The following is a 72,089-nucleotide window of genomic DNA, read 5'->3' as shown; positions in this document are numbered from 1 at the left end:
GATTTTAAATTTTGTTCGGGTCAGTCCCAGGATTTTGAATTTTGTTCGGATCAGTCCCATGATTTAATTTTTGTTCGGGTCAGTCCCATGATTTAATTTTGTTCCGGTCAATCCCACGATTTTAAATTTCTGTTTCGGGTCAGTCCCGATTTTAAACTCCTGTTCGGTTCAGTCCTGTTTAAATTTCATGTTCGGGTCAGTCCCGTTTAAATTTTCTGTTTGAGTCAGTCCATTTTAAATTACTCGTCCGAGTCAGTCTCATCAAAAAGGGGTCAGTCCTCAATCGCTCGAGCAGTTTACAGCCGAATAACACAGGTGAGTATTTGGTGTCTATTTCTTTGTCTCAAGTTTTTCCAAAACTCAGACAAAGAGGGGCAAACTGTAGACACCAAATTTTTAACTTATTTATTTTATTTATTGATAATTATTTTTATTTATTTATTAATCCCATGATTTTTTTTAGGCAGTTATTAGGCATTTTTGTAGCATTTTAGATTATTATTATTATTTATTTATTTATTTATTTTGGTTCATTTAGTTGTTTAATTTTATTTTATTTCAAGACTTTCTAGTATTCGGATTTATCGAAAAAAGAGAAAATTGTTCACAAAAATATGTTTATTTTTTGTTAAATTCAATTTCGTAGCGTTTCATTTATCTTGTTAAAATTATTTCCTTACGTGTTAAAAAGAAAAACGGAAAAAAGGACAAGCTCACGGACCATGAGAAGCATAGGATCCTTGCCCTTTCTTCATGTTACAATTTAAGAAAAGGCACGGAAAAATTGCAGCAAAAGACAGCTTAGCCCATTTCATTTTCCGTCGTTTTTCCATTGTGTTTCCTTTACCCTTGGATTACCTTGACTTCATCCTACCTGGCTCTCATCTGGAATGAAGAGCGAATCGGATGGCCATAAAAAAGAGGTGAAATGAGATTTATTAGGAGCCGTGAAGATCAGGGTTTAGGGGATATAAAGAGAGAGAGTTCTGGGAGAATTAGGGGGGGCCGAGAGCTAAGAGAGGAGGTAGAGCAGGACAGCTGGGAGAGTAGATGGGTGACGGCTGAAAGTCTTGAGGCTGAGAGGTAAAAAACCTGTTGGCGGCTGAGTGAAGAAAGGCTAGGTTTCTGAGAGGAATGGAGGGCTGAAACAGAAAAAAAAAAAAAGAAACCAGTAAGGGAGTGACGGCAAAAAACAGACGGCTGAGGGAGAGTTGTTGGAGATTCTGGGGTGGCGGCTGGGTAGAGAGATCAAAAAACGGAGAGGGAAAAAGGCTGTGGGAGGAGAGGTTTTTTTTGACGGCTAAAACTAGAGAGAGCAGGGGAGCATCGAAGGGACGGCTAGAAATCTGGAAAAAAGAAAAGGAAAGGGTCGGGTGAAAGTGAGAGATAGAGTGAGAGGGAGACCGAGAGCAAAAGAGAGGTTACGGGCTAAGGGTTTGGGTAAGAAAGGAACAGCGGCTGGGGTCTGAGTAGAATCTGAAAGTGACGACTTCATCAGTACCGAAGTTCGTCGGCGGCGTTCTCAATTTCATTTCTGAAATCCGCATGCATTTTCCGGACATATTTCACATTGCTTTGCTTCACCAATTCTTGCAGGTAATTATAGCTTTGTTTCTTGTCGCTTTAACACAATTTTTGATAAAGATTTGAGTTCGTCAGATCCGTTTCTTGTTCCTTCCTTGCGTATGCGATTGTATTTCACCCCTTTGTGATTCCTGATGCCCTGAAGATTTCGTCTGCTTGACTCAAATGCATTTAAAAGACTTTAAGGTAGCTTGATGTTCAATGATCCTATGGGTTGACTAGGAAAAATCATGACTTTCGTGGAACCCAACTTCGGTTTAGTGCAAGTTTTGTTCTTTTCTTTATCTGCTGCGTTTTCATCTTCTTGAAATGGTCTGGGTTGAGAAGTCTTTGGCAAATGCAAAACATGGGATGGAACCTTGACGGTAGAATGTATGTTTTTTTTGTGATTTCGGGTTGAAAGTTTGCTGTATTTGTTGAATTTTGCTGCTACGTTACGTTGCTTTGGTTGTTCTCTGCTGCCTGTCGCCCAAGTTCCCGCAAGTCTGTTGTTCGCTCCCCTCTACATCAGTGGATGTTGGTTTCATGTGTTTGAGTGTTTAGATTTTTGTATGCACTTGAACTTGAGTTTCGACAAAATCTGAGTTAAGGAAAAGGCAACAATCAGCAGCTATGTTTGAATGAGAACAAATGGTATTCATGAATCCGAAAGTGCAGCTTTTGCTTCGTAATTTTTGCTGGGTTTGATACATCGGATGGGTTGGGTGGATTCCGTTCAGAACTCAGAAGTTGATTGTGAATACTTGCTCCTGTTGCTTTGCAAGTTCCGCAACTTCTTGTTAACTTGTGATAAACCCATCTAGAGTTCACCAGAAATCTGGTTTTGTTTTTCTGTCGTTGCATACTTTGCCATTTGGATCCTCGTTTGATTTTCAACGATTTGTTTCCTGCGGTTGGGTTGTATTAATCAAAGAGTGTTCAAGGTCTTAATGGGTCTTAGCTAGTGAGTTTGCTGGTCTTTGTTTGAATTTGCAAAGGGGTCTGAATAAGCTCTGAAGTAGCAGTAGAACACCAGCAATGAAGAAGAAAGCTCTTCGTAAGCTTTGCATGAATAATTTCAAAGATTTCACTTTAACCCCTTGATTTTCATCTAATGCTATTACGCCCAAACAATTGGAAAAATCAATCAAATCGACCTCTCAAATTTCTTTAGTTTTGCAATCAGGTCATTTACTTGTTTCATTTTTACATGGGTTGTTCACCTTCCTTTAAATGCTTTGGATTGATTCAATTTCGTGTTCATTTCCATCTTCATGTGATTTTTCTTAATTAAAGTGGTACCTTGACCTTTTTATTGTTTTGAAGCCATTTTTGTTTCATTTGGACACCATTCCAAGGGAGGTATAACTTCTTTTATCTTTTTTGTCTCTCTCCTATGTGACCCAACGTGCTAAGTGAGAATTGCATGTCTGCTTTGCTTTCCTTGCTTTTTCTTAATTCATTTCATTGATTTCATTTACTTTTGCTTTTATCAAGTTATTCTTTTATTTATTTATGGGGTATGTGTACATCTCTTGGCTTGTAATAGATAGGGCTCGGAGAGCATTTTTAGTCACTTTTCCTCTTCCTTATTTGTTTTAGTTAGCAAATGTAATAGGTTCTTTAGCTTGATTGCTTGCTTTTGTTGCTACGTGTTAATTTGCTTTATTAGGCTCTTGCATTTAGTCGAGCATGCTAAGTGTTATGTGCTACGTGTTTATAGGTGATTGGCATGTCTACTTGCTTTCTATAGTCATAGATGAATGTGATGGATGAATGCGTCACCGTGGCTAGTCCAACGCTGGTCATGGTCTTTCCCTGAGCTCTCGTAAGTCCAATGCTTGTGAGAGAATTCTAGAAAAGGGCTAGTCCAATGCTAGACCCCAATAGGCCGTCCCCTCTCGTTAGTACATACTTGCATGTTTCACTACATTTCATACATTTTTCTTAGTTTTCTAGCATTTGGCATGATCCTCCAATCCTTTCCCCTTCATTTTAGGTTTTTGCATCCTCATGCTAGTTATAGGGTACATTTGCTTGAGAGTCCCCTTTAGGTAAGGGAAACGAGCGAATGTGGCTACAAAATAGCCTTAGCACGCTAGTTCTTCCTTCTAATCAAAGGGAAAATTAAAGTCGTGAAATTAGGAGTCATTCCCGTACCCGACTTGATGCATACCCCTAGGTTCATGCACTCTCATTCTTATCATATCACTTCCTCACTCTTTTATCCACATTTTCCTACTACTTATATTTTTTCTCACTCCATATGCCATGTTCACACACTTCTGTTCTTTCCCTATCACTTATTTATTTTCTACCTCACAAATTGCACCCAATTGCACTTATATGCATTTACCACTATTTATACCATATTTTCATCCACTTGCACACAAACACCTTCATTTTCTCAATTGGTACACATGCATTTTTCTTACATTTGCACACATTGCACTTTTTCTTACATTTGCAGACTCGCACTTACATTTGTATTTCTATCTTATTTTGCATTCCTCTTACATTTTTCACACTTGCACTCATATTTGGGTCTTCATTTGCATTACCCGTGACCTCTATGAGAGTTTTCCTTATTGGCCATCACAATTCATGTGATTGGGACCAAAAAACCTCATACGAGACATTTTAGATTTATGATTGCATTTTTTTCATATCCACTAGTCATATCCAACATGCAAAACATACTTTGGGTAGAAGAATTAGGAAAAGAGGGGCTAAGTCGCGCAACTAGCTTTGGCTAGGGTAAGGGAGTGCCTTAGGCTTTGCCTTTGCCTTCTCCCTTATCAAATGTGACCCCCGATCCCTTGCTTTGGTTACTTAGACCTAAAATTCTTCAAAAAGGGTTTGTTTACTTTTCTTTCTAAAAAATCACTTTTTGGGTGACTTGGTACACCCTAACTCTATACCAAGTGGCGACTCCATTTTTCCATTCAAAAACCCTTTTTGAACTTTATTTGGCCAAACCGTCGCATTTCATAATCCTCCGGCCTTTTATTTTCATGTTTACACACGTTCACATACACACTACTTTCACACACTTCAAAAAGTGAGGCGCGACATACGTGCTCACAGGGAGCCATTCATTCATTCTCTTTCATTCCCTTATTCCTCCAATCATTTGAAAATGCATTTTTGTAAGTAAAACCCCTCATTTGTGTTGACATTTGTTCGTTCATTTCATTCACCCCCTTCTGGACGTTGGCTAGGCTCCACCAGACTACAAAGTAATACTCGAGTATACCAAACTTTCACCCAGGGTCACTAAATTGCCCGATCGAGTCCGCTTCTGGCTCGAGTCGATCAGTAACGAAGGGCAGGGCCCAATTCAGCCAAGAGGCTTACATTCATGCACAACTAACATTTAATCATTTAAACATTGAAAATTTCACATTTCATTTAAGTCGAGTGCGATAAAGTACACACTCGCCTAGCAAAATTCATTTGTAACAAACATTTATCATTTAATCAAATATCCACAACAAATCATATAGTTCATGGAAACATAACAAACAAAGAACACTCACCTATTTATGCAAAATAATATCCAAAATATCCTGCCGGATAATACTGTCAGTCACCGATGAACCCTAATATAATCAAAAGAACATATTATGTTTCAACCATCAAAGATTTAAGTGATTCAAAGTTATTCAAAGAAAATTCGAATACGTACTAGTACAAAGTATAAATATGGTTTTGGTAGTGAAAAGAGTACATTTAAACAAAGGACATAAGTAAAATATTTGTAAAACTTATGCTCACTCGTAAAAATTTTAAAATCTCCATTTGAGTCGACGTGACAAAGAAAACGTATGTTTATTAGTCATTAAGTTCATTTTTCCAAGGGTACAAGTTTCAGCTAAATTCTCACTTATATATCTCGATAAAAGAAGACGCAAATATCCTAAATGGTTCACGTGATATTCGCTCTCAAGTCTTACTCGAGTTCCAAGTATAGCTGTTTAGCCCTCGAGCGTAAATTTGGGCAGCACGCATTTTGTATTTACCTATTTTTCAGCCATTTATGGCTTCAAGTTTTCCTCAGTCAGACCCAAATTTATACACAAAATCATTTTATTTCCATAGCCGTTCAATAGGCTCAACAGCATACAAGTACCAAACCAAGCTAGGAACATGTGCGGAAATGAAATTTGCGTCAAAAAAATAAAAGACAGATTTAATGTTGTTTTGCATAACGGACACAACCAAGGCTACGCTTATCGGATTGAGGTGTAACTTTTACCATTTCGAAGCTAAGACAGAGGGCTACAATTTTAATAAAAGCCACTTAGTCCAGTTTCTAGTGTATCCAAGTCATATTCCCAATTTACAGAACCAGAATCTCACAAACAGGTCAGTTAACCGCGCTATGCTTAAACGACAATAACTCAGGCAACCAAAGTCCAATCGAGGCGATTCCAGGGACGTTGGAAAGCTAAGACATAGCGCTACAATTTTCATGTTTTGGCTAAATGCTAATTCAATACGCATCAGGGTGAACAGAAGCGATCAGATTGGTGAAATGTCAAAACTGTCCCTAAAGTTCTTCCTATGGCAGTCAGGGGTATTTTTGTCTTTTCACATGCTACAGTGCTCAGATTGAGCTGAAATTTTACCGACACCTATAAAAAATCATTCTCTATAACTTTCATGATTTTTGTTAAGTCTAATTCGATCTCTAACATGGTGAACTAGAACCGGGCAGAACAGGGTATACCTTAACTTCAATTCTGGAAATTTGCTACAATCAAGGTATAAATCTCTTTTGTAGCTTGAAACCATTACTACCACCTCTTATACCACCTTATATACATCATATACCACCCACACACTAAGTATGATAAGTGAATCATTCAAACCCTAACTCAAATTCATCACCCCCAACCATCCAAAATCACTTGATATAAGCATTACAAGCACCTTTGAACCACAAATAAGCTAACAATGAATCTAGTATTAAAAGTAAAGAGAGATTTCTTGGCAAGATACCTTAAAATCACAAGAAGATAGTGGTTTAGTCTTTCCTGCTTCAAAACAACTCCACCAAAACCATCAAGCTTCCTAGTTGAGCACTTGTATGGTGTAGTTTCAAATTTGGTTGGCTAAAACTCAAGATTTGAGCAAGTTTGAAAGCAAGAAATTGAAGAGCTCTCTCTTGTTTCTCCCCTCAAGAGAGTCGGCCAAGAAGCAAGAAAAATGAAGATATTTTGGGTCAAAATTTGGTTTTTAGGAAAGGTGAAAATGAGGTCAAAGTCCAACCTCCAATGGGTTTGCAACACTTGGCCCTTCTAGTGTTTTCTCTAATCCTTTGGCTTCTAAAGGTTACATCATATAACAAACCTCTAATTACCTCTAGCACCTTGTATAATAATAACACTTAGCACAAAAATCACTTAGTCACCAAACTTATATCGCACTAGCAGGTCCCACGTCTATAATGCACTTTAAATTAACGTACACTAACTCATACTAGGAAAATGATTTTAAAACTGTACTTGCTTGTAAAAATGCATAGAAATTTTAATATTTCCAAGGAAAGTATAAATGTAGGCAAAGAAATAAAATAATGCTGCGAAAATATGAAAATTTTTGGGTTCTAACACTCTCTCCCCCTTAAGAAATTTCGTCCTCGAAATTTTTACCTTCAGATGGCTCAGGAGCTTGTTGGTTGTCTAAAGCATATACCCTTGCCGGTACTTTTGTTCGGTTCCCTCTTTCATTCGCTTGTTTTGATTTAGTGCCCTCCAGTTGCTGAGTACTGCTTTCACGTGACTGTTTTCTCGGACAGTTGCTAACCTGGTGGTCACCACTTCCGCCCTTTCCTCCAACAATCACTCTCAGTGTGATTGGCCTTTCCACAGTAGCCACAAGTCAAGGAAGAAGCCACTTGTTGGCTTTTTTGAGAAATCTCCCCATGGCCTACTTGACTTCCTTTTGTAGATCATTCATCTAACACCCCTAATGTCCATGGTGGGTGGGATAAAAGGTTCACTTTTTTCACTTTGGAAGGTGCTATCGATTCACTTGGTTCCTCAGTCACACTACCAGATGCACCCCTTTTTCGAGTTTGGGAGGCTTTTATCTGTGCTTTCGCAGCCTCAATTCTTTGGGCTTTCTCAAGGATTTCCGTGAAAGTATTAACCTAAACCGCCGCTAGAGCTTCTTGAATTTCTAAATTCAATCCCTGTATAAATCGTCTCACCCTTCTCTGTTCCGTGGCCACTAATTCGGAAGCAAATTTAGACAATTTGGTAAATTTCGTTTCATATTCGGCCATACTTTGGGTTTCCTGGCGTAATCCAATAAACTCATCCTTCCTTCTTTCTTAGACTAAAGGTGGGAGATACTTTTCGTTAAATTCCCTTAGGAAGTTAGCCCATGTCCATACTGTTTTTTCTCTTTCTTACTTTGCCTTAATCACGTACCACCATGCTCGGGCCGGTCCTTCAAATTGAAATACCGCAAAGTTCACTTGTCTTTGTTCGGTATAGTTCAAAGCTGCAAAGATGTTGATCATGACCTCCAGCCACTGTTCAGCTATGTCTGGATCAGGCCTTCCAAGGAATTTCGGAGGCACAAATTTTTGAAACCTCTCAAGAGCCCGATCTTCTCCTATCTCAGGGTTCTGGGGTTGATTCATAGGCATTTGGCCTTGTTGGTCCACCAATCTTGCTAAAATATTTTTCATTTGTTGTATAGCCGTCGCCATTTGGTCTCCGGCCTCAACCCTCGGTCCATGTTCTTGCTCGGCTACTGTTTCTCTTTCTTCTCTCGGTTCTTGCGCTCGCTCAGTCCCACGGCCTTGACTAACTCCACGTCCACGACTACGTCTCCCCTCCATACCTTTTTCTCTCCTTTTTTTTTTCAAAAGGTGCTTTAGTATATAACGAAGTAAATTGACTAAAATAACATGTTATAACACATCAAATACACAAGGAGACATATGCACAATATAATGCACCATATATACCAAGAGACATTTCAAGTTAGACAAAGTCACGTGCAGCAAGTACTATACATGTAGGTATTAACATATCACAAGTAAATGACATGTAGGAACAATGCAAGGGCAAAACGAAAGAAAACGCGACTTGTCGTCCCACACTCAGTTAAAATCACCCCCGTCCGGTCTCTTACTTCACTTCCCATCCGAACTAGGTGTCCGTTGATCTCTTGTACTCACTCTAGCCGAACATGAACCTGTTCATGTTCCCTAAAATGAAATTCTCAAGTACTTAGTGTCGCTCTCAACTCTGGAGTACTCGGGTACAAGAATCTGGAATAAGATAATTCATATCTTGAGTTGGCCAGTCCCAAGAGCAAATTACCTACAATCGAGATTCCTACCGGACGTACCGATCTATTGTCCTCAAATACCATGATAAGGATTTAAGACCTATAACAATTCATGATTCATAGCTTATGCTCAAAAGAACACTTAGTCCTTCACACTTATTCACCACTTGGCCCAAACTCACTCCGCGCAGAGACCACGCGAAGTGGCTTTGATACCAACTGTGACAGCCCCACCTCCCCCTAAGGCGAACCAAAGGGTTCGGCGGACCGCCTGCCCAACTCTCGCCGGGACTCAGTCATACCTCAATCAAAACCGGAATAAAACCACAAGAATAAATGTAACAGCAATCCAAAACTTAAAGCGAAACTTATATACATTTTCATCTCAAAAGGGAACACAAATATCGAATACACAAAGGTTCTCAATTCGTCATACACCCAACACGCGCCAAGCACTAGGGCAAGAACCATTACAAAATTAAGAGATCTAGACTAAGCTAGTCCACACAAAGCTCCCATTCTGGCTCGCCTTCCCCTGTTAAGGAAAACAACTAAAGGGATGAGTTAAAAACTCAGTGAGATTTCGAACACATAATCCAATAATAAAGCCAATGCATTAACCATAGATAACCAATAATTCAAGAGACATTGACAATAGAAAGCGATAATAACACATTCATTAAAAGGATACGTGCTCACAGGGAGCCATTCATTCATTCATTCTCCTTTCATTCCCTTATTCCTCCAATCATTTGAAAATACATTTTTGTAAGTAAAATCCCTCATTTCCATTGACATTCGTTCATTCATTTCATTCATCCCCTCCTGGATGTTGGCCAGGCTCCACCAGACTACAAGGTAATACTCGAGTATACCAAACTTTCACCCAGGGTCACTAAATCACCCGACCGAATTCGCTTCTAGCTCGAGTCGATCAGTAACGAAGGGTAGGGCCCAATTCAGCCAAGAGGCTTACATTCATGCACAACTAACATTTAATCACTTAAACATTAAAAATTTCACATTTCATTTAGGTCGAGTGCGATAAAGTACACACTCGCCTAGCAAAATTCATTTGTAACAAACATTTATCATTTAATCAAATATCCACAACAAATCATATGGTTCATGGAAACATAACAAACAAAGAACACTCACCTATTTACGCAAAATAATATCCAAAATATCCTGTCGGATAATACCGTCAGTCACCGATGAACCCTAATATAATCAAAAGAACACATTATACTTCAGCCATCAAAGATTTAAGTGATTCAAAGAAAATTCGAATACGTACTAGTACAAAGTATAAATATGATTTTGGTAGTGAAAAGAGTACATTTAAACCAAAGGACATAAGTAAAATATTTGTAAAACTTATGCTCACTCGTAAAACTTTAAAATCTCCATTTGAGTCGAAGTGACAAAGCAAAACGTATGTCTATTAGTCGTTAAGTTCATTTTTTCAAGGGTACAAGTTTCGGCTAAGTTCTCACTTATATATCTCGATAAAAGAAGATGCAAATATCTTAGATAATTCACGTGATATTCGCTCTCAAGCCTTATTCGAGTAGCAAGTATAGCTGTTTAGCCCTCGAGTGTAAATTTGGGCAGCACGCCTTTTGCATTTACCTATTTTCCAGCCATTTATGGCTTCAAGTTTTCCTCAGTCAGACCTAAATTTATACACAAAATCATCTTATTTCCATAACCATTCAATAGGCTCAATAGCATACAAGTACCAAACCAAGCTAGGAACATGTGCGGAAATGAAGTTTGCGTAAAAAAAACAAAAGACAGATTTGATGTTATTTTGCGTAACGGACACAACCGAGACTACGCTTATCAGATTGAGGTACAACTTTTACCATTTCGAAGTTAAGACAAAGGGTTACAATTTTAATGAAGACCACTTAGTCCAGTTTCTAGTGTATCCAAGTCATATTCCTAATTTATAGAACCAGAATCTCACAAACAGGTCAGTCAACCGCGCTATACTTAAACAACAATAACTCAGGCAACCGAAGTCCAATCGAGGCAATTCTAGGGACGTTGGAAAGCTAAGACATAGCACTACAATTTTCATGTTTTGGGTAAATGCTAATTCAATACGCATCAGGGTGAACAGACGTGATCAGATTGGTGAAATGTCAAAACTGTCCCTAAAGTTCCTCCTATGGCAGTCAGGGGTATTTTTATCTTTTCATATGCTACAGTACTCAGATTAAGCTGAAATTTTACCGGCACCTATATAACATCATTCTCTACAATTTTCATGTTTTTTGTTTAGTCTAATTCGATTTCTAACATGGTGAACTAGAACCGGGCAGAATAGGGTATACCTTAACTTCAATTCTGAAAATTTGTTACAATCAAGGTATAAATCTTTTTTTTAGCTTGAAACCATTACTACCACCTTATATACATCATATACCACCCACACAATAAGTATGATAAGTGAATCATTCAAACCCTAACTCAAATTCATCACCCCCAACCATCCAAAATCACTTGATATAAGCATTACAAGCACATTTGAACCACAAATAAGCTAACAACGAATCTAGTATTAAAAGTAAAGAGAGATTTCTTGGCAAGATACCTTAAAACCACAAGAAGATAGTGGTTTAGTCTTTCCTCCTCCAAAACAACTCCACCAAAACCATCAAACTTCCTAGTTGAGCACTTGTATGGTGTAGTTTCAAATTTGGTTGGCTAAAACTCAAGATTTGAGCAAGTTTGGAAGCAAGAAATTGAAAAGCTCTCTCTTGTTTCTCCCCTCAAGAGATTCGGCCAAGAAGCAAGAAAAATGAAGATATTTTGGGTCAAAATTTGGTTTTTAGTAAAGGTGAAAATGAGGTCAAAGTCCAACCTCCAATGGGTTTGCAACACTTGGCCCTTCTAGTGTTTTCTCTAATCCTTTGGCTTCCAAAGGTTACATCATATAACAAATCTCTACTAATCCTCTAGCACCTTGTATAATAATAACACTTAGTACAAAAATCACTTAGTCACCAAACTTATATCGCACTAGCGGGTCCCACGTTTATAACGCACTTCAAATTAACGTACACTAACTCATACTAGAAAAATGATTTTAAAAATGTATTTGCTTGTAAAAATGCATAGAAATTTTAATATTTCCAAGAAAAGTATAAAATGTAGGCAAAGAAATAAAATAATGTTGAGAAAATGTGAAAATTTTTGGGTTCTAACAGGATCCCTTGATGATACTAATCAGGAAGGACTTCTTAGATCTCCTACATATTCCTCCATAACAGATAATCGTCCTCAACTTGATGAGTTGAGGGTACTTACATTTGAGTACTAGATTGACAAACAAAATCTCAGGATAGAGTTTTATGCAGAACATAATGATGCTAAGAGAACATGGTTCTTCAACAAATACACGGGACAATCCCAACATGAAATACAAGAAGAATTCTATGGTTTCTTGAGAAGAATAAGACAACACATCCAATTCTTCGATTGGTTTGACGGATATTCTCAAATAAATGGAATTGATTATCCTTTCTCCCAAATAGCAAATGTAGCAAAAAGGTGGCAGATAGCTGCAAGAGGAATCCAAGCAAAACTTCCACCACCAAAATCAAACACCTTCTCATACAAATCAACAAAAATCAATACAAAACCATTCACGTTCAAAATTGCCCAAGATGAAGGAACAGTCAATGCCAAGGACATCCAGGTAATCTATGAATAAAACAACTGCACCAACAAGTATCTACAAACACTTGCAGAATACCTCATTACCAAACCTATCCTTAAAAATCCTTCAACAAGCACCTCTTCCTCAAACCCACTTTTCAAGTCTCATGAAATGCCGACCAAATTTCATAAAGATCTCTAAATCAAACCTTTAGACCAATTAGAAAAGCGGATAGCCAAAATTGAACAATTTTTTTCTACCCCAATATCCAAACAAGGATCAAACAAGCAAGGATCTGCATCTGTTAGCCAATCAGCCTGCACCATAATAAAAAAAGACCCTCAATCATCTCCTATTTTAAACAAACTACATCAAACCTCCTTTTCACAAAACCATGCACTCAACTAAAATTTTTTTTAAAAATTATATTATTCCCAAGCAACCTATCCGGACGTACTCCTTAAAGAAAAATTCAACATTTTCCAAAATTCATACAAATGCCAATGGCGACTACAGCCTATAGGACATCGCATGGCTGTACTGATCAATTAGCTGCTCATATCCTTATAGCATGATTCACTAGACAACTTAAAGGTTGGTGGGATGATCACCTCACCATAGAAGACAAGGACAATATTCTTAATGCAGTCCAAATTGATGTCAATGGTGAACCAATCCTATAAGATGGAGAAACCATCTTGGATACAGTGGCAACATTGATACTCACCATTGCAAAAACATTTATTAGTGACCCAAAAATATTCAAGAAAAAATTATCAGAATTATTAAACAATTTCAAATGCAAAAGCCTCTCATATTTCAAATGGTGCAAAAGATACATTCGTGACTAGGATATACGCAAGAACAGATGGCAACAAGGCCTATTGGAATGAAAAATTCCTCCTCCCTAAATTGTTACTAGACTTAGTTCGAGAAGAAATCAGAACACAATACAATGAGACTGTGCCATGGGAAGCAATAATCTATGGACAACTGACCTGCCAAATTCAATAAGCTGCACTCAAAATATGCCAACAAGACAAGATGCTCAAACAACATGTAAAGGATTGAGCCCAAAGGAGAAAAGATCTTGGATCCTTCAATGAATAGTTTGGACTGCTTGACTGCTACAAAAAATTGAACAAATGACCCAAACCCACAAAATACCTTGAGAAACCCTTTTTTTACAAAAAGAAATCACATTACCAACCAAATAAACAATTACCTCCACCTCCTACACAACCACCACAAATCACAAGATCAATCTAACCTACAATTATCTACCACAAATGTCACAAATCTAGACACATAGCCCGATATTGCAAACTCAACCAAAAATTCAATACTTTAGGACTAGAAGACCAAATCAAAACCCAAATATCAAATTTTCTGATTGAATCAAACACTGATGATTCTAAATGAGAAAAAGATTATGTCAATCAATTAGAGGATAATATCTCATTCTTATCATCTTCTGAAACTTCCTGTAATGGAGATGAAAAAAAAGCCCCTACGATCAATGTGTTGACTAGGGATCAAAACCTCCTTCTCGACATCATTGAAGATATCCCTGACATAGAACAAAGGTGATAATCTTGATTCCGATTTTTTGATATTTATAAAATAATTAGATAATTCAAACTAATATTTTTTCAATGAGGAAACTTTTCATCTCTAAAGAAATTTGATTCAAAAGCAATTGAAGGAAGAAAAGGAAGTTGAAAGCTGTCGGATGCTCATAATGATAATACCGGATGTCCAATAGATAGGGCAGGTACCGGACGATCATATCGGATGAAGAAAATCATCACCGGACATCCGAAAGAATTGAAATGATTTTTTAAACTCTTTGTCCACTTTTGGACACAATTATCGGAAGTATCGGAAGTCCGATATCCCAACAACTGGTTGACTCTTCAGCTACCTTCTATCCATTGGAATCTTTAATGAAACACTTTTTGATCTCCCATAAATAGTGTATGGTCAGAAACTTCAAAATAACTTTTGCACACTGAGAATACAAAAGATCAAGAGTAGTTTTAGTAAGAAAATACTCTCCAAGGAACATTTGTACTCTTTGTGGTGTAAGATTCTTAGTAAGCTTTTCATTTGTGAGAGAATACTTCAATAGTGTAGTTTTGTGAGGGTTATCTTGAACGATTGTAAAACTTCCTAACTTAACCGAGTGAAACTTGGGGTAAGGCGGAAGTGAGCCTTCCTTTGTACACATGATTGGTTGTATTTCATCAATTTGAAGAAATTTATTTTGTGAATTGATCTTCGAATTCAAGAGGAGTTTGGTAATCAATTGGTTTGCAATTCTTTTTTTTATTTATTTATCATCTTGTAATCCTTAAATTGCATATCTCTTCTACTTCTCTCAAGTGATATTACTTCTTTATTGATTGATTCATTATGTGATCACTTAGAAAAGAGGATAAATTTCGTATTGAGCAAAAAGTGCCCATAACCTGATTATTTTTTTAATCAACCTAATTCATCTCTTCTTAGGTTGTCTTCGGATTTAACAATTGGTATCAGAGTTTGGTCTCCTAGAGATTAAGTTTAAGCTGCTTAGGAGTAAAGATGACAACCGACAATGTCATTTTTTTGAAGGACAATCTGTAACTAGACCTCCAATATTTAATGGGTCAAATTATGTGAGTTGGAAAGAGAGAATGATTATTTTCTTACAATCGATTGATATTGAACTGTGATTTATTGTTAATGAAGGTCTATATGATACCTCTATAGTAGATGAAAATACTCATAAATCTAGACTAAAAACAAGAAATGAATTAACTGCAAAGGATAGAGCTCATCTCATCTTAAATGCAAAAGTTATGAATGTGTTATATAGTACTTTAGAGTCAAATAAATCTATTAGGGTAAAAAGCTGTAAGTCTGCTAAAGAGATTTGGGACAAATGAAGAAAAATTCATGAAAGTAGTGAGAATGTTAGAGAACAAAAGAAATCTATCTTGGTTACTAAATATGAGTCGTTTAAGATGGAACCTCATGAAAATATTGATAAAATGTATTGTAGATTTAATGATTTTATTAAGGATTTAGAGGTTCTGAAAAAGGAATACTCCTTAGGAGAGAAAAATAGAAAAATCTTGAATGCTTTGTCTAAAGATTGGGAGAGTAAAGTGATTGCTATTGAAGAGGCAAAAGATTTGAATTCAATGCCTATTGAATCACTTATAAACTCTCTAACCTCTTATGAGTTGAAACTTAAGATCAAGGTACAAGAAGAAGAAGATGCAAAAGTAAAAAGGAGTATTGCTCTAAAAGCATCTCAAGATGAAGATGACTCGGTTTCATTAGATGGTGAAGATAATGACCTAACTCTTATCACAAAAAGTTGCAAGAGAAGCCTCAACAAAAAGAGATTCAGAAAAGGAGGACCTAGCAATTTGAATTCCAATCAATTCAATAATGCAAGAAACAAAGAAAAGCAAAAGGCTAACAAAAAATAAGGTGACAAATGCTATGAATGCGGCTAATTTAGACATTACATGAGTGAGTATTCAATGAAGAAGAAGAAAGAAGAAAAAGCTGAAAGAAAACCAAGATTCAACAACTTCTAATTCACATGAAATGAGTGTAACTTCGATGGTAAAATTGAAGAAAAAAAAGAATCTGCTCATATGGCTTTTAAGGTCATTGGAGATAATGAGATAATAGCTTGTAACTCTCAACTTGAAAGTGATGATAAAATTGATGATGATTTTAAATCTTTCATTGAAAAATTGCATGATAATTTGAAAGAATCTTATGCTAGAAACAAGAAATTAAAACACAAAATTAGCTTTCTTCTTCTGGACAGTACATGCGTTTTTCAAGAAAATAAAAAGCTAAAAACTCAAAATGATTACTTGAAAAAGAGTGAGATTGATCACAAAATGAGTTTGATAGAAAAACAAGGCTTTGTGAAATGTTCAAAGATGGACAAGGTGATTTGAAAAGAAAAATGAACATTCTAAATGAGTTTCTCCAACATAAAAAATAAAACTATTTTCAAAGAAATGGATCAAAATCTCATTTTGGCACTCATGAAAAGAAGTTAAATTTTGGTACAAATGAATTTACTATTCATAAGAGAAGAGAACTAAGATCTATTAAACATTTTCATGTAAATAACTTTTTGGTTATATGTAGTTTTTATTGTCAAAAAGGTCACATGAAAAGTGATTGCTATGTGAGAAAGAACATGAGAAGAGGCATAAAATACATGTGAATAGTTAGACATGATGTTAACTCTCAAGGGCCAAAAAAATTAAAAGGTACCAAATATTATTTCTTGGACTCTTGTTATAGAAGAAGCCATACATATCACATTTGATGAAACTAATGATAATATTTTCAAGAGTTGTTGTGAAGATAATGATGTAGGTGTTCAAGAAAGATTTTAAAAACTCATGATTCAAGATGAAGAAAATACTCCATTAGAAAAGTAATCAAAGGAAGATGATTTTCAAGCAAATTATACAAAGGAACTTCTCAAAAGATTCGGAATGGAGGATTCGAAACAAGTTAGAACGCCTATGTGTATATCCATCAAACTTGACAAAGATGAAGAAGGTACGAAAATTGATGAGAATAAACATAGAGGTATGATTGGTAGTTTACTTTATTTAACCGCAAGTAGACCCGATATTATGTTTGTCATTTGCTTGTGTGCTCGTATCCAATCTTACCCTAAAGAATCTCATTCAAATGCTGTTAAAAGAATTTTCAGATATTGAAAGGGAATCTTGAATTATGGTCTTTCATATCTTAAATGTCATGAATTTGCCTTATATGATTTTTCGGATACTGATTTTGGTGGGTGTAGGATAAATAGAAAAAGTACTAGTGATACATGTCATTTTCTTGATAATTGCTTGGTATCATGGTTTAGTAAGAAACAAAATACTATCTCTTTATCTACGGTGGAAGCGGAACATGTAGCCGTCGGTGCATGTTGTGTTCAATCGTTATAGATGAAACATACCTTGAATGACTTTGAAGTAGTATATGACTGTGTGCCGATGTATTGTGATAACACGAGTACCATAAATTTGACAAAGAATCCCATTCAACACTCTAGGACAAAACATAGACATAAATCATCATTTCATTCATGATCTTATCCAAAATAGTGAAATTTATGTAAAATATGTTTGTTCAAATGACCAAATTGCTGATATTCTTACAAAATTTTTACCTTTAGATCAGTTTATATTTTTAAGATAAAAATTAGACATTTTGAAAAAAACTATCTAAAAATTTTTTCGATCAAGCTTTATCGGACGTCTGATAGTTGATGAACGGGCATCCGACAGTGTTCTAAGTTATTTTCTAGAAAAAGTTTTGCATCGGATGGTAATGTCGGACAATTCTCTTCGTTCTGGCGTCCGACACTTAGTATATGATGCATTTTTAGTTTTTCTTTTATAATTTTTTTGATGTTTTTGATGTTCCGAATTGTGTTTCCTTTGACGTTTATGAATGTTATCATTAATGAATTTTGGTTAATATGAATGTTGGTATCATTGATGTTCATTGATATCTTTTAATATTATTTTTCTATTGATATTGGCTGGTGATGGTTGCCATTGATTGATTTTGATGTTATCTGATGATGCTACTTTTGATGGCAATTACTTTTTGATTTTATGATGATAAAAAAGGGGAGAAATTACTGAATGATTTTAAATTGGTTATGAATGCTATGTGGAAGGGGGAGTTTTTGATAATATTATGTTGACTATGATGGAAATTACTTTACTCATGTTAGTACTGAATGATTTTGAATTGGTTATGGATGCTTTGTGTAAGGGGAAGTTTTTGCTCAAATTTTTTTCAAAATATCATCCATTGTTTTATTATCATAAAAAAAAGGAGAATGACGATCTTGATCCCGATTTTTTTACGTTTACAAAATAATTGAATAATTCAAACTAAATTTTTTCAATGAGAAAACTTTTCAACTCTGAAGAAATTTGATTCAAAACCAATTGGAAGAAGAAAAAGGAAGTTGAAAGCTGTCGGACGCTCACAATAACAATACCGAATGTCCGATAGACAAGACAGGTATTGGGCGATCATATCGGACGAAGAACATCATTACCGGACGTCCGAAAAAATTGAAATGATTTTTTAAACTCTCTGTCCACTTTCGGATGCAAGCATCGGAAGTATCGGACGTCCGATACTCCTAACGGCTAGTTGACTTTTTTTTTTTTTTTTTCAAAATAGCCTAATTTTTTATTCAAAAACAATAGCGTACAGCAGGTGGGGTACCCAAAGTCAAGTGTACATAGGGCGTCTGTATCCTGTCTAGGTGGGTAATCCCTTTATACATACTGAGAGTAGGGTGGGAGGGAACCTTTGACTAATGTGCGTGGAGCTTGCTAGGTAAGCAAGGGCATCCGCAACTGCATTCGCTTCTCTATAGGTATGACCAAATGAAACCTGGCGATTTATCGCTAAAGCCTTGATGCGTGAGACAGTCTTCCATAGCTTCCAAGGGACTCCGTCGTTGCCTGCCACCATGTTCAGTAAAACCTGAGAGTCCATTTCAATGTGCGAACAGGGGATATCCGCTGAGGCTCGCATGCCTTCCAGTAGCACCAAGGCCTCTGCTTCCATATTTGTTATGAGCCCTAAGAACAATGAGAAGGCACTCAAGATATGACCCTTGGGGTCGCGGAGTACCTCTCCGGCTCCTGAGTGTCCTGGATTCCCTAAGGATGAGCCATCAATATTTAACTTGACATACTCGAGCGGCGGCAGCGTCCATGTGACCCAGCGCAGAAGGGGTCGCTCCATCTGTGTCATGTTAATAGATAAGCCCGAGAGGACCAACTCCCTGTCTTCTTGTGTCGCCTAGATGAAGGGGCGGACCTAGGACATGCCGAGCAGGAAAGCTTTGATGTTCCAACATAGTGGGGACGGCTTTGCAACAATCCCCTTGTACACTACCATGTTTCTGTCCTTCCATAGTTCCCAACATATAAGGGGTGGCAACACCCTACACAACTCACCCCGCACAGTACGAGACCAGTAGAGCCACCACTGCTACAAGCGACAGATGACACCATTGGGAGGTCTAATAGGCAGCTGAAGGACCTTAGAGAAATAGTTCCACACCTCCGTAGTAAGGGGACAGTCGGAGAAGACGTGGTCCTGGGTCTCCCCATCAGGGCAGAAATGACACTTGGAGGGGAGCTGGAAACCGAACCTGCATAAAGCTTCAGGGAAAGGCAAGTAGTTGTTAAGCAGCTTCCACATAAAAATGGCAATTTTGCACGGGATGCGACAACTCCAGACGCACCTCCGTGACCCTAGATAGGCTCGTTTAGGCCGTAGTGCGTCCCATACAGAGAAGACTGTAAAATCTCCGAAGGGCGTAAGAACTCAAGCTCGTCGAATGCCACAGTCTAGCTCGATATGTTGCGTGAATTGGTCCACCGTGTCTCGAACAACCAGCATCCTTTTCCAAACTCGTGAAACCGTAGGCCGAACACCACCGTCCATGGGGTAACGAGACCTCATATAATCGGCCCATAGGAAAGCTGAGTTGCAAAACCTCCACCACAATTTGCAGCTGAATGCCCCTAGTATGTCCTCCAAAGAATGCACCCCAAGTCCGTTCTTATTCACCGGATAACATAAGTTCCTCCAAGAGCACCAATGATGCTTAGGACCCAACTCCGATTGTCCCCAAAAGAAATTTGCTATGAGGCCTTCGAGGCATTTGAGCACCCCTTTGGGGGGATCCATGACCGCCAGCACGTGCGATGGGATGGCTGAGAGAACATGTTTGATCAGGATTAAGCGACCACTTGGCGAAAAGAACTTTGTTTGCCAGCTTGCTAGCTTAGCAATGAATTTGTCGACCAGAAACTGGAAGTACTCCTTTTTCCTGTGGCCAACAAACAGGTTGCATCCCAAATAGATGAAAGGGAAAGTACCCTATTTGAAGCCGGTCAAGTGTTGGATGTGACGTATTTGGCCCATGCTACACAGCCTGGATGCTATGAAGAAACTCTTTTGCTTGTTAATCCGTTGTCCCGCCCCTTCTTGGTAGAGTGTTAAAAAACGGAGCAGGTTCACCACAGAGCGCCTATCCCCCCGAGCAAAAATCACAACATCGTCCGCGAAGTTGACTCTTCAACTACCTTATATCCATTGGAAACTTTAATGAAGTACTTTCTTGGTTTCCCATAAATAGTGCATGGTCAGAAATTTCAAAATAACTTTTGCACATTGAGAATACAAAAGATCAAGTGTAGTTTTAGTGAGAAAATACTTTCCAAGAAACATTTATACTCTTTGTGGTGTAAGATTCTTAGTAAGTTTTTCATTTGTGAGAGAATATTTCAATAGTGTAACTTTATAAGAGTTATCTTGAGGGATTGTAAAACTTTCTAGTTTGATCGAGTGAAACTTGAGGCAAGGAGGAAGCGAGCCTTCCTTTGTACACAAGATTGGTTGTATTTCATCAACTTGAATAACCTTGTTTTGCGAATTGATCTTCGAGCTCAAGATGAGCTTGGTAGTCGATTGATTTGCAATTCTTCTCTTTTTATTTATTTATCATCTTGTGATCCTTAAATTGCATATCTCTTATACTTCTCTCAAGTTATATTGCTCATTTAATGATTGATTCATTGTGTAATCACTTAAAAAGAGGGTAAATTTCGTATTAAGTAAAAAATGTCCATAACTTGATTAGTTTTTTTTAATCAACCTAATTCACCCTTACGTTGTTTTCGGGCCTAACAAGAGACAACTTTACCTAAACATATTCAAAAAATTCCTGAACCAAATCTCAACCTCTTCAAACACTTTGACTAAAGATTCTAAGTTTCTCATAAATCTATAATCTCACAGACATCCTTGATAGATTTCCTTCTGAGCCTACTAAACCCGTGACCCTCCAAAATCTTCAAGCAGAAATTGCTCTCCTCAAAGAAGACATTAGAACAATCAAAACCAAACAAACATGAACTCGACAGCCTTATTCTCCAAAACCTAGTATCAGCCAAAGATCCTATAGGTACAAACCCAAATGACAATACACAAGATGATATTGAATTCTTAAACCAATTATCCCAGAAAACTCAAGATGACAAAGATCACTTGGTCCAAGTTCGATAACTAATTGGCAATAATTATGTAATCGAAACTGATATCAAAGTAGACCAGAGTTGTATTCTTGAAAGCCTTATCCCAGTTCAATTCTTTGAAAAAAATCAAAGGAGGGCTTAGAGGAGTCAACAATTCTAAACTTGACATCAGATTCAAACTTTCAAATGTCTAAATCCAATTCTCATCCTTATCTATCCCAGATACTTTTTTCTTAGCCAAACACTTAACCAATAATGTTACATTAGAAGTATCTTTTATCAATCAATTAGTTCCTTACTTAACCACAAATGAGGACATAATACACCAATTCCTTGACTCGATGCCCTCCTTACCTATTCTAAAAAATTAAAGTTAACTGATTCTATTTTGCAGGAGCATGATAGGTGAAGGAAGCTGATCATCACATCAAACAACCAATTATTTCTTTGATGGAAACTCTAATTGTGTCCAAACCAATCAAACTCCTGATAATAAAGGACAAACATCATATTAGGATCAGGATCCTGATGAATCAACCTCAAACTGGTTCCAAGCAATTGACCAAAATCCAACACTAATTGGGCTCAAACAACCAAAGTCCAAACTCTAGAAGATGAAGAAAATCTACTTTTGATTCCTAGAGATTCTGCTATGCACCCTGCTACTTAACTATTCTACGTGAAACTCAGAGATGATGCTTTTTCACGGCTCTGGATAGAGTATCATTCTTATGAAAATGAATGGAAAGAATCCAGCTTTACCTACAATTATCTATCACAAATCTCACAAATCTGGACTCATAACCCAATATTACAAATTCAATCGAAAAAATCAATACTTTAGGACTAGAAGACCAAATCAAAACCTACATATCAAAATTTCTGGTTGAATCAGACACTGATGATTTTGAACAAGAAGAAGATTATGTCAATCAATTAGAGGATGATGTTTCATCCTCATCATCTTCTCAAACTTCTAGTAACGAAGATGAAAAAGAAGGCCCTACAATCAATATGCTGGTTAGGGATCAAAACATCCTCCTTGACATCATTGATGATATCCTCGAAAGAAAAAAGGCAACTTTACCTATATAGATTCAAATAATCCATAAACCAAATCTCAACCTTTTCAAACCCTTTGACTAAAGACTCTGGATTTCTCAAAACCTATAATCTCACAGACACCCTTGACAGATTCCCTTCTAAATCTACTAAACCTATGACCCTCCAAAATCTTTAAGCAGAAATTGCTCTCCTTAAAGAAGACATTAGAACGATCAAAGCCAAACAAAAACTCAACAGCATTATTATTCAAAATCTAGTATTAGCCAAAGATCCTATAGATACAAACCTGAATGACAATAGTCAATATCTTGTCGAGTTCTTAAACCAATTAGCCAAAAATACTCAAGATGGCAAAGATCACTTGGTCCAAATTTGATTACTAATTGGCAATAATTATGTAATCGAAACTGAAGCTCTATTTGATACTGGAGTAGACCGAGTTATATTCTTGAAAGCCCTATCCCAGCCTAGTTTTTTGAAAAAATCAAAGAAGGGTTTAGAGGAGCAACGCCTCTAAACTTGACATTGGATTCAAACTTCAAAATGTCCAAATCCAATTTTCATCATTATCTATCCAGATACTTTTTTCTTAACCAATAATGTTACATTAGGAGTATCTTTTATCAATCAATTAGTTCCTTACTTAACCACAAATGAGGAAATAATACCCCAACTCTTTGATCCCAATACTCTTTTTCTCTTTTCTAAAAAATTAAACTTAAATAATTCTATTTTGTAGGAACAGGACAGGTGAAGGAAGCTCATCATCACATCAAACAACCAATTATTTCTTTGATGAAAACTCTAATTGGGTCCAAACCAATCAAACTCCTGATAATGTAAAATGAGAAAGTGATAGCGTATGCCTCTAGAAAATTAAAACCGCAAGAAAGAAATTACCCGACTCATGATTTGGAGTTAGCGGCTGTAGTGTTTGCATTAAAGAAGTGGAGGCATTACCTTTATGGGGTGATGTTTGAGATTTTCACTGACCACAAGAGTTTTAAGTATTTATTTTCTCAAAAGGAGCTAAATTTGAGACAACGTAGGTGGATGAAATTTTTGGAAGACTATGATTGCACGATAAAGTACCATCCAGGGAAAGCAAATGTAGTGGCTAATACTTTGAGTCGTCAAGTGCAAGTGGCGGGATTGATGATTAAAAAGTTACACTTGTTGGAAGAGGTCAGTTATTGGATTCCTCGACTTGAACCGAGGAAAGTAATTCTTAGGAATATTGTCGTGAATTTCACTTTGTTGGAACGCATCAAATAGACCCGAGAAAATGACATTGAAGTGCAAAAGTGGTTGGAGAAAGTCAAAAAGGGAGAAAAGTCAGATTTTAACTTGGGAACGAATGGTATATTGAGGTTTCGGAATCGGATAGTAGTGTCAAAAGATTGAAGGGTTTAAGAAGGAAATTTTGGAAAAGGCACACCGATCGAAGTTTACGGCATACCCTGGAGGGAATAAAATGTACCAAGACTTGAAGAGTTTGTATTGGTGGGAGAGCATGAAAAAGGAAATTGCTCAGTTTGTCCAGACCTGTTTGATTTGTCAACAGGTCAAAGCTGAACATCAGAAACCATTAGGACTTTTGCAACCTTTAGAGATACTAGAGTGGAAATGAAAAAATATCACCATGAATTTTGTATCAGGGTTACCTAGGACACAAATAGGTCATGATGCCATTTGAGTAATAGTGGATAGATTGACCAAATCAGCTCATTTTCTGCCGATTAGTATGAAATACCCGTTGGAGAAGTTAGCTAAGTCATACTTGGATGAGATTATCAGGTTATACGGGATATCTGTAAGTATTGTGTCCGATAGAGACCCTAGGTTTGTTTCGAGATTTTGGCAAAAGATGCAAGAAGTGTTGGGGACTAAATTGAATTTTAGTACAACTTACCATCCTCAGACCGATGGACAGTCTGAGAGAACGATTCAAACTCTTGAGAACATGTTGAGAACCTGTGTTTTGGATTTTGGGGAGAGTTGAAATAAGTATTTGACATTGATGGAATTTGCCTATAACAATAGCTACCATTCTTCAATTCAAATGGCCCCGTACGAAACACTTAATGGTCGGAAGTGTAGATCTCCGATTTGTTGAGATGAAATAGGTGAACGAAAAATCTTAGACCCGACTACAGTGCCTTGGATTGAGGAGGTGAACGAAAAAGTGAAGTTGGTACGCCAGAGAATTCAAACCACACAAAGTCGTCAAAAGAGTTATGCAGATAACCGAAGGAAGGATTTAGAATTTGCGGTTGGAGATCAAGTATTCTTTAAAATTACTCCTTTGAAAGCGAGTTTGATGGCAGGAAGGGGAAAGAAGTTACAACCGAGATTTGTAGGACCTTATAAGGTTATCCAACGTGTAGGAAATGTGGCCTATAAGTTGGAATTGCCACCAAGTTTATCTCGGATCCACAATGTTTTCCACGTATCGATGCTTAAGAAATATCATCCGGATCCATCTGACATTCTACAACCGGCGAGTATTGAGATTGATGAAGTACTAACCTATGAGGAGAAATCGATCAAACTTCTCGACCGTAAGGTGAAAGAATGGAGAAACAAGCGGATTCCATTGGTAAAAGTTCTTTAGAGGAACCACGGACTGGAGGAAGCAATCTGGGAAGTTGAAGAAGAAATTCGAGGAAATTATCCGGACCTGTTCTCAAATCAAGGTATAATTTCGAGGACGAAATTTTCTTAAGGGGGAGATGATGTGAGGACCTAAAAATTTACTTATTTTAAACTCATATTACTGGCTTATTTAAATATTTATTTATCTGTTTTCTATGAATAATTTATTTCAACCCTTTCAGAACCATTTACAAGGAACCATGACTTGCATATATTTTTAAAATATCCCGTTAATAAATTTATTTTTAGAAGCTCGTTTAGTGAAATTTAGTGAATACGCGTTTGGAGTCAATATTCGATTTGAGAGTACAGTAACCTTGGAGATTTGAGAACTCATGCATTAGTATTAAAATAGGTATTTTTATGCTTAATATTAGTTAGTTATATTATCGTTACGAGAATTTCTTAGAAATTTCACGTTATCGCGTCTGAGTCGGAAGTTCACGTTTTCACGCGAGCGACTAATAGATGGACTTTAGAAATTATTGTTAGACTACTAAGAGTGAATAATAATAGTGTTAAAGGAAGTACATCAAAGGTTTAGTGCACAAGTGAATTAAACCCGAGAGAGAACGGACACGAAACGCGCGCGCATAAAACACTATTCAAAGTTGACTTTTGCTCAATTTTTAGCCACAAAACACCAAAGCTTGCAAGGGAAGCTTCATTCATCAGTTTTTTCTCTCTCTCTCCTTACTCAAGGCTGGCCGAAATTCCTTAGAGAAGAAGAAGAGTAAGAGCTCTTTCCATTTCACTCCATTCTTGCACCAATTCATTCCAAATTCACCACACAACTTCCACTTCACTTGGAGATTCACTTGGACTAGGAAGGAAGCATCTTTCTCACGGTTTCTTGGAGCTTTTAGAAGTGCAAAATTTCTGATTTTTCATCAAAGCAAAGAGGTAATCATCCCAACCATCCAAACTTTCATCTCTAGCTTTAGTGGGTTTGATATTGGCCTTGAAGTTTGTTGCTTCATTGTGGGTGTTGTTATTTGGTTGTAAATGATTGGAGTGTACTCTATGAAATCCCACAATGGATGTATTGGACTGATATGATGATTATAATTGTGGTTTGTGTTAATTAAGTGGTAAACAAGGTGAGATTACTTGGAAAATTGAAAAGTAAGTTGAGGAAAATTTCGATTGGTAGCTGACTAATTCTGCCCTGTTTTACTTGAAGCCATAACTCAAATTTTTGGTGATCAAATGACCTTGAATCTGATGTAAATATATTATATAGGATGTGTGGAATGTTTGCACCAAAAATAACTTGATTTGGTTGAGGAATAACCGAGTTTTGGTAGGAACAAAACTGGAAAATCGTGTAACAGGGGCTCTCTGGCAATAAATTTTGATCGATCATTACTCTTTGCTTAGATGTCGAAATCAAGTGCCGTTAGTGGCATTTGAAACTAGACATCCATAGTTTTCTAATAGTATAAAATCAATCCCCTGATTCGAAGTGAGTGAGCCGTAGTAATTCACCAAATTTACCTATTCTGTTTTATTATTTTGCTCGAGGGTCAGTGATGAGCTGTGGCTTGTTGCTTGAATTTGAGCTAGTTATGAACTGAATTTCAAAACAATTTCTTCCGATGAATTGTAGCCTATTGAATTTAGTTTCCAAAACCACCAACCATGCTCAATTTCAAGTTGAATTGAGTGAGATGTAGTCAAATTATCGAATTGCACCAGTGATGGAAAACCCTAGTTTTGGCTAGCTGAATGGCCTAACTTGACTTGGAACTTATTGTTTTGCAAATTTTGATGTCAATCACCTACCAATTGTATATTGGATGTTTCTCAGACTTTTATTTCATAAATGATCTAGATTTGAGTCATTTTCATTGGGCAAAATGTTTGAAAAGGGAGAAGAAAGCAAAAGACAGATTGGTCTTGGGATTTTCTTGAATTTTGGTAGTTTGGTTCACTACCTTTCCGTGTGAATTTTCAAATGAAATTTGGTATAGAGGTAGTTATCATATGGAAGTTGAGTTGTACCAATTTTGTTGTCAATCCAAGACCATTTCAATGCCTAAATGATGGGCCAAAGTAATTTTTCAAATCTGGAAAATGTTCAATCTGTCCTTATTTTTAGCTAACTTTGGACTGCTATATCTTGATACTCGAAACTCCGATTTTAGTTCTGCTTGTTGTTTTTTAAACCGTGATTGGAATTATATTCGAGATATAACTTTCAAAGACTAGTTCACTTTCTGTGAATTTTCCTGAATTTCCAAAATTTACCGAAAACTAAGGCTGAAACTGTCTTGGGAGTCCAAGTCAGCCCCTTTAAGCCAAAATTTGAGTATCTTTCATTTGGAATCTTAGGAAAGCATCTTCTAGGAACATTTAGTATTTTGAAACTAGTTTCCAACGGTGCCAAGTTTTTCAATTTTGGATCTACGGAGTGCAAGATATGATTTTTCAAAATTGCTCCTTAAAATTGAAATTTTCGAACTTGGTGGGAATCGAGTTTTTGGAGACTCTTACCTATCCTTCAATACTAATTGACCATTTTGGACTTGCCATCATGAAGGAAACCAGTTTTTTCCTGTGTTGTTAAACCCCACTTTTGAGCCTTAATTTACGAGTAATGAAGGCTTTTTTCATGATATTTTCTTAGATTGTACAAGTGTACAATCTCCCTTGTTAACTAGGGGTTTTTAAACGATGGTGTGTGATAGTCATTTATTAATTGCTCAGGCACTCAAGGGGACCTTCAAGAGGATCTCACAAGGGATGCCTAAACACTTGATTGTGCACCACTCTCTTATTTTGACTAGGTGAGTGTCAAGTGCATGTTTTGTTGAAATTATGTGAATTTGCTGCTTCTGGACTGAAAATTTATAACTGCTGAGTCGAGTGTGTACTTTATCGCACTCATTTTCATTTAACTAAATTGAAATTTAATTGCCTGAATTGAATTGAATTACCTGAACTGAATTATATGCTATGGCTGCATATGTCATTGGAGTGAATCTCCTCGACCTTTAACTGAATTGTATACACATCGTTGAAGTGAATTCCTCGATACACAACTGAACTAGGAGACGCCCAAACTCATCGGCCGACCTTGCCACTCGAGCCGGCAAGGGCTTGGTCGGGAAGCTTGGTGAGCCCTGAGAAAAACTAAAATCTTGATCTATTGGAGAGATCATACTTGGCCTACTCGTATAGTAGTGCCTTTATAGCAGTTTGAGCCTGGTGGGGTATGTATGGTGGACGGAAAACGGGTAAGTGGAGTTTTTACGGACTAAATGTCGACCCGGTTGACGGAGTGTCATCGCGGGGAGGTAATTGATCGACCATTGGCAAAGCAAGTGAAACTTAGTTTCTAAGGGATTCCTTATCCTTAAATTGCTTCTGTTTACTTTTCTCACTCGAATTGTTAATTATTTGAATACTTCTATTTTATTTGACAAAATTGATTGCTACTTGGATTACGTTCTTGCATGTGTATTTCTTGGCCTCACGAGCAATCGCTCACCCCATAGAATTGTTTTCCTTAACAAATGGATTGAAAGATTTTGGAAAAGCTGACTAGGTTATACTTTTGATTGGAATTTTGGTTGTAAATGTTTAGTCGACTTTTAATGGTTGTATTTTGGGACTTGATGTATCTTTTGAGAACATGATGTAAGATTTGGATATTCAATTAAGGAAGTGACTTTTCTTCATTTTAGACTTGTACTATTTGGTATGTACCATTAAGTTTGAAATGAATTGTCTTGAGTCTTGGCGAGAATTCGGTAGGCGTCCCGCGGATACCTTTGGGTTCATCCTTGGGAGAAGTGGGGGCGTCACAATTGGTATCAGAGCGCTGTGTCAAAGATCTATTTGGGAGATATATTAGGGACTTTACCCTTAAGATTTGAGATGAGATGACTTAGTCATACCCTAAGTTATATTTGAGTGAATTCGTAACTTTAAGTTTCTAATCTGAAAATTGTGATTGTTTTGCAGGGATGGAGAATGGGAATGGAGGACCTGCTGCTAATGGTAATGGCTATACTAATGGCCATGTAGAGTCTCTTAGATCTATTTACTATAGTGCACGGGTTAGAGGAGCTCGTGTATACTACTCACCCTCTACTAGGTTTCCCAGATGTGCCTGTAGGACAACATACGCTTACCCAAACCACCTTGTATTTGCTCTTGATGATGAGCGACGTCAGTTGGTAGATGCCAATCGAGATCTGCTCCAGGAGGTAGAGGAGTTGAGCATTATGGTGAATGCTCAGAGTGTTAGGATTATTGAGCTTGAGGAGACATTGGCAGGCGAGGTAGATACGGTTGAGGTCACTCGCGATGAGGTTCAAAGAGTTAGGACTTGACTTACTAGGATAGGTGAGGAGGTCCGTGATCGGGCTTCCAGGATCATGGCCGATACTACTATGCTGATTGATGATGTGATGGAGGTTGTACAGAGTCCAGTTCAGGAGGGTGCTGAGGAGGATCTAGAGGAGGATCCAGAGAAGGACCCTGAGGAGAAGGTTCCACCTGATAGTCCCTGAGGACTAGGCTTAGAGTAACCGACCTTTTGACTTTTGTAGTTAGAAATAGTTGGGGTGATGCTAGTGCCAAGGGCATTGTATTTTGCTTGACTGTGTGGCCTACTTTTGAGGCACTTGACTTTACTTTAGTTGTGCATGACTAAAAGTACCTTTGTGGCACCTGTGTGCCATAGTTTTTTAATTTTCCCTATGACTTGCTAATTGTATGAACTTTAAAGTCTTAATGCATGTAAATTATTGTTATTTTCAATATTTTTGTAATTGGTTCTTGCTTTCAACATTTCCTCGCGTAATTATTTTATTACTTACACTAGACACAACTAGGATTACGGATGGACGAAAGAGTAGGCGAGATCGTGGGCAAGAGTCTAGACAAGCCCAACCTCACGGAGATGATCAAGGATCGGCAACTGGGCCAACTCAGGGACAAGAAAATTTAGAGGGTAACCAAGTGGCTACTGCTATTAATAGGATAACTGATATCCTTGAACGGTTAGCCGAGAGATAGGGTCTAGGACCACTTAACCAGCCCGAGAGCCAGGATAGAGGGGAAGATAGGGTTTTGGAAAGGTTCCGGAAATTTAACCCGCCTAAGTTTACTAGAGAGCCCGACCCCGAAGTAGCGGAGAATTGGTTGGAAAGAATGGTCAACATATTCGCCGCCTTAAACTATACCGAAGATAGGCAAGTGAATTTTGCTGCTTTTCAATTTGAGGGAATAGCACGTGCTGGTGGGACATGATAAAGGGAAAGTGGGAGAGAGTCCAAACCCTTGGACTTGGGAGAATTTTACGAGGGAGTTCAACGAGAAGTTCCTTCCGTCTCTGATCCAAGAGAAACGGGAGCACGAGTTTATAAAGTTGAAACAAGGAACTCTTAGTGTAGCTAAGTATGAAGGGAAGTTTACTAAACTCTCTAAGTACGCTCCCGAATTGGTGACCAATGAGCGAAAGAGGATAAGACGTTTTGTACAAGGGTTTAATGTAGAAATCCAAGAAGGTTTGGCTGCGGCCCAAATCTCTACGTTTACTGAGGCTTTAGAGAAAATGCAAAGAGTTAAGAGCGCAAGAATGCAAGTTAAGGATTTCCACAATAAGAAAAGAAACTTTTCTAGTCATACTTCTGGACAGGCTAGTAAAAGTACCCCACCTTCCAAGATGGGAAGAGGAATGGGAGGAGTAAGGACTGCTGGAGTTTCAAGGGGAGTTTTGTCCAAAGGAGGTCGTAGTGGGTCGATTCAAGCAAGAGAAATGCCTTCTAGTGGTTCGGCAGTGACACCTCAAGTTAACTGTGGTTACTATGGTAAATCAAATCATTCGGAGAATGAGTGTTGGAGGAAGTCGGGGAAGTGTTTGTTCTGTGGTAGTGCTGAGCACGAGCTCATGAATTGTCCAAGTAAGCTGAAGGTAGGAGGTAGCGCTCAAAGGCCAGAAAAGTCAACCTCTAAGCAGACTAGTGCTAGAGGGAGTCGACCTAGAGTACCGGCTAGGGTTTATGCACTGGATCATCAACATATTCCCGATGCAACTGAGGTGGTTGAAGATACGATCCCTATTTTCCATCGTTTAGCTAAGGTTTTAATTGACCCAGGTGCAATGCATTCTTTTGTAAACCCTAATTTCATGAGTGGAATAGACTTGAAACCAATTAAGTTACCTTATGATATGGAGGTTAGAATACCTACTAGGGATCAAAGTTTACTAGCTAATTTGGTATATAAAGATTGTGAGATATGGGTTGGAGAACGGAAATTACTGGCCGATCTGATGGATTTGGTGATTAAGGGGTATGATGTGATCCTAGGAATGGATTGGTTAGCCCGTTATAATGCTCAGTTGAACTGTAAGACGAAAACGATAGAATTGTGCATTCCGGGAGAGACCACCCTGAAATTGGATGTAAGGGGTAGATTAGCCTCATCTGCACTTATCTCAGGAATTCGAGTTAAGAAAATGCTAGGTAACGGAGCTCAGGAATATCTGGCTTTCCTTATCAATACCATAGTGATAAAGTGAAATTAGAAGACATGCCTGTAGTGAAGGAGTATCCAGATGTCTTTTCCGAAGAGTTAGAATCTTTACCCACGGAAAGAGATATAGCTTTTAAGATTGATGTGACTCTGGGAATAGCACCTATCTCTAAGACACCATATAAAATGAATCTAACTGAATTGAAAGAGTTGAAATTATAATTACAAGATTTACTAGAGCGGGGTTTTATAAAGGAGAGTGATTCACCGTGGGGAGCCCCGGTCTTGTTTGTTAAGAAAAAGGATGGAAGTTTAAGACTGTGCATAGATTACCGAGACTTAAATGATGTCAGTATCAAGAATAAGTATCCACTGCCCCATATTGATGAATTGTTTGACCAATTGCAGGGGGCGGTAGTATTTTCCAAGTTGAATCTTAGACAGGGTTACTATCAATTGAGAATTTTGGAGAATATACCTAAAACTAATTTTAACTCGAGGTATGGACACTTTGAGTTTGCAGTAATGCCATTTGGATTGACCAATGCACCTACTGCTTTTATAGATTTAATGCACAAGGTCTTTAAGCCTTATTTGGACCAATTTGTGGTAGTATTCATTGATTATATACTAGTGCACTCTAAGACTGTGGAGGATCACGAGAAACATTTGAGGATTGTTCTACAAACTTTGAGGGAACATTAGTTGTATGCTAAGTTTAGCAAGTGTGAATTTTGGTTGAAAGAAATGACATTCTTGGGTCATATAATTTCTAAGGACGGGATTAAAGTGGATCCAACCAAAGTTAAAGCGGTTTCTAAATGGAAACAACCGGAAAATCCTACTAAAGTTTGAAATTTTATAGGGTTAATAGGGTATTACCGGAGATTTATCAAGAATTTTTCTAAGATTGCTGGACCCATGACTGAGTTAACCAAGAAAAGTGGGAAGTTTATATGGAGTTCTAAGTATGAAAAGAGTTTCCAAGAGTTAAAAAGACGTTTGATAAGAGGGAAGGATAGCTTTGTGGTCTATACAGATGCTTCAAAGGAAGGTTTCGGATGTGTATTAATGCAAAATGAGAAAGCGATAGCATATGCCTCTAGGAAATTAAAACCGCACGAAAGAAATTAACCAACTCATGATTTGGAATTAGCGCTGTAGTGTTTGCATTAAAGAAGTGGAGGCATTACCTTAATAGGGTGACGTTTAAGGTTTTCACTGACCACAAGAGTCTTAAGTAGTTGTTTTCTCAAAAGGAGCTAAATTTGAGATAACATAGGTGGATTGAATTTTTGAAAGACTATGACTGCACGATAAAGTACCATTCAGGAAAAGCCAATGTAGTGGCCAATGCTTTGAGTCGTCAAGTGCAAGTGGCGGGATTGATGATTAAAGAGTTACACTTGTTGGAAGACGTCAGTTATTGGAATCCTCAACTTGAACTGAGGAAAGTAATTCTTGGGAATATTGTTGTGAATTCCACTTTGTTGGAACGCATCAAAGAGACTCAGGAAAAGGACATTGAAGTGCACAAGTGGTTGGAGAAAGTCAAAAAGGGAGAAAAATCGGGTTTTAACTTGGGAACGAATGGTAAATTAAGGTTTCAGAATCGGATAGTAGTGCTAAAGAAGGAAATTTTGGAAGAGATACACCGATTGAAGTTTACGGTACACCCTGAAGGGAATAAAATGTATCAAGACTTGAAGAGTTTGTATTGGTGAGAGAGCTTGAAAAAGAAAATTGCTCAGTTTTTCCAGACCTGTTTGATTTGTCAACAGGTCAAAGATGAACATCAGAAATCATCAGGACTTTTGCAACTTTTAGAGATACCAGAGTGAAAATGAAAAAATATTACCATGAATTTTGTATCAGGGTTACCTAAGACACAAAGAGATCATGATGCTATTTGGGTAATAGTAGATAGATTGACCAAATCGGCTCATTTTCTGCCGATTAGTATGAAATACCCGTTGGAGAAGTTAGCTAAGTCATACTTGGATGAGATTATCAGGTTACACGGGATACTTGTAAGTATTGTATCTGCTAGAGACCCTAGGTTTGTTTCTAGATTTTGGCAAAAGATGCAAGAAGTGTTGGGGACTAGATTGAATTTTAGTACTACTTACCATCTTCAGACCAATGGACAGTCAGAGAGAACGATTCAAACTCTTGAGGACATGTTGAACCTATGTTTTGGATTTTGGGGAGAGTTGAAGTAAGTATTTGACATTGGTGAAATTTACCTATAACAATAGCTACCATTCTTCAATTCAAATGGCCCCGTACGAAGCATTTTATGGTCGGAAGTGTAGATCTCTGATTTGTTGGGATGAAATAGGTGAACGAAAAATCTTAGACCCGACTACAGTGCCTTGGATTGAGGAGGCGAATGAAAAAATGAAGTTGGTACGCCAGAGAATTCAACCCGCATAAAGTCATCAAAAGAGTTATGCAAATAACCGAAGGAAGGACTTCAAATTTGCGGTTGGAGATCAAGTATTCCTTAAGATTACTCCTTTGAAAGCGAGTTTGATGGCAGGAAGAGGAAAGAAGTTACAACCGAGATTTGTACGACCTTATAAGTGTGACAGCCCCACCTCTTCCTAGGGCGAACCCAAGGGTATCAGCGGACTGCATGCCCAACTCTCGTCGAGACTCAGTCGTTCAAAGTGCTAATAACACAGATAAAACGGACGAGATTTCTTCCAAGCAAAGGAATGAAACCTTGATTGAAACATAATCACTAATCCAACGTTCAAGCTTAGTATTTAGATAACTAATTGTCTACTACCACTACATACTCAAAATTACATAGCATAAGTCGAACTTACGGATACAAGCTTATCAGTCTGCTTAAACAAAAGTTACAACCTCAAAACGCAAGTACAAGCAAAATAAAGCTAAGAAAGCTCTTGATCAAGTCCCTCCCCGATCTGTTAAGGAAAACAAAGGGAATGTGATGAGCTAAAGTCCAGTGAGGTTCCAAATAAAGCAAATAAACACATAGCCACATAAGGTCACAAAATAACCAAATAAACACCGTACAGTAGAATAACAGTTTAATCACAGTTCAATTCAAGGATACGGGTGGCTTTCAAAAGCCAAAGGTCCACTTGAGTTTGATCATAATTGCCTCCTGTTGACACTCCGTCAACACTTGTATGCACAGTATATAGGGTCTGTAGAACACCACTTTCACCAATCTCCGTCCACCAATCAACCCCCTACCGGGCCCGCACTCCATAAACAGTAGTTTAGTACTACTCGAGTATACTGATTTCCAGTGTATAGTAAACAGTCCTCAAGGTTTATCGGCCTTCTCGACCAAACCCTTGCTGGCTCGATACGACCGACTTACCTATGAGGTTGGGTACCCAAACAGTAACAGTAGTTGATGGGATATCACCCAAACAACTCAATCATAGGCATTCATAGAGATATCACATCTCATAATAACAATATATATAACTTCAGTGAAAACAAGAGAGATCGAGTGCGGTAAGGTACACACTCGCCTCCATTTTATCAAAACAGTGTTTCGCTCCAATAGTCATCAATCAAGTATTTCAGATATTTCACATAACAGGTAGCAGGTAGTGGAACACTCACCTGTCAAGCAAAAGTAGCAATCGACGTCAAATGTCTCAGTTACGATCACTTTCGTTTCCTAACCCTAGGTCAACGAGTGAAATCATTAACAATTGGATTCGTTCTTTACAACGTATAGGTTCATTAAGAAATTGAGTGAGTAGTCTAGGCTACTTAATTCGGCGTGCAATAAGATCCATAACATGGTAAAAGTTCATGAGAAAATAGGTTTAGTGTGTACATGAAAGCTCGGCAAAAGAAATGTTTCATTTAGACTTGAAGGTTTCTTATTCGGATTAAACAGTCTTGCCCGGCAGTCTTGGGAAAATGGTTAAAATTCACCGTAGAAAAGTCAGAATTAGGTTCTGTTGGTACCGTTAGAAACTAGGTTCACTAGGCTATATTTGTGTAGAAGAAACCATTTCCAAAATTTAAACGTAAGTGGTTCAAAATTAAACAACCAAATGAATTTTCTGGACAGTCTCGGATGAACAGTAACAACAAGGCTGCCAATTTCAAGACTCGCCACGAATCGGTCGGGACGAACCAGAAAATGAGCTTGGTACCATTTTAAAGCTCTAAGAGTCTACTTTCAAATGCCACAAGTGGCACTCAAATCCGATCATTGAGTAAAACGTTATGACCTTCACAAGATCACTGGTCAGAAAATTCCTGAACCTAGTCCAGTTTTACCTTTTCGCTCATAACTCAAGATTTATCCAACCAAATTGGCTAATGTTTTGTAGACAACCTCCACACACATAACCAAACATATCCCTCACACTTGTAGCCAAATTAATCATGAAATTTTCAAAGCAAAACAGGGCAGCAAGCCCTTGAAATTTTCAGACAGCATCTCCCCAACTTTTCTAACTTTCAACCTTTCATGATTTGTACTCCAATCACATAACAAGTATTAGATCTACTAAAAAGGGGTTCAAAACATGTTAATACCTCATACACATACTTGAACTGTGACAGCCCCACCTCCCCCTAAGGCGAACCAGAGGGTTCGGCGGGCCGCCTGCCCAGCTCTCGCCAGGACTAACGGTTCAGATTAGAGTGATCGAATACGTTCCGGACCGTACAACGCGCATAGACAAGTCAAAATCCCAGAATAAAACAAAACGAAATCGGAGTCGGCCATGAATAGGAACCGACATGGCAAAATCCAACCAAACGTCAAGCAAATATTTACATCTGAAAAGTTAGCATATACAACCCAAAGGGCATACCAAAGTGATTCAAAAGTGGATACATGTACGGTTTGCCAAATCCAAAAGAGAAACGGACCCAAAAGTATATTTAGGGTTTAAATCAATGAGCTATACAAAAGATATGTCTAACTAGCTCAATTCGGCAACTATTTGTCAAATCCAGTCCAAAAGTATTTGTTTTCCTGTAAGGAAAACAAAAAGGAACAGAAAGGGGTGAGCTTGCGCTCAATGAGGTACCAAACATATAGCAGAAAATCATGGCATTTCACATTTAACAAATCAGATACACATGCCAAATGTAAAGTAAACTAACTAATGATTCAAATCAGAAGGATACAGGTGGCTCTCAGGAGCCAAATTTCCAGCGCAATACTTGATCCAAACCGGTTGACTCTCCGTCAACGTATATAGAACCAACGCGTCCGTAGACCTCACTTCGCACCGAATTCCGTCCACCAAACACCCCTTTACCGGGCCCGCTCACCGTATTCGAACATAAATGGTAATAATCGAGTATACCGGAATCAAGGGTCTCAATACCCAAAGATCCCAAAACAGACTACCGTGGTTCGTTATCTAATCGTCCAGGCCCTTGCCGGCCCGACTCGAATAACTTAGCCACAGGATTTGAGCTCATAGGTCACAAATACATATACAGATACAGATACAGATATCAGATACAGATACAGATTCAGATTGACACCAAAATTGGCATATGAACAGACAAGAGAACGAGTGTGATAAAGTACACCCTCGTCTCAAACAAATTAAACAGATTGCAGAGCAGAAATCAAGTTTAACAGCAATGGAGGGGAGTGGTACACTCACCGATTCAACTTCAAAAGTTTTTACTTCAGATTGGCCTTAATCGCCAAGAAACCCTAAAATAATCAAAATAAACCAATTGAAGGTTTCACATCCATAATCGAGTAAACAAAATGCACATGAGGCTCGACTACTAGTCGTATGCCTCGCCAAATAATTACAAATGTAAGGGTACAAAACATGATTTTTGGGAATAAAAAGATAACATGAAGACCTAGATTCAACAACCCAAAAGCCCTTTCATTTCTACCAAAAGGCAAATCCAACTTAAAAGAACCAAACGGCCTAGAAAATCGGGCAGCACTTCCCCTAAATTTCTTACTTTTCCAGCCATTAAGGCTTCATTATTTCCTCAAATCAGTCCCAACATCTCACACAAAAGTCATCTCATTTCCCAAAAGCCGTTCACGAGGCTCAAAGTAGTACAAGTACAAAAGTTAGCTAGGAAATGACCGGAATGAAAGCAAGCCCTAAAACATGCAAACAAGTACAAGGAGACTCGATAACGAGTCATAAACCAATGCCAAGTATGACCCCAATAGGGTTCCATAAACATATACAAACATTAAAGAAAACCAGAAATTTCGGACATGCAATTAACTTTGGCCCTGAAAAAAACAGGTTTTGACTTTACTTTGCGGTAATAGCACCAAATGCACCACGATTATCGGATGAGGGTGAAAGACCCACCATTTCGAAGCTAAAAGACAGGGCTACAACATCATAGAAGGTCACTCAACCCAGTTTTGAGTGTAAACAGGTCAAAAATGCAAGATACTTCATCAACAACGTAAAACAGATTCACCAAAACGCATTCTAGCGGAAACATCATAACTCAGGCTCTACAAGTCCAAATCCAGAAATTCCAAAACAAGTTGAAAGCTAAGAAACAGGGATAAATTTCATCAGAAGGCCTCAACAACCAATTCGGAAGAAATTCCAGCCAAAACAACCAATTACAGTCGCAAATCCCAATTTCGGGTAGAACCAGAACAGCAATAGTAATTTCGACTTTTCTCACTCTACGCTACTCCAATTGACCTGAAATTTTGTAGACACCTCTAAAATGTCATTACCTACAACTTTCATGTTTTGAGGTTAGTCCAATTCGGCCTATATCTAGGACCAAAAATTTCGGACAGAATGAAGAACCAAGAACCCTAATTTTCCAGATTTCTTCCAAAACAGAAATTAATTGCAATCTTCCACTTTTTCCACCTCCTAGAGTCATTAAACATCAGTTCCCATCATCAAGGATAGCCACAACATCACATTCATATTAAACCAGAAAATTCATCAATAAATTGAAACTTCATCAATTCATCCAAAACCAAGAAGTAAACCACAAAATTCATCACTTTAACTACCACTAGGCACTAATTAAGCTTCATTAAGTGAAGGAGAAAGTTCAATCACCACTCACCTAGTAAACAAGAGAGGAAGAGTTGTTTGTCACCTTAGCTTCCCAAAACACTTCACCAAACCACTTACTAACACCTAAAGAAGAGATTTTATGGAGTAGAAACAAGTCTAAGTGATTGCTTTGGATGATTTGCACTAGATGGATGCCAAACTTTGAAGAGTTTTTCTTTCTTCCTTGCTCAAGGTGGCCGGCCACAATGGAGGTAAGAAATGATGATTTTTGTGGTAATTTTTGAGATATTTAATCAATTGGTCAAATAAGTCAAAAAGGTGAATAGTTGTCATAAGTTACAACCACTCTTAAGGTGACACTTGTCACTTCCTTTAAAACATCTCTATCCTTTAAGTCCCTCTCACATCAATCACATCTCAACCTCTACTTATCTCTTAACACCCGATAAATTTCAACCAGTATCCGAAACTTAACCTAATTGGCCGAATTTTTCCGAACTTCTCACACTAGTGGATCCCACGTCCGGTATACGCTCTTAATTTCTCAAAATCTATTCGATACTAGAAAAATCATCTAAAAACTATATTTACTCATAAAAATTATCTAGAAAATGTTCCGGATACAGAAAGTGCAGAAAACAAGTCATGAAAAATGCGAAAACCTAGAAAATGCAATTTACGGGTTCTCACACTCTCTCCCCCTTAAAGAAATTTCGCCCTCGAAATTTTCTCTTCAAAATTTAAAGTAACCATTGGCCTGTACCTTCTCCGTCTTCAGAGTCAGAAGAAACGAGGTTCTTTATTCCAGTCCCTTCTCCACTTGACGGTCCAGGGTCGGTCTTGATTGGTTGTTGGGTTCCTTTCTTTTCACGCGCTTTAATCGTGCAATGAGCAATTCGATGCTCGGCGCTCCCACAGCGCAGACATCTCCTTCCCTTTTTCCAACAATCCACTTCAATATGATTGGATTTTCTACAATAACCACAAATTGTCACACCACCCGCTCCACGGCCCTTCTTAGCAATTGATCTACCAGCTTTACCCTTTTTCTTTGCATGAAAGATCTTCAGTTGTGGCCTTGCAATTCCCGTCCTTTGAGCTTCCTCTGGAGTCCCCCTAGAAGTATTACCTTGTGCCATAGCTACGGTCTCTTGGAAATCTCTTCGTATTTCCTCTTTAACTCCATGTTTTGGTGTAAGAGCTCAAGTTTCTCTGAATATTCTTGCTTCCATCGCCCTTCCCAGTACTCGGTCAGCCTCCTTTGAACCTCTATTTCATCTCGGAGAACCGAAATTTCCTGATACGGATCAACCCAATGTGTCATCTTACGGAAGTGCTGGAACTCGGATGCTAGCCTGTCGGGCAAAACAATGGGTCATAATACATTCCTAAGTACAAGTGGCACTCTCGGTCCTTGTCCAGCTATTGTTTCCCTTTTCTTCTCTTGATTCTTGGCCTCGCTTAGTTCCACGGCCATGACCACGTCCACGACTACCTCTTCCTCATATATATATATATATATATATATATTTTCCTACCTTTTTTTTCCCCTTTCCCCAAGGTAATTCAACGCATAAATACAGTAAAGTGACAAAAGTAATTATATTCTAGCACACCAATTACACCAATGACATATACACATATAACACACCATGTATCAAGAAAACGGTTAATCAAATACACCAATACATGCCAAATTAGACAGATAATCCTATGCACAATACTCAAACCACTGTTATGTCATAGCGGTATCAAAGCAAATCAAGAGTAAAGGCGATATAGTCCCAGACCCAATTAAAATAACCCCGTCAGATCCCTCACGTCACTTACTATGCAAACTAGATATCCAATAACCTCTTGTACTCATTCCAGTCAAACAAAGCCTATTCATGTTCCCAAAATGCAACTCTCACCTACGAACACCGCCTCAACTCTGGAGTACTCAGGCACAAGAATCCGAAATAAGACAATTCACCTCTCGAGCTGGCCAGTCCCAAGAGTAAATCATAAAAAATCGAAATTCCTACCAGACGTACCTATCTATGGTCCTCACATACCACAAGAAAATTTAAAGCCTATAACATTCACAATTCAGAGCTTAGGCTCAAACGAGCGCTTAATCCTTCATACCTATCCACCACTTAGTCCAGGCTCACCCCGCGCAGAGACCACGCGAAGCAGGCTCTGATACCAACTGTGACAGCCCCACCTCCCCCTAAGGCGAACCAGAGGGTTCGGCGGGCCGCCTGCCCAGTTCTCGCCAGGACTAACGGTTCAGATTAGAGCGATCGAATACGTTCCGAACCGTACAACGCGCATAGACAAGTCAAAATCCCAGAATAAAACAAAACGAAATCGGAGTCGGCCATGAATAGGAACCGACATGGCAAAACCCAACCAAACGTCAAGCAAATATTTACATCTCAAAAGTTAGCATATACAACCCAAAGGGCATACCAAAGTGATTCAAAAGTGGATACATGTACGGTTTGCCAAATCCAAAAGAGAAACGGACCCAAAAGTATATTTAGGGTTTAAATCAATGAGCTATACAAAAGATATGTCTAACTAGCTCAATTCGGCAACTATTTGTCAAATCCAGTCCAAAAGTATTTGTTTTCCTGTAAGGAAAACAAAAAAGAACAGAAAGGGGTGAGCTTGCGCTCAATGAGGTACCAAACATATAGCAGAAAATCATGGCATTTCACATTTAACAAATCAGATACACATGCCAGATGTAAAGTAAACTAACTAATGATTCAAATCAGAAGGATACAGGTGGCTCTCAGGAGCCAAATTTCCAGCGCAATACTTGATCCAAACCGGTTGACTCTCCGTCAACGTATATAGAACCAACGCGTCCGTAGACCTCACTTCGCACCGAATTCCGTCCACCAAACACCCCTTTACCGGGCCCGCTCACCGTATTCGAACATAAATGGTAATACTCGAGTATACCGGAATCAAGGGTCTCAATACCCAAAGATCCCAAAACAGACTACCGTGGTTCGTTATCTAATCGTCCAGGCCCTTGCCGGCCCGACTCGAATAACTTAGCCACAGGATTTGAGCTCATAGGTCACAGATACATATACAGATACAGATACAGATATCAGATACAGATACAGATTCAGATTGACACCAAAATTGGCATATGAACAGACAAGAGAACGAGTGTGATAAAGTACACCCTCGTCTCAAACAAATTAAACAGATTGCAGAGCAGAAATCAAGTTTAACAGCAATGGAGGGGAGTGGTACACTCACCGATTCAACTTCAAAAGTTTTTACTTCAGATTGGCCTTAATCGCCAAGAAACCCTAAAATAATCAAAATAAACCAATTGAAGGTTTCACATCCATAATCGAGTAAACAAAATGCACATGAGGCTCGACTACTAGTCGTATGCCTCGCCAAATAATTACAAATGCAAGGGTACAAAACATGATTTTTGGGAATAAAAAAATAATATGAAGACCTAGATTCAACAACCCAAAAGCCCTTTCATTTCTACCAAAAGGCAAATCCAACATAAAAGAACCAAACGGCCTAGAAAATCGGGCAGCACTTCCCCTAAATTTCTTACTTTTCCAGCCATTAAGGCTTCATTATTTCCTCAAATCAGTCCCAACATCTCACACAAAAGTCATCTCATTTCCCAAAAGCCGTTCACGAGGCTCAAAGTAGTACAAGTACAAAAGTTAGCTAGGAAATGTCCGGAATGAAAGCAAGCCCTAGAACATGCAAACAAGTACAAGGAGACTCGATAACGAGTCATAAACCAATGCCAAGTATGACCCCAATAGGGTTCCATAAACATATACAAACATTAAAGAAAACCAGAAATTTCGGAAATGCAATTAACTTTGGCCCTGAAAAAAACAGGTTTTGACTTTACTTTGCGGTAATAGCACCAAATGCACCACGATTATCGGATGAGGGTGAAAGACCCACCATTTCGAAGCTAAAATACAGGGCTACAACATCATAGAAGGTCACTCAACCCAGTTTTGAGTGCAAACAGGTCAAAAATGCAAGATACTTCATCAACAACGTAAAACAGATTCACCAAAACGCATTCTAGCGGAAACATCATAACTCAGGCTCTACAAGTCCAAATCCAGAAATTCCAAAACAAGTTGAAAGCTAAGAAACAGGGATAAATTTCATCAGAAGGCCTCAACAACCAATTCGGAAGCAATTCCAGCCAAAACAACCAATTACAGTCGCAAATCCCAATTTCGGGTAGAACCAGAACAGCAATAGTAATTTCGACTTTTCTCACTCTACGCTACTCCAATTGACCTGAAATTTTGTAGACACCTCTAAAATGTCATTCCCTACAACTTTCATGTTTTGAGGTAAGGCCAATTCGGCCTATATCTAGGACCAAAAATTTCGGACAGAATGAAGAACCAAGAACCCTAATTTTCCAGATTTCTTCCAAAACAGAAATTAATTGCAATCTTCCACTTTTTCCACCTCCTAGAGTCATTAAACATCAGTTCCCATCATCAAGGATAGCCACAACATCACATTCATATTAAACCAGAAAATTCATCAATAAATTGAAACTTCATCAATTCATCCAAAACCAAGAAGTAAACCACAAAATTCATCACTTTAACTACCACTAGGCACTAATTAAGCTTCATTAAGTGAAGGAGAAAGTTCAATCACCACTCACCTAGTAAACAAGAGAGGAAGAGTTGTTTGTCACCTTAGCTTCCCAAAACACTTCACCAAACCACTTACTAACACCTAAAGAAGAGATTTTATGGAGTAGAAACAAGTCTAAGTGATTGCTTTGGATGATTTGCACTAGATGGATGCCAAACTTTGAAGAGTTTTTCTTTCTTCCTTGCTCAAGGTGGCCGGCCACAATGGAGGTAAGAAATGATGATTTTTGTGGTAATTTTTGAGATATTTAATCAATTGGTCAAATAAGTCAAAAAGGTGAATAGTTGTCATAAGTTACAACCACTCTTAAGGTGACACTTGTCACTTCCTTTAAAACATCTCTATCCTTTAAGTCCCTCTCACATCAATCACATCTCAACCTCTACTTATCTCTTAACACCCGATAAATTTCAACCAGTATCCGAAACTTAACCTAATTGGCCGAATTTTTCCGAACTTCTCACACTAGTGGATCCCACGTCCGGTATACGCTCTTAATTTCTCAAAATCTATTCGATACTAGAAAAATCATCTAAAAACTATATTTACTCATAAAAATTATCTAGAAAATGTTCCGGATACAGAAAGTGCAGAAAACAAGTCATGAAAAATGCGAAAACCTAGAAAATGCAATTTACGGGTTCTCACACTCTCTCCCCCTTAAAGAAATTTCGCCCTCGAAATTTTCTCTTCAAAATTTAAAGTAACCATTGGCCTGTACCTTCTCCGTCTTCAGAGTCAGAAGAAACGAGGTTCTTTATTCCAGTCCCTTCTCCACTTGACGGTCCAGGGTCGGTCTTGATTGGTTGTTGGGTTCCTTTCTTTTCACGCGCTTTAATCGTGCAATGAGCAATTCGATGCTCGGCGCTCCCACAGCGCAGACATCTCCTTCCCTTTTTCCAACAATCCACTTCAATATGATTGGATTTTCTACAATAACCACAAATTGTCACACCACCCGCTCCACGGCCCTTCTTAGCAATTGATCTACCAGCTTTACCCTTTTTCTTTGCATGAAAGATCTTCAGTTGTGGCCTTGCAATTCCCGTCCTTTGAGCTTCCTCTGGAGTCCCCCTAGAAGTATTACCTTGTGCCATAGCTACGGTCTCTTGGAAATCTCTTCGTATTTCCTCTTTAACTCCATGTTTTGGTGTAAGAGCTCAAGTTTCTCTGAATATTCTTGCTTCCATCGCCCTTCCCAGTACTCGGTCAGCCTCCTTTGAACCTCTATTTCATCTCGGAGAACCGAAATTTCCTGATACGGATCAACCCAATGTGTCATCTTACGGAAGTGCTGGAACTCGGATGCTAGCCTGTCGGGCAAAACAATGGGTCATAATACATTCCTAAGTACAAGTGGCACTCTCGGTCCTTGTCCAGCTATTGTTTCCCTTTTCTTCTCTTGATTCTTGGCCTCGCTTAGTTCCACGGCCATGACCACGTCCACGACTACCTCTTCCTCATATATATATATATATATATATATATATATTTTCCTACCTTTTTTTTCCCCTTTCCCCAAGGTAATTCAACGCATAAATACAGTAAAGTGACAAAAGTAATTATATTCTAGCACACCAATTACACCAATGACATATACACATATAACACACCATGTATCAAGAAAACGGTTAATCAAATACACCAATACATGCCAAATTAGACAGATAATCCTATGCACAATACTCAAACCACTGTTATGTCATAGCGGTATCAAAGCAAATCAAGAGTAAAGGCGATATAGTCCCAGACCCAATTAAAATAACCCCGTCAGATCCCTCACGTCACTTACTATGCAAACTAGATATCCAATAACCTCTTGTACTCATTCCAGTCAAACAAAGCCTATTCATGTTCCCAAAATGCAACTCTCACCTACGAACACCGCCTCAACTCTGGAGTACTCAGGCACAAGAATCCGAAATAAGACAATTCACCTCTCGAGCTGGCCAGTCCCAAGAGTAAATCATAAAAAATCGAAATTCCTACCAGACGTACCTATCTATGGTCCTCACATACCACAAGAAAATTTAAAGCCTATAACATTCACAATTCAGAGCTTAGGCTCAAACGAGCGCTTAATCCTTCATACCTATCCACCACTTAGTCCAGGCTCACCCCGCGCAGAGACCACGCGAAGCAGGCTCTGATACCAACTGTGACAGCCCCACCTCCCCCTAAGGCGAACCAGAGGGTTCGGCGGGCCGCCTGCCCAGTTCTCGCCAGGACTAACGGTTCAGATTAGAGCGATCGAATACGTTCCGAACCGTACAACGCGCATAGACAAGTCAAAATCCCAGAATAAAACAAAACGAAATCGGAGTCGGCCATGAATAGGAACCGACATGGCAAAACCCAACCAAACGTCAAGCAAATATTTACATCTCAAAAGTTAGCATATACAACCCAAAGGGCATACCAAAGTGATTCAAAAGTGGATACATGTACGGTTTGCCAAATCCAAAAGAGAAACGGACCCAAAAGTATATTTAGGGTTTAAATCAATGAGCTATACAAAAGATATGTCTAACTAGCTCAATTCGGCAACTATTTGTCAAATCCAGTCCAAAAGTATTTGTTTTCCTGTAAGGAAAACAAAAAAGAACAGAAAGGGGTGAGCTTGCGCTCAATGAGGTACCAAACATATAGCAGAAAATCATGGCATTTCACATTTAACAAATCAGATACACATGCCAGATGTAAAGTAAACTAACTAATGATTCAAATCAGAAGGATACAGGTGGCTCTCAGGAGCCAAATTTCCAGCGCAATACTTGATCCAAACCGGTTGACTCTCCGTCAACGTATATAGAACCAACGCGTCCGTAGACCTCACTTCGCACCGAATTCCGTCCACCAAACACCCCTTTACCGGGCCCGCTCACCGTATTCGAACATAAATGGTAATACTCGAGTATACCGGAATCAAGGGTCTCAATACCCAAAGATCCCAAAACAGACTACCGTGGTTCGTTATCTAATCGTCCAGGCCCTTGCCGGCCCGACTCGAATAACTTAGCCACAGGATTTGAGCTCATAGGTCACAGATACATATACAGATACAGATACAGATATCAGATACAGATACAGATTCAGATTGACACCAAAATTGGCATATGAACAGACAAGAGAACGAGTGTGATAAAGTACACCCTCGTCTCAAACAAATTAAACAGATTGCAGAGCAGAAATCAAGTTTAACAGCAATGGAGGGGAGTGGTACACTCACCGATTCAACTTCAAAAGTTTTTACTTCAGATTGGCCTTAATCGCCAAGAAACCCTAAAATAATCAAAATAAACCAATTGAAGGTTTCACATCCATAATCGAGTAAACAAAATGCACATGAGGCTCGACTACTAGTCGTATGCCTCGCCAAATAATTACAAATGCAAGGGTACAAAACATGATTTTTGGGAATAAAAAAATAATATGAAGACCTAGATTCAACAACCCAAAAGCCCTTTCATTTCTACCAAAAGGCAAATCCAACATAAAAGAACCAAACGGCCTAGAAAATCGGGCAGCACTTCCCCTAAATTTCTTACTTTTCCAGCCATTAAGGCTTCATTATTTCCTCAAATCAGTCCCAACATCTCACACAAAAGTCATCTCATTTCCCAAAAGCCGTTCACGAGGCTCAAAGTAGTACAAGTACAAAAGTTAGCTAGGAAATGTCCGGAATGAAAGCAAGCCCTAGAACATGCAAACAAGTACAAGGAGACTCGATAACGAGTCATAAACCAATGCCAAGTATGACCCCAATAGGGTTCCATAAACATATACAAACATTAAAGAAAACCAGAAATTTCGGAAATGCAATTAACTTTGGCCCTGAAAAAAACAGGTTTTGACTTTACTTTGCGGTAATAGCACCAAATGCACCACGATTATCGGATGAGGGTGAAAGACCCACCATTTCGAAGCTAAAATACAGGGCTACAACATCATAGAAGGTCACTCAACCCAGTTTTGAGTGCAAACAGGTCAAAAATGCAAGATACTTCATCAACAACGTAAAACAGATTCACCAAAACGCATTCTAGCGGAAACATCATAACTCAGGCTCTACAAGTCCAAATCCAGAAATTCCAAAACAAGTTGAAAGCTAAGAAACAGGGATAAATTTCATCAGAAGGCCTCAACAACCAATTCGGAAGAAATTCCAGCCAAAACAACCAATTACAGTCGCAAATCCCAATTTCGGGTAGAACCAGAACAGCAATAGTAATTTCGACTTTTCTCACTCTACGCTACTCCAATTGACCTGAAATTTTGTAGACACCTCTAAAATGTCATTCCCTACAACTTTCATGTTTTGAGGTAAGTCCAATTCGGCCTATATCTAGGACCAAAAATTTCGGACAGAATGAAGAACCAAGAACCCTAATTTTCCAGATTTCTTCCAAAACAGAAATTAATTGCAATCTTCCACTTTTTCCACCTCCTAGAGTCATTAAACATCAGTTCCCATCATCAAGGATAGCCACAACATCACATTCATATTAAACCAGAAAATTCATCAATAAATTGAAACTTCATCAATTCATCCAAAACCAAGAAGTAAACCACAAAATTCATCACTTTAACTACCACTAGGCACTAATTAAGCTTCATTAAGTGAAGGAGAAAGTTCAATCACCACTCACCTAGTAAACAAGAGAGGAAGAGTTGTTTGTCACCTTAGCTTCCCAAAACACTTCACCAAACCACTTACTAACACCTAAAGAAGAGATTTTATGGAGTAGAAACAAGTCTAAGTGATTGCTTTGGATGATTTGCACTAGATGGATGCCAAACTTTGAAGAGTTTTTCTTTCTTCCTTGCTCAAGGTGGCCGGCCACAATGGAGGTAAGAAATGATGATTTTTGTGGTAATTTTTGAGATATTTAATCAATTGGTCAAATAAGTCAAAAAGGTGAATAGTTGTCATAAGTTACAACCACTCTTAAGGTGACACTTGTCACTTCCTTTAAAACATCTCTATCCTTTAAGTCCCTCTCACATCAATCACATCTCAACCTCTACTTATCTCTTAACACCCGATAAATTTCAACCAGTATCCGAAACTTAACCTAATTGGCCGAATTTTTCCGAACTTCTCACACTAGTGGATCCCACGTCCGGTATACGCTCTTAATTTCTCAAAATCTATTCGATACTAGAAAAATCATCTAAAAACTATATTTACTCATAAAAATTATCTAGAAAATGTTCCGGATACAGAAAGTGCAGAAAACAAGTCATGAAAAATGCGAAAACCTAGAAAATGCAATTTACGGGTTCTCACACTCTCTCCCCCTTAAAGAAATTTCGCCCTCGAAATTTTCTCTTCAAAATTTAAAGTAACCATTGGCCTGTACCTTCTCCGTCTTCAGAGTCAGAAGAAACGAGGTTCTTTATTCCAGTCCCTTCTCCACTTGACGGTCCAGGGTCGGTCTTGATTGGTTGTTGGGTTCCTTTCTTTTCACGCGCTTTAATCGTGCAATGAGCAATTCGATGCTCGGCGCTCCCACAGCGCAGACATCTCCTTCCCTTTTTCCAACAATCCACTTCAATATGATTGGATTTTCTACAATAACCACAAATTGTCACACCACCCGCTCCACGGCCCTTCTTAGCAATTGATCTACCAGCTTTACCCTTTTTCTTTGCATGAAAGATCTTCAGTTGTGGCCTTGCAATTCCCGTCCTTTGAGCTTCCTCTGGAGTCCCCCTAGAAGTATTACCTTGTGCCATAGCTACGGTCTCTTGGAAATCTCTTCGTATTTCCTCTTTAACTCCATGTTTTGGTGTAAGAGCTCAAGTTTCTCTGAATATTCTTGCTTCCATCGCCCTTCCCAGTACTCGGTCAGCCTCCTTTGAACCTCTATTTCATCTCGGAGAACCGAAATTTCCTGATACGGATCAACCCAATGTGTCATCTTACGGAAGTGCTGGAACTCGGATGCTAGCCTGTCGGGCAAAACAATGGGTCATAATACATTCCTAAGTACAAGTGGCACTCTCGGTCCTTGTCCAGCTATTGTTTCCCTTTTCTTCTCTTGATTCTTGGCCTCGCTTAGTTCCACGGCCATGACCACGTCCACGACTACCTCTTCCTCATATATATATATATATATATATATATATATTTTCCTACCTTTTTTTTCCCCTTTCCCCAAGGTAATTCAACGCATAAATACAGTAAAGTGACAAAAGTAATTATATTCTAGCACACCAATTACACCAATGACATATACACATATAACACACCATGTATCAAGAAAACGGTTAATCAAATACACCAATACATGCCAAATTAGACAGATAATCCTATGCACAATACTCAAACCACTGTTATGTCATAGCGGTATCAAAGCAAATCAAGAGTAAAGGCGATATAGTCCCAGACCCAATTAAAATAACCCCGTCCGATCCCTCACGTCACTTACTATGCAAACTAGATATCCAATAACCTCTTGTACTCATTCCAGTCAAACAAAGCCTATTCATGTTCCCAAAATGCAACTCTCACCTACGAACACCGCCTCAACTCTGGAGTACTCAGGCACAAGAATCCGAAATAAGACAATTCACCTCTCGAGCTGGCCAGTCCCAAGAGTAAATCATAAAAAATCGAAATTCCTACCAGACGTACCTATCTATGGTCCTCACATACCACAAGAAAATTTAAAGCCTATAACATTCACAATTCAGAGCTTAGGCTCAAACGAGCGCTTAATCCTTCATACCTATCCACCACTTAGTCCAGGCTCACCCCGCGCAGAGACCACGCGAAGCAGGCTCTGATACCAACTGTGACAGCCCCACCTCCCCCTAAGGCGAACCAGAGGGTTCGGCGGGCCGCCTGCCCAGCTCTCGCCAGGACTAACGGTTCAGATTAGAGCGATCGAATACGTTCCGAACCGTACAACGCGCATAGACAAGTCAAAATCCCAGAATAAAACAAAACGAAATCGGAGTCGGCCATGAATAGGAACCGACATGGCAAAACCCAACCAAACGTCAAGCAAATATTTACATCTCAAAAGTTAGCATATACAACCCAAAGGGCATACCAAAGTGATTCAAAAGTGGATACATGTACGGTTTGCCAAATCCAAAAGAGAAACGGACCCAAAAGTATATTTAGGGTTTAAATCAATGAGCTATACAAAAGATATGTCTAACTAGCTCAATTCGGCAACTATTTGTCAAATCCAGTCCAAAAGTATTTGTTTTCCTGTAAGGAAAACAAAAAGGAACAGAAAGGGGTGAGCTTGCGCTCAATGAGGTACCAAACATATAGCAGAAAATCATGGCATTTCACATTTAACAAATCAGATACACATGCCAGATGTAAAGTAAACTAACTAATGATTCAAATCAGAAGGATACAGGTGGCTCTCAGGAGCCAAATTTCCAGCGCAATACTTGATCCAAACCGGTTGACTCTCCGTCAACGTATATAGAACCAACGCGTCCGTAGACCTCACTTCGCACCGAATTCCGTCCACCAAACACCCCTTTACCGGGCCCGCTCACCGTATTCGAACATAAATGGTAATACTCGAGTATACCGGAATCAAGGGTCTCAATACCCAAAGATCCCAAAACAGACTACCGTGGTTCGTTATCTAATCGTCCAGGCCCTTGCCGGCCCGACTCGAATAACTTAGCCACAGGATTTGAGCTCATAGGTCACAGATACATATACAGATACAGATACAGATATCAGATACAGATACAGATTCAGATTGACACCAAAATTGGCATATGAACAGACAAGAGAACGAGTGTGATAAAGTACACCCTCGTCTCAAACAAATTAAACAGATTGCAGAGCAGAAATCAAGTTTAACAGCAATGGAGGGGAGTGGTACACTCACCGATTCAACTTCAAAAGTTTTTACTTCAGATTGGCCTTAATCGCCAAGAAACCCTAAAATAATCAAAATAAACCAATTGAAGGTTTCACATCCATAATCGAGTAAACAAAATGCACATGAGGCTCGACTACTAGTCGTATGCCTCGCCAAATAATTACAAATGCAAGGGTACAAAACATGATTTTTGGGAATAAAAAAATAACATGAAGACCTAGATTCAACAACCCAAAAGCCCTTTCATTTCTACCAAAAGGCAAATCCAACATAAAAGAACCAAACGGCCTAGAAAATCGGGCAGCACTTCCCCTAAATTTCTTACTTTTCCAGCCATTAAGGCTTCATTATTTCCTCAAATCAGTCCCAACATCTCACACAAAAGTCATCTCATTTCCCAAAAGCCGTTCACGAGGCTCAAAGTAGTACAAGTACAAAAGTTAGCTAGGAAATGTCCGGAATGAAAGCAAGCCCTAAAACATGCAAACAAGTACAAGGAGACTCGATAACGAGTCATAAACCAATGCCAAGTATGACCCCAATAGGGTTCCATAAACATATACAAACATTAAAGAAAACCAGAAATTTCGGAAATGCAATTAACTTTGGCCCTGAAAAAAACAGGTTTTGACTTTACTTTGCGGTAATAGCACCAAATGCACCACGATTATCGGATGAGGGTGAAAGACCCACCATTTCGAAGCTAAAATACAGGGCTACAACATCATAGAAGGTCACTCAACCCAGTTTTGAGTGCAAACAGGTCAAAAATGCAAGATACTTCATCAACAACGTAAAACAGATTCACCAAAACGCATTCTAGCGGAAACATCATAACTCAGGCTCTACAAGTCCAAATCCAGAAATTCCAAAACAAGTTGAAAGCTAAGAAACAGGGATAAATTTCATCAGAAGGCCTCAACAACCAATTCGGAAGAAATTCCAGCCAAAACAACCAATTACAGTCGCAAATCCCAATTTCGGGTAGAACCAGAACAGCAATAGTAATTTCAACTTTTCTCACTCTACGCTACTCCAATTGACCTGAAATTTTGTAGACACCTCTAAAATGTCATTCCCTACAACTTTCATGTTTTGAGGTAAGTCCAATTCGGCCTATATCTAGGACCAAAAATTTCGGACAGAATGAAGAACCAAGAACCCTAATTTTCCAGATTTCTTCCAAAACAGAAATTAATTGCAATCTTCCACTTTTTCCACCTCCTAGAGTCATTAAACATCAGTTCCCATCATCAAGGATAGCCACAACATCACATTCATATTAAACCAGAAAATTCATCAATAAATTGAAACTTCATCAATTCATCCAAAACCAAGAAGTAAACCACAAAATTCATCACTTTAACTACCACTAGGCACTAATTAAGCTTCATTAAGTGAAGGAGAAAGTTCAATCACCACTCACCTAGTAAACAAGAGAGGAAGAGTTGTTTGTCACCTTAGCTTCCCAAAACACTTCACCAAACCACTTACTAACACCTAAAGAAGAGATTTTATGGAGTAGAAACAAGTCTAAGTGATTGCTTTGGATGATTTGCACTAGATGGATGCCAAACTTTGAAGAGTTTTTCTTTCTTCCTTGCTCAAGGTGGCCGGCCACAATGGAGGTAAGAAATGATGATTTTTGTGGTAATTTTTGAGATATTTAATCAATTGGTCAAATAAGTCAAAAAGGTGAATAGTTGTCATAAGTTACAACCACTCTTAAGGTGACACTTGTCACTTCCTTTAAAACATCTCTATCCTTTAAGTCCCTCTCACATCAATCACATCTCAACCTCTACTTATCTCTTAACACCCGATAAATTTCAACCAGTATCCGAAACTTAACCTAATTGGCCGAATTTTTCCGAACTTCTCACACTAGTGGATCCCACGTCCGGTATACGCTCTTAATTTCTCAAAATCTATTCGATACTAGAAAAATCATCTAAAAACTATATTTACTCATAAAAATTATCTAGAAAATGTTCCGGATACAGAAAGTGCAGAAAACAAGTCATGAAAAATGCGAAAACCTAGAAAATGCAATTTACGGGTTCTCACACTCTCTCCCCCTTAAAGAAATTTCGCCCTCGAAATTTTCTCTTCAAAATTTAAAGTAACCATTGGCCTGTACCTTCTCCGTCTTCAGAGTCAGAAGAAACGAGGTTCTTTATTCCAGTCCCTTCTCCACTTGACGGTCCAGGGTCGGTCTTGATTGGTTGTTGGGTTCCTTTCTTTTCACGCGCTTTAATCGTGCAATGAGCAATTCGATGCTCGGCGCTCCCACAGCGCAGACATCTCCTTCCCTTTTTCCAACAATCCACTTCAATATGATTGGATTTTCTACAATAACCACAAATTGTCACACCACCCGCTCCACGGCCCTTCTTAGCAATTGATCTACCAGCTTTACCCTTTTTCTTTGCATGAAAGATCTTCAGTTGTGGCCTTGCAATTCCCGTCCTTTGAGCTTCCTCTGGAGTCCCCCTAGAAGTATTACCTTGTGCCATAGCTACGGTCTCTTGGAAATCTCTTCGTATTTCCTCTTTAACTCCATGTTTTGGTGTAAGAGCTCAAGTTTCTCTGAATATTCTTGCTTCCATCGCCCTTCCCAGTACTCGGTCAGCCTCCTTTGAACCTCTATTTCATCTCGGAGAACCGAAATTTCCTGATACGGATCAACCCAATGTGTCATCTTACGGAAGTGCTGGAACTCGGATGCTAGCCTGTCGGGCAAAACAATGGGTCATAATACATTCCTAAGTACAAGTGGCACTCTCGGTCCTTGTCCAGCTATTGTTTCCCTTTTCTTCTCTTGATTCTTGGCCTCGCTTAGTTCCACGGCCATGACCACGTCCACGACTACCTCTTCCTCATATATATATATATATATATATATATATATTTTCCTACCTTTTTTTTCCCCTTTCCCCAAGGTAATTCAACGCATAAATACAGTAAAGTGACAAAAGTAATTATATTCTAGCACACCAATTACACCAATGACATATACACATATAACACACCATGTATCAAGAAAACGGTTAATCAAATACACCAATACATGCCAAATTAGACAGATAATCCTATGCACAATACTCAAACCACTGTTATGTCATAGCGGTATCAAAGCAAATCAAGAGTAAAGGCGATATAGTCCCAGACCCAATTAAAATAACCCCGTCAGATCCCTCACGTCACTTACTATGCAAACTAGATATCCAATAACCTCTTGTACTCATTCCAGTCAAACAAAGCCTATTCATGTTCCCAAAATGCAACTCTCACCTACGAACACCGCCTCAACTCTGGAGTACTCAGGCACAAGAATCCGAAATAAGACAATTCACCTCTCGAGCTGGCCAGTCCCAAGAGTAAATCATAAAAAATCGAAATTCCTACCAGACGTACCTATCTATGGTCCTCACATACCACAAGAAAATTTAAAGCCTATAACATTCACAATTCAGAGCTTAGGCTCAAACGAGCGCTTAATCCTTCATACCTATCCACCACTTAGTCCAGGCTCACCCCGCGCAGAGACCACGCGAAGCAGGCTCTGATACCAACTGTGACAGCCCCACCTCCCCCTAAGGCGAACCAGAGGGTTCGGCGGGCCGCCTGCCCAGTTCTCGCCAGGACTAACGGTTCAGATTAGAGCGATCGAATACGTTCCGAACCGTACAACGCGCATAGACAAGTCAAAATCCCAGAATAAAACAAAACGAAATCGGAGTCGGCCATGAATAGGAACCGACATGGCAAAACCCAACCAAACGTCAAGCAAATATTTACATCTCAAAAGTTAGCATATACAACCCAAAGGGCATACCAAAGTGATTCAAAAGTGGATACATGTACGGTTTGCCAAATCCAAAAGAGAAACGGACCCAAAAGTATATTTAGGGTTTAAATCAATGAGCTATACAAAAGATATGTCTAACTAGCTCAATTCGGCAACTATTTGTCAAATCCAGTCCAAAAGTATTTGTTTTCCTGTAAGGAAAACAAAAAAGAACAGAAAGGGGTGAGCTTGCGCTCAATGAGGTACCAAACATATAGCAGAAAATCATGGCATTTCACATTTAACAAATCAGATACACATGCCAGATGTAAAGTAAACTAACTAATGATTCAAATCAGAAGGATACAGGTGGCTCTCAGGAGCCAAATTTCCAGCGCAATACTTGATCCAAACCGGTTGACTCTCCGTCAACGTATATAGAACCAACGCGTCCGTAGACCTCACTTCGCACCGAATTCCGTCCACCAAACACCCCTTTACCGGGCCCGCTCACCGTATTCGAACATAAATGGTAATACTCGAGTATACCGGAATCAAGGGTCTCAATACCCAAAGATCCCAAAACAGACTACCGTGGTTCGTTATCTAATCGTCCAGGCCCTTGCCGGCCCGACTCGAATAACTTAGCCACAGGATTTGAGCTCATAGGTCACAGATACATATACAGATACAGATACAGATATCAGATACAGATACAGATTCAGATTGACACCAAAATTGGCATATGAACAGACAAGAGAACGAGTGTGATAAAGTACACCCTCGTCTCAAACAAATTAAACAGATTGCAGAGCAGAAATCAAGTTTAACAGCAATGGAGGGGAGTGGTACACTCACCGATTCAACTTCAAAAGTTTTTACTTCAGATTGGCCTTAATCGCCAAGAAACCCTAAAATAATCAAAATAAACCAATTGAAGGTTTCACATCCATAATCGAGTAAACAAAATGCACATGAGGCTCGACTACTAGTCGTATGCCTCGCCAAATAATTACAAATGCAAGGGTACAAAACATGATTTTTGGGAATAAAAAAATAATATGAAGACCTAGATTCAACAACCCAAAAGCCCTTTCATTTCTACCAAAAGGCAAATCCAACATAAAAGAACCAAACGGCCTAGAAAATCGGGCAGCACTTCCCCTAAATTTCTTACTTTTCCAGCCATTAAGGCTTCATTATTTCCTCAAATCAGTCCCAACATCTCACACAAAAGTCATCTCATTTCCCAAAAGCCGTTCACGAGGCTCAAAGTAGTACAAGTACAAAAGTTAGCTAGGAAATGTCCGGAATGAAAGCAAGCCCTAAAACATGCAAACAAGTACAAGGAGACTCGATAACGAGTCATAAACCAATGCCAAGTATGACCCCAATAGGGTTCCATAAACATATACAAACATTAAAGAAAACCAGAAATTTCGGAAATGCAATTAACTTTGGCCCTGAAAAAAACAGGTTTTGACTTTACTTTGCGGTAATAGCACCAAATGCACCACGATTATCGGATGAGGGTGAAAGACCCACCATTTCGAAGCTAAAATACAGGGCTACAACATCATAGAAGGTCACTCAACCCAGTTTTGAGTGCAAACAGGTCAAAAATGCAAGATACTTCATCAACAACGTAAAACAGATTCACCAAAACGCATTCTAGCGGAAACATCATAACTCAGGCTCTACAAGTCCAAATCCAGAAATTCCAAAACAAGTTGAAAGCTAAGAAACAGGGATAAATTTCATCAGAAGGCCTCAACAACCAATTCGGAAGAAATTCCAGCCAAAACAACCAATTACAGTCGCAAATCCCAATTTCGGGTAGAACCAGAACAGCAATAGTAATTTCGACTTTTCTCACTCTACGCTACTCCAATTGACCTGAAATTTTGTAGACACCTCTAAAATGTCATTCCCTACAACTTTCATGTTTTGAGGTAAGTCCAATTCGGCCTATATCTAGGACCAAAAATTTCGGACAGAATGAAGAACCAAGAACCCTAATTTTCCAGATTTCTTCCAAAACAGAAATTAATTGCAATCTTCCACTTTTTCCACCTCCTAGAGTCATTAAACATCAGTTCCCATCATCAAGGATAGCCACAACATCACATTCATATTAAACCAGAAAATTCATCAATAAATTGAAACTTCATCAATTCATCCAAAACCAAGAAGTAAACCACAAAATTCATCACTTTAACTACCACTAGGCACTAATTAAGCTTCATTAAGTGAAGGAGAAAGTTCAATCACCACTCACCTAGTAAACAAGAGAGGAAGAGTTGTTTGTCACCTTAGCTTCCCAAAACACTTCACCAAACCACTTACTAACACCTAAAGAAGAGATTTTATGGAGTAGAAACAAGTCTAAGTGATTGCTTTGGATGATTTGCACTAGATGGATGCCAAACTTTGAAGAGTTTTTCTTTCTTCCTTGCTCAAGGTGGCCGGCCACAATGGAGGTAAGAAATGATGATTTTTGTGGTAATTTTTGAGATATTTAATCAATTGGTCAAATAAGTCAAAAAGGTGAATAGTTGTCATAAGTTACAACCACTCTTAAGGTGACACTTGTCACTTCCTTTAAAACATCTCTATCCTTTAAGTCCCTCTCACATCAATCACATCTCAACCTCTACTTATCTCTTAACACCCGATAAATTTCAACCAGTATCCGAAACTTAACCTAATTGGCCGAATTTTTCCGAACTTCTCACACTAGTGGATCCCACGTCCGGTATACGCTCTTAATTTCTCAAAATCTATTCGATACTAGAAAAATCATCTAAAAACTATATTTACTCATAAAAATTATCTAGAAAATGTTCCGGATACAGAAAGTGCAGAAAACAAGTCATGAAAAATGCGAAAACCTAGAAAATGCAATTTACGGGTTCTCACACTCTCTCCCCCTTAAAGAAATTTCGCCCTCGAAATTTTCTCTTCAAAATTTAAAGTAACCATTGGCCTGTACCTTCTCCGTCTTCAGAGTCAGAAGAAACGAGGTTCTTTATTCCAGTCCCTTCTCCACTTGACGGTCCAGGGTCGGTCTTGATTGGTTGTTGGGTTCCTTTCTTTTCACGCGCTTTAATCGTGCAATGAGCAATTCGATGCTCGGCGCTCCCACAGCGCAGACATCTCCTTCCCTTTTTCCAACAATCCACTTCAATATGATTGGATTTTCTACAATAACCACAAATTGTCACACCACCCGCTCCACGGCCCTTCTTAGCAATTGATCTACCAGCTTTACCCTTTTTCTTTGCATGAAAGATCTTCAGTTGTGGCCTTGCAATTCCCGTCCTTTGAGCTTCCTCTGGAGTCCCCCTAGAAGTATTACCTTGTGCCATAGCTACGGTCTCTTGGAAATCTCTTCGTATTTCCTCTTTAACTCCATGTTTTGGTGTAAGAGCTCAAGTTTCTCTGAATATTCTTGCTTCCATCGCCCTTCCCAGTACTCGGTCAGCCTCCTTTGAACCTCTATTTCATCTCGGAGAACCGAAATTTCCTGATACGGATCAACCCAATGTGTCATCTTACGGAAGTGCTGGAACTCGGATGCTAGCCTGTCGGGCAAAACAATGGGTCATAATACATTCCTAAGTACAAGTGGCACTCTCGGTCCTTGTCCAGCTATTGTTTCCCTTTTCTTCTCTTGATTCTTGGCCTCGCTTAGTTCCACGGCCATGACCACGTCCACGACTACCTCTTCCTCATATATATATATATATATATATATATATATTTTCCTACCTTTTTTTTCCCCTTTCCCCAAGGTAATTCAACGCATAAATACAGTAAAGTGACAAAAGTAATTATATTCTAGCACACCAATTACACCAATGACATATACACATATAACACACCATGTATCAAGAAAACGGTTAATCAAATACACCAATACATGCCAAATTAGACAGATAATCCTATGCACAATACTCAAACCACTGTTATGTCATAGCGGTATCAAAGCAAATCAAGAGTAAAGGCGATATAGTCCCAGACCCAATTAAAATAACCCCGTCAGATCCCTCACGTCACTTACTATGCAAACTAGATATCCAATAACCTCTTGTACTCATTCCAGTCAAACAAAGCCTATTCATGTTCCCAAAATGCAACTCTCACCTACGAACACCGCCTCAACTCTGGAGTACTCAGGCACAAGAATCCGAAATAAGACAATTCACCTCTCGAGCTGGCCAGTCCCAAGAGTAAATCATAAAAAATCGAAATTCCTACCAGACGTACCTATCTATGGTCCTCACATACCACAAGAAAATTTAAAGCCTATAACATTCACAATTCAGAGCTTAGGCTCAAACGAGCGCTTAATCCTTCATACCTATCCACCACTTAGTCCAGGCTCACCCCGCGCAGAGACCACGCGAAGCAGGCTCTGATACCAACTGTGACAGCCCCACCTCCCCCTAAGGCGAACCAGAGGGTTCGGCGGGCCGCCTGCCCAGTTCTCGCCAGGACTAACGGTTCAGATTAGAGCGATCGAATACGTTCCGAACCGTACAACGCGCATAGACAAGTCAAAATCCCAGAATAAAACAAAACGAAATCGGAGTCGGCCATGAATAGGAACCGACATGGCAAAACCCAACCAAACGTCAAGCAAATATTTACATCTCAAAAGTTAGCATATACAACCCAAAGGGCATACCAAAGTGATTCAAAAGTGGATACATGTACGGTTTGCCAAATCCAAAAGAGAAACGGACCCAAAAGTATATTTAGGGTTTAAATCAATGAGCTATACAAAAGATATGTCTAACTAGCTCAATTCGGCAACTATTTGTCAAATCCAGTCCAAAAGTATTTGTTTTCCTGTAAGGAAAACAAAAAAGAACAGAAAGGGGTGAGCTTGCGCTCAATGAGGTACCAAACATATAGCAGAAAATCATGGCATTTCACATTTAACAAATCAGATACACATGCCAGATGTAAAGTAAACTAACTAATGATTCAAATCAGAAGGATACAGGTGGCTCTCAGGAGCCAAATTTCCAGCGCAATACTTGATCCAAACCGGTTGACTCTCCGTCAACGTATATAGAACCAACGCGTCCGTAGACCTCACTTCGCACCGAATTCCGTCCACCAAACACCCCTTTACCGGGCCCGCTCACCGTATTCGAACATAAATGGTAATACTCGAGTATACCGGAATCAAGGGTCTCAATACCCAAAGATCCCAAAACAGACTACCGTGGTTCGTTATCTAATCGTCCAGGCCCTTGCCGGCCCGACTCGAATAACTTAGCCACAGGATTTGAGCTCATAGGTCACAGATACATATACAGATACAGATACAGATATCAGATACAGATACAGATTCAGATTGACACCAAAATTGGCATATGAACAGACAAGAGAACGAGTGTGATAAAGTACACCCTCGTCTCAAACAAATTAAACAGATTGCAGAGCAGAAATCAAGTTTAACAGCAATGGAGGGGAGTGGTACACTCACCGATTCAACTTCAAAAGTTTTTACTTCAGATTGGCCTTAATCGCCAAGAAACCCTAAAATAATCAAAATAAACCAATTGAAGGTTTCACATCCATAATCGAGTAAACAAAATGCACATGAGGCTCGACTACTAGTCGTATGCCTCGCCAAATAATTACAAATGCAAGGGTACAAAACATGATTTTTGGGAATAAAAAAATAATATGAAGACCTAGATTCAACAACCCAAAAGCCCTTTCATTTCTACCAAAAGGCAAATCCAACATAAAAGAACCAAACGGCCTAGAAAATCGGGCAGCACTTCCCCTAAATTTCTTACTTTTCCAGCCATTAAGGCTTCATTATTTCCTCAAATCAGTCCCAACATCTCACACAAAAGTCATCTCATTTCCCAAAAGCCGTTCACGAGGCTCAAAGTAGTACAAGTACAAAAGTTAGCTAGGAAATGTCCGGAATGAAAGCAAGCCCTAAAACATGCAAACAAGTACAAGGAGACTCGATAACGAGTCATAAACCAATGCCAAGTATGACCCCAATAGGGTTCCATAAACATATACAAACATTAAAGAAAACCAGAAATTTCGGAAATGCAATTAACTTTGGCCCTGAAAAAAACAGGTTTTGACTTTACTTTGCGGTAATAGCACCAAATGCACCACGATTATCGGATGAGGGTGAAAGACCCACCATTTCGAAGCTAAAATACAGGGCTACAACATCATAGAAGGTCACTCAACCCAGTTTTGAGTGCAAACAGGTCAAAAATGCAAGATACTTCATCAACAACGTAAAACAGATTCACCAAAACGCATTCTAGCGGAAACATCATAACTCAGGCTCTACAAGTCCAAATCCAGAAATTCCAAAACAAGTTGAAAGCTAAGAAACAGGGATAAATTTCATCAGAAGGCCTCAACAACCAATTCGGAAGAAATTCCAGCCAAAACAACCAATTACAGTCGCAAATCCCAATTTCGGGTAGAACCAGAACAGCAATAGTAATTTCGACTTTTCTCACTCTACGCTACTCCAATTGACCTGAAATTTTGTAGACACCTCTAAAATGTCATTCCCTACAACTTTCATGTTTTGAGGTAAGTCCAATTCGGCCTATATCTAGGACCAAAAATTTCGGACAGAATGAAGAACCAAGAACCCTAATTTTCCAGATTTCTTCCAAAACAGAAATTAATTGCAATCTTCCACTTTTTCCACCTCCTAGAGTCATTAAACATCAGTTCCCATCATCAAGGATAGCCACAACATCACATTCATATTAAACCAGAAAATTCATCAATAAATTGAAACTTCATCAATTCATCCAAAACCAAGAAGTAAACCACAAAATTCATCACTTTAACTACCACTAGGCACTAATTAAGCTTCATTAAGTGAAGGAGAAAGTTCAATCACCACTCACCTAGTAAACAAGAGAGGAAGAGTTGTTTGTCACCTTAGCTTCCCAAAACACTTCACCAAACCACTTACTAACACCTAAAGAAGAGATTTTATGGAGTAGAAACAAGTCTAAGTGATTGCTTTGGATGATTTGCACTAGATGGATGCCAAACTTTGAAGAGTTTTTCTTTCTTCCTTGCTCAAGGTGGCCGGCCACAATGGAGGTAAGAAATGATGATTTTTGTGGTAATTTTTGAGATATTTAATCAATTGGTCAAATAAGTCAAAAAGGTGAATAGTTGTCATAAGTTACAACCACTCTTAAGGTGACACTTGTCACTTCCTTTAAAACATCTCTATCCTTTAAGTCCCTCTCACATCAATCACATCTCAACCTCTACTTATCTCTTAACACCCGATAAATTTCAACCAGTATCCGAAACTTAACCTAATTGGCCGAATTTTTCCGAACTTCTCACACTAGTGGATCCCACGTCCGGTATACGCTCTTAATTTCTCAAAATCTATTCGATACTAGAAAAATCATCTAAAAACTATATTTACTCATAAAAATTATCTAGAAAATGTTCCGGATACAGAAAGTGCAGAAAACAAGTCATGAAAAATGCGAAAACCTAGAAAATGCAATTTACGGGTTCTCACACTCTCTCCCCCTTAAAGAAATTTCGCCCTCGAAATTTTCTCTTCAAAATTTAAAGTAACCATTGGCCTGTACCTTCTCCGTCTTCAGAGTCAGAAGAAACGAGGTTCTTTATTCCAGTCCCTTCTCCACTTGACGGTCCAGGGTCGGTCTTGATTGGTTGTTGGGTTCCTTTCTTTTCACGCGCTTTAATCGTGCAATGAGCAATTCGATGCTCGGCGCTCCCACAGCGCAGACATCTCCTTCCCTTTTTCCAACAATCCACTTCAATATGATTGGATTTTCTACAATAACCACAAATTGTCACACCACCCGCTCCACGGCCCTTCTTAGCAATTGATCTACCAGCTTTACCCTTTTTCTTTGCATGAAAGATCTTCAGTTGTGGCCTTGCAATTCCCGTCCTTTGAGCTTCCTCTGGAGTCCCCCTAGAAGTATTACCTTGTGCCATAGCTACGGTCTCTTGGAAATCTCTTCGTATTTCCTCTTTAACTCCATGTTTTGGTGTAAGAGCTCAAGTTTCTCTGAATATTCTTGCTTCCATCGCCCTTCCCAGTACTCGGTCAGCCTCCTTTGAACCTCTATTTCATCTCGGAGAACCGAAATTTCCTGATACGGATCAACCCAATGTGTCATCTTACGGAAGTGCTGGAACTCGGATGCTAGCCTGTCGGGCAAAACAATGGGTCATAATACATTCCTAAGTACAAGTGGCACTCTCGGTCCTTGTCCAGCTATTGTTTCCCTTTTCTTCTCTTGATTCTTGGCCTCGCTTAGTTCCACGGCCATGACCACGTCCACGACTACCTCTTCCTCATATATATATATATATATATATATATATATATATTTTCCTACCTTTTTTTTCCCCTTTCCCCAAGGTAATTCAACGCATAAATACAGTAAAGTGACAAAAGTAATTATATTCTAGCACACCAATTACACCAATGACATATACACATATAACACACCATGTATCAAGAAAACGGTTAATCAAATACACCAATACATGCCAAATTAGACAGATAATCCTATGCACAATACTCAAACCACTGTTATGTCATAGCGGTATCAAAGCAAATCAAGAGTAAAGGCGATATAGTCCCAGACCCAATTAAAATAACCCCGTCCGATCCCTCACGTCACTTACTATGCAAACTAGATATCCAATAACCTCTTGTACTCATTCCAGTCAAACAAAGCCTATTCATGTTCCCAAAATGCAACTCTCACCTACGAACACCGCCTCAACTCTGGAGTACTCAGGCACAAGAATCCGAAATAAGACAATTCACCTCTCGAGCTGGCCAGTCCCAAGAGTAAATCATAAAAAATCGAAATTCCTACCAGACGTACCTATCTATGGTCCTCACATACCACAAGAAAATTTAAAGCCTATAACATTCACAATTCAGAGCTTAGGCTCAAACGAGCGCTTAATCCTTCATACCTATCCACCACTTAGTCCAGGCTCACCCCGCGCAGAGACCACGCGAAGCAGGCTCTGATACCAACTGTGACAGCCCCACCTCCCCCTAAGGCGAACCAGAGGGTTCGGCGGGCCGCCTGCCCAGCTCTCGCCAGGACTAACGGTTCAGATTAGAGCGATCGAATACGTTCCGAACCGTACAACGCGCATAGACAAGTCAAAATCCCAGAATAAAACAAAACGAAATCGGAGTCGGCCATGAATAGGAACCGACATGGCAAAACCCAACCAAACGTCAAGCAAATATTTACATCTCAAAAGTTAGCATATACAACCCAAAGGGCATACCAAAGTGATTCAAAAGTGGATACATGTACGGTTTGCCAAATCCAAAAGAGAAACGGACCCAAAAGTATATTTAGGGTTTAAATCAATGAGCTATACAAAAGATATGTCTAACTAGCTCAATTCGGCAACTATTTGTCAAATCCAGTCCAAAAGTATTTGTTTTCCTGTAAGGAAAACAAAAAGGAACAGAAAGGGGTGAGCTTGCGCTCAATGAGGTACCAAACATATAGCAGAAAATCATGGCATTTCACATTTAACAAATCAGATACACATGCCAGATGTAAAGTAAACTAACTAATGATTCAAATCAGAAGGATACAGGTGGCTCTCAGGAGCCAAATTTCCAGCGCAATACTTGATCCAAACCGGTTGACTCTCCGTCAACGTATATAGAACCAACGCGTCCGTAGACCTCACTTCGCACCGAATTCCGTCCACCAAACACCCCTTTACCGGGCCCGCTCACCGTATTCGAACATAAATGGTAATACTCGAGTATACCGGAATCAAGGGTCTCAATACCCAAAGATCCCAAAACAGACTACCGTGGTTCGTTATCTAATCGTCCAGGCCCTTGCCGGCCCGACTCGAATAACTTAGCCACAGGATTTGAGCTCATAGGTCACAGATACATATACAGATACAGATACAGATATCAGATACAGATACAGATTCAGATTGACACCAAAATTGGCATATGAACAGACAAGAGAACGAGTGTGATAAAGTACACCCTCGTCTCAAACAAATTAAACAGATTGCAGAGCAGAAATCAAGTTTAACAGCAATGGAGGGGAGTGGTACACTCACCGATTCAACTTCAAAAGTTTTTACTTCAGATTGGCCTTAATCGCCAAGAAACCCTAAAATAATCAAAATAAACCAATTGAAGGTTTCACATCCATAATCGAGTAAACAAAATGCACATGAGGCTCGACTACTAGTCGTATGCCTCGCCAAATAATTACAAATGCAAGGGTACAAAACATGATTTTTGGGAATAAAAAAATAACATGAAGACCTAGATTCAACAACCCAAAAGCCCTTTCATTTCTACCAAAAGGCAAATCCAACATAAAAGAACCAAACGGCCTAGAAAATCGGGCAGCACTTCCCCTAAATTTCTTACTTTTCCAGCCATTAAGGCTTCATTATTTCCTCAAATCAGTCCCAACATCTCACACAAAAGTCATCTCATTTCCCAAAAGCCGTTCACGAGGCTCAAAGTAGTACAAGTACAAAAGTTAGCTAGGAAATGTCCGGAATGAAAGCAAGCCCTAAAACATGCAAACAAGTACAAGGAGACTCGATAACGAGTCATAAACCAATGCCAAGTATGACCCCAATAGGGTTCCATAAACATATACAAACATTAAAGAAAACCAGAAATTTCGGAAATGCAATTAACTTTGGCCCTGAAAAAAACAGGTTTTGACTTTACTTTGCGGTAATAGCACCAAATGCACCACGATTATCGGATGAGGGTGAAAGACCCACCATTTCGAAGCTAAAATACAGGGCTACAACATCATAGAAGGTCACTCAACCCAGTTTTGAGTGCAAACAGGTCAAAAATGCAAGATACTTCATCAACAACGTAAAACAGATTCACCAAAACGCATTCTAGCGGAAACATCATAACTCAGGCTCTACAAGTCCAAATCCAGAAATTCCAAAACAAGTTGAAAGCTAAGAAACAGGGATAAATTTCATCAGAAGGCCTCAACAACCAATTCGGAAGAAATTCCAGCCAAAACAACCAATTACAGTCGCAAATCCCAATTTCGGGTAGAACCAGAACAGCAATAGTAATTTCGACTTTTCTCACTCTACGCTACTCCAATTGACCTGAAATTTTGTAGACACCTCTAAAATGTCATTCCCTACAACTTTCATGTTTTGAGGTAAGTCCAATTCGGCCTATATCTAGGACCAAAAATTTCGGACAGAATGAAGAACCAAGAACCCTAATTTTCCAGATTTCTTCCAAAACAGAAATTAATTGCAATCTTCCACTTTTTCCACCTCCTAGAGTCATTAAACATCAGTTCCCATCATCAAGGATAGCCACAACATCACATTCATATTAAACCAGAAAATTCATCAATAAATTGAAACTTCATCAATTCATCCAAAACCAAGAAGTAAACCACAAAATTCATCACTTTAACTACCACTAGGCACTAATTAAGCTTCATTAAGTGAAGGAGAAAGTTCAATCACCACTCACCTAGTAAACAAGAGAGGAAGAGTTGTTTGTCACCTTAGCTTCCCAAAACACTTCACCAAACCACTTACTAACACCTAAAGAAGAGATTTTATGGAGTAGAAACAAGTCTAAGTGATTGCTTTGGATGATTTGCACTAGATGGATGCCAAACTTTGAAGAGTTTTTCTTTCTTCCTTGCTCAAGGTGGCCGGCCACAATGGAGGTAAGAAATGATGATTTTTGTGGTAATTTTTGAGATATTTAATCAATTGGTCAAATAAGTCAAAAAGGTGAATAGTTGTCATAAGTTACAACCACTCTTAAGGTGACACTTGTCACTTCCTTTAAAACATCTCTATCCTTTAAGTCCCTCTCACATCAATCACATCTCAACCTCTACTTATCTCTTAACACCCGATAAATTTCAACCAGTATCCGAAACTTAACCTAATTGGCCGAATTTTTCCGAACTTCTCACACTAGTGGATCCCACGTCCGGTATACGCTCTTAATTTCTCAAAATCTATTCGATACTAGAAAAATCATCTAAAAACTATATTTACTCATAAAAATTATCTAGAAAATGTTCCGGATACAGAAAGTGCAGAAAACAAGTCATGAAAAATGCGAAAACCTAGAAAATGCAATTTACGGGTTCTCACACTCTCTCCCCCTTAAAGAAATTTCGCCCTCGAAATTTTCTCTTCAAAATTTAAAGTAACCATTGGCCTGTACCTTCTCCGTCTTCAGAGTCAGAAGAAACGAGGTTCTTTATTCCAGTCCCTTCTCCACTTGACGGTCCAGGGTCGGTCTTGATTGGTTGTTGGGTTCCTTTCTTTTCACGCGCTTTAATCGTGCAATGAGCAATTCGATGCTCGGCGCTCCCACAGCGCAGACATCTCCTTCCCTTTTTCCAACAATCCACTTCAATATGATTGGATTTTCTACAATAACCACAAATTGTCACACCACCCGCTCCACGGCCCTTCTTAGCAATTGATCTACCAGCTTTACCCTTTTTCTTTGCATGAAAGATCTTCAGTTGTGGCCTTGCAATTCCCGTCCTTTGAGCTTCCTCTGGAGTCCCCCTAGAAGTATTACCTTGTGCCATAGCTACGGTCTCTTGGAAATCTCTTCGTATTTCCTCTTTAACTCCATGTTTTGGTGTAAGAGCTCAAGTTTCTCTGAATATTCTTGCTTCCATCGCCCTTCCCAGTACTCGGTCAGCCTCCTTTGAACCTCTATTTCATCTCGGAGAACCGAAATTTCCTGATACGGATCAACCCAATGTGTCATCTTACGGAAGTGCTGGAACTCGGATGCTAGCCTGTCGGGCAAAACAATGGGTCATAATACATTCCTAAGTACAAGTGGCACTCTCGGTCCTTGTCCAGCTATTGTTTCCCTTTTCTTCTCTTGATTCTTGGCCTCGCTTAGTTCCACGGCCATGACCACGTCCACGACTACCTCTTCCTCATATATATATATATATATATATATATATATTTTCCTACCTTTTTTTTCCCCTTTCCCCAAGGTAATTCAACGCATAAATACAGTAAAGTGACAAAAGTAATTATATTCTAGCACACCAATTACACCAATGACATATACACATATAACACACCATGTATCAAGAAAACGGTTAATCAAATACACCAATACATGCCAAATTAGACAGATAATCCTATGCACAATACTCAAACCACTGTTATGTCATAGCGGTATCAAAGCAAATCAAGAGTAAAGGCGATATAGTCCCAGACCCAATTAAAATAACCCCGTCCGATCCCTCACGTCACTTACTATGCAAACTAGATATCCAATAACCTCTTGTACTCATTCCAGTCAAACAAAGCCTATTCATGTTCCCAAAATGCAACTCTCACCTACGAACACCGCCTCAACTCTGGAGTACTCAGGCACAAGAATCCGAAATAAGACAATTCACCTCTCGAGCTGGCCAGTCCCAAGAGTAAATCATAAAAAATCGAAATTCCTACCAGACGTACCTATCTATGGTCCTCACATACCACAAGAAAATTTAAAGCCTATAACATTCACAATTCAGAGCTTAGGCTCAAACGAGCGCTTAATCCTTCATACCTATCCACCACTTAGTCCAGGCTCACCCCGCGCAGAGACCACGCGAAGCAGGCTCTGATACCAACTGTGACAGCCCCACCTCCCCCTAAGGCGAACCAGAGGGTTCGGCGGGCCGCCTGCCCAGCTCTCGCCAGGACTAACGGTTCAGATTAGAGCGATCGAATACGTTCCGAACCGTACAACGCGCATAGACAAGTCAAAATCCCAGAATAAAACAAAACGAAATCGGAGTCGGCCATGAATAGGAACCGACATGGCAAAACCCAACCAAACGTCAAGCAAATATTTACATCTCAAAAGTTAGCATATACAACCCAAAGGGCATACCAAAGTGATTCAAAAGTGGATACATGTACGGTTTGCCAAATCCAAAAGAGAAACGGACCCAAAAGTATATTTAGGGTTTAAATCAATGAGCTATACAAAAGATATGTCTAACTAGCTCAATTCGGCAACTATTTGTCAAATCCAGTCCAAAAGTATTTGTTTTCCTGTAAGGAAAACAAAAAAGAACAGAAAGGGGTGAGCTTGCGCTCAATGAGGTACCAAACATATAGCAGAAAATCATGGCATTTCACATTTAACAAATCAGATACACATGCCAGATGTAAAGTAAACTAACTAATGATTCAAATCAGAAGGATACAGGTGGCTCTCAGGAGCCAAATTTCCAGCGCAATACTTGATCCAAACCGGTTGACTCTCCGTCAACGTATATAGAACCAACGCGTCCGTAGACCTCACTTCGCACCGAATTCCGTCCACCAAACACCCCTTTACCGGGCCCGCTCACCGTATTCGAACATAAATGGTAATACTCGAGTATACCGGAATCAAGGGTCTCAATACCCAAAGATCCCAAAACAGACTACCGTGGTTCGTTATCTAATCGTCCAGGCCCTTGCCGGCCCGACTCGAATAACTTAGCCACAGGATTTGAGCTCATAGGTCACAGATACATATACAGATACAGATACAGATATCAGATACAGATACAGATTCAGATTGACACCAAAATTGGCATATGAACAGACAAGAGAACGAGTGTGATAAAGTACACCCTCGTCTCAAACAAATTAAACAGATTGCAGAGCAGAAATCAAGTTTAACAGCAATGGAGGGGAGTGGTACACTCACCGATTCAACTTCAAAAGTTTTTACTTCAGATTGGCCTTAATCGCCAAGAAACCCTAAAATAATCAAAATAAACCAATTGAAGGTTTCACATCCATAATCGAGTAAACAAAATGCACATGAGGCTCGACTACTAGTCGTATGCCTCGCCAAATAATTACAAATGCAAGGGTACAAAACATGATTTTTGGGAATAAAAAAATAACATGAAGACCTAGATTCAACAACCCAAAAGCCCTTTCATTTCTACCAAAAGGCAAATCCAACATAAAAGAACCAAACGGCCTAGAAAATCGGGCAGCACTTCCCCTAAATTTCTTACTTTTCCAGCCATTAAGGCTTCATTATTTCCTCAAATCAGTCCCAACATCTCACACAAAAGTCATCTCATTTCCCAAAAGCCGTTCACGAGGCTCAAAGTAGTACAAGTACAAAAGTTAGCTAGGAAATGTCCGGAATGAAAGCAAGCCCTAAAACATGCAAACAAGTACAAGGAGACTCGATAACGAGTCATAAACCAATGCCAAGTATGACCCCAATAGGGTTCCATAAACATATACAAACATTAAAGAAAACCAGAAATTTCGGAAATGCAATTAACTTTGGCCCTGAAAAAAACAGGTTTTGACTTTACTTTGCGGTAATAGCACCAAATGCACCACGATTATCGGATGAGGGTGAAAGACCCACCATTTCGAAGCTAAAATACAGGGCTACAACATCATAGAAGGTCACTCAACCCAGTTTTGAGTGCAAACAGGTCAAAAATGCAAGATACTTCATCAACAACGTAAAACAGATTCACCAAAACGCATTCTAGCGGAAACATCATAACTCAGGCTCTACAAGTCCAAATCCAGAAATTCCAAAACAAGTTGAAAGCTAAGAAACAGGGATAAATTTCATCAGAAGGCCTCAACAACCAATTCGGAAGAAATTCCAGCCAAAACAACCAATTACAGTCGCAAATCCCAATTTCGGGTAGAACCAGAACAGCAATAGTAATTTCGACTTTTCTCACTCTACGCTACTCCAATTGACCTGAAATTTTGTAGACACCTCTAAAATGTCATTCCCTACAACTTTCATGTTTTGAGGTAAGGCCAATTCGGCCTATATCTAGGACCAAAAATTTCGGACAGAATGAAGAACCAAGAACCCTAATTTTCCAGATTTCTTCCAAAACAGAAATTAATTGCAATCTTCCACTTTTTCCACCTCCTAGAGTCATTAAACATCAGTTCCCATCATCAAGGATAGCCACAACATCACATTCATATTAAACCAGAAAATTCATCAATAAATTGAAACTTCATCAATTCATCCAAAACCAAGAAGTAAACCACAAAATTCATCACTTTAACTACCACTAGGCACTAATTAAGCTTCATTAAGTGAAGGAGAAAGTTCAATCACCACTCACCTAGTAAACAAGAGAGGAAGAGTTGTTTGTCACCTTAGCTTCCCAAAACACTTCACCAAACCACTTACTAACACCTAAAGAAGAGATTTTATGGAGTAGAAACAAGTCTAAGTGATTGCTTTGGATGATTTGCACTAGATGGATGCCAAACTTTGAAGAGTTTTTCTTTCTTCCTTGCTCAAGGTGGCCGGCCACAATGGAGGTAAGAAATGATGATTTTTGTGGTAATTTTTGAGATATTTAATCAATTGGTCAAATAAGTCAAAAAGGTGAATAGTTGTCATAAGTTACAACCACTCTTAAGGTGACACTTGTCACTTCCTTTAAAACATCTCTATCCTTTAAGTCCCTCTCACATCAATCACATCTCAACCTCTACTTATCTCTTAACACCCGATAAATTTCAACCAGTATCCGAAACTTAACCTAATTGGCCGAATTTTTCCGAACTTCTCACACTAGTGGATCCCACGTCCGGTATACGCTCTTAATTTCTCAAAATCTATTCGATACTAGAAAAATCATCTAAAAACTATATTTACTCATAAAAATTATCTAGAAAATGTTCCGGATACAGAAAGTGCAGAAAACAAGTCATGAAAAATGCGAAAACCTAGAAAATGCAATTTACGGGTTCTCACACTCTCTCCCCCTTAAAGAAATT

This window comes from Coffea arabica, chromosome 11e (assembly GCF_036785885.1).
Source record: "Coffea arabica cultivar ET-39 chromosome 11e, Coffea Arabica ET-39 HiFi, whole genome shotgun sequence".
Classification (NCBI taxonomy): domain Eukaryota; kingdom Viridiplantae; phylum Streptophyta; class Magnoliopsida; order Gentianales; family Rubiaceae; genus Coffea; species Coffea arabica.
The sequence above is the reverse complement of the archived record's forward strand: the minus strand, read 5'-3'. Positions refer to the sequence as shown.